The following is a 72,089-nucleotide window of genomic DNA, read 5'->3' as shown; positions in this document are numbered from 1 at the left end:
CTGGGGATAATTGATTCTTGTCTGATGGTAGAAATATTCGACAGAGCCTGGCTGGGGATGGAAGAGATGACCAGTCTGTCTAGTGATACCAATTTCTTCTGGGGAATAACTGGTTTTGTTGAGGAATAGAATTAGCACCCGGATTCATTGGAACGCATGGTTAGACCTTCTCCTCGATCCTGAAGTCTCGTAGTAATCGTTATTTCCATTTTATGCGCATATTTTTGGTAAACATTGATCATATTCAAATGCACATATTAATTCGAATTAAATCAATGGACGTTTATGCAAACAAAACAGAAAAAAGTAAAACAAAAGCATCTTTTGAAATAACATTGTATGGATTTTGAAAGAGGGCCTATAAACAGGCAATTTGTGTACAAGGAGACAGAAATCCTAGTAAGAGGAAATCGTCAAGAAAACAAAGGAAAGCTATGAAGAAAAAGTCCTATTGATTTTAATTCTGCCACTGTCACTATGTCTTCAAGTATCTCATCTCCTACTGTCGGATAGAAGTGATTGGCTTGTTCAGTCCCTTGAACTTGGATGAAGCTGTCTGAGAACGGGACATAGTCGCACGCTTTAATCCCTAATTTTTGCCTGGACCGCCTTTTCAGGTTTTCAGTCCACCAGGATACCCTTTTTTGCCCAAGCCGCCTTTTCAGGTTTTCGACTTGCCGGGTGTACATTTTTCTATGTTTATCCCTAATTTTTTCCCGAACCCTTTTGGTTCGTCGGGATGCCCTTACTTTTGCCTAGGTACGTCGACCTAGCGGGTCTCTTTTATGCGTAGTATTTTTTGACTATGTCTGCGTTCACGGGATGCGGGAAGTCTTCGCCATCCATTGTACTAAGCATCATGGCTCCACCAGAGAATGCCTTCTTAACTACAAATGGCCCTTCGTATGTGGGGGTCCATTTGCCCCTGGGATCACCTTGTGGTAGAATGATACGCTTGATCACCAAGTCGCCAATTTGATACACCTGTCTCTTGACCTTTTTGTTAAATGCCTGGGTCATGCGCTTCTGATATATCTGCCCATGACAAACAGCCGCAAGTCTCTTCTCATCAATCAAATTGATCTGGTCGAGTCGAGTCTGAATCCATTCATCTTCATCTAAGCCGACATCTTTCATAATTCTTAAAGAGGGAATCTGAACTTCCACTGGTAAAACGGCTTCCATTCCGTAGACTAAAGAGAAAGGAGTTGCCCCTGTCGAAGTTCGTACTGAAGTGCGATAACCATGAAGAGCAAGTGGTAACATCTCATGCCAGTCTTTGTATGTTACTGTCATCTTTTGTATAATCTTCTTAATATTCTTATTAGCAGCCTCCACGGCGCCATTCATCTTTGGCCGGTACGGAGAAGAGTTATGGTGTTTTATTTTGAACTGCGTGCAGAGTTCAGCAATCATCTTGTTGTTCAAATTAGTGCCATTATCAGTGATAACTCTTTCAGGGATGCCGTATCGACAGATGAGATTATTCTTGATGAATCGTGCCACCATATTCCTGGTAACAGAAGCGAATGAGGCTGCCTCTACCCACTTTGTAAAGTAATCAATAGCAACAAGGATGAAACGGTGTCCGTTAGAAGCGGTAGGTTTAATCTCTCCAATCATATCAATGCCCCACATTGCAAAGGGCCAAGGGGTTGTCAACACGTTTAATGGAGCAGGAGGCACATGTATTTTATCCGCATAGATCTGGCACTTGTGACAAGTTCTGGCATGATGATGGCAATCAGCTTCCATGGTAGACCAATAATACCCTGATCTCAGAATCTTCTTGGCCATCGTATGTCCGCTAGAATGAGTCCCAAAAATACCGTCATGTATGTCTTCCATAATCTTTTCTGCTTCCTTTTTGTCCACACAGCGAAGCAAAGTTGAATCATGATTACGTTTGTATAATATTCCATTACTCAAAAAGAATTTAGCGGAGAACTTCCTCAGGAATTTTCTGTCATTGATGGACGCCCCTTCAGGGTATTCCCGAGCTTCTAAATATCTTTTTACTTCGTGGAACCAAGGTTTCTCTTCTACTTCATCAGCGTTAAGTTCATAACAATATGCTGGTTCATCTAGTCGTTCAATGGTGATCCTGGGAGCTTCATTGTCCCATCTGACTCTGAACATAGATGACATGGTGGCCAAGGCGTCTGCCAACTGATTCTCCTCTCGTGGAATATGTTCGAATATAATCTCTTCAAAGTATGGGATTAATGTCAACACCCGCTCTCGATAAGGGATGAGATTCGGATGTTTAGTGTCCCATTCTCCTTTGATCTGACTGATTACTAATGCTGAGTCTCCGTACACACTCAAAAACTTGATTCTCAGGTCTATAGCAGCTCTGAGTCCCAAAATACATGCTTCATACTCTGCCATATTGTTGGTACAATCGAAACATAGTCTAGCAGTGAAAGGCGTATGGCAACCCTTGGGAGAAATAATTACAACACCAACACCATTACCCAACGCATTAGAAGATCCATCAAAAACCATAGTCCATCGGGATCCCGGTTCGGGTCCTTCATCCGGTCCAGGTTCTTCGTAATCCGTAACAAGCATGACATCCTCATCTGGGAACTCAAAATTCATAGATTGGTAATCATCAACTGCTTGATGAGCCAAATGATCGGCTAACACGCTTCCTTTGATTGCTTTCTGAGTTGTGTATTGGATATCATACTCTGTTAAAATCATCTGCCACCTCGCTATTTTTTCCGGAGAGGGCAGGCTTCTCAAATATGTATTTGATGGGATCCATCTTAGAAATCAACAAAGTGGTATGATTCAACATATACTGTCTTAGTCGGCGAGCAGCCCAGGCCAAAGCACAGCAAGTTCTCTCGAGCAGTGAGTATCTTGTTTCACAGTCGGTAAACTTTTTGCTAAGGTAGTATATGGCATGCTCTTTTCGACCAGACTCGTCATGTTGCCCCAACACACACCCCATTGAATTTTCTAACACGGTCAAATACATGATTAGAGGTCTTCCTTCAACTGGTGGCATCAGGATCGGAGGTTCCTGGAGATACTTCTTGATTTTGTCAAAAGCTTCTTGACATTCATCATTCCATATCATCTCTTGATTCTTCCTCAGTAGTTTGAAGATGGGTTTGCAGGTAGCAGTTAAATGGGAGATAAACCGGGCGATGTAATTCAAACGTCCCAAGAAACCTCTGACTTCCTTATCTGAACGGGGCACTGGCATTTCTTGGATAGCTCTCACCTTATCCGGGTCAACCTCAATTCCTTTACCACTGACAATAAATCCCAAGAGTTTGCCGGATCTTACTCCAAAGGTGCATTTGTTCGGGTTCAATCTCAGCTTGTATTTCTTCAACCTCTCAAACAATTTGTACAAATGATCGAGATGTTCTTCTTCAGTATGAGATCTGGCTATCATGTCATCCACATATACTTCTATTTCATGATGAATCATATCATGGAACAAAACCACCATAGCACGTTGGTACGTTGCCCCGGCGTTCTTTAAACCGAATGGCATTACTTTGTAACAGAAAGTGCCCCATTGCGTCACAAATGTAGTTTTCTCCATGTCTTCAGGTGCCATCTTAATCTGGTTATAACCCGAGAATCCATCCATGAAGGAGAATACTTTGTGTTGAGCGGTATTGTCTACCAGAACATCAATGTGCGGGAGTGGAAAGTCATCTTTGGGACTCGCTTTATTCAGATCTCTGTAATCGACGCACATTCGCACCTTACCATCCTTCTTCGGTACCGGTACCACGTTAGCAACCCATTGAGGATAAGAAGTAACGGCCAGAAAACCTGCATCAAATTGTTTCATAACCTCGGCTTTGATTTTCTCAGACATTTCAGGACGCATGCGGCGAACCTTTTGCTTAACAGGACGACAATCTTCCTTCGTTGGCAAACGATGCACTACTATATCAGTATCCAATCCTGGCATGTCTTCATAAGACCAAGCAAAAATCTCTACATAGTCATGTAACATCTGAATCAATCTTTTTTTAATACTGTTTTCCAAGCCTGCTCCTATTTTGACTTCTTTCTTGTCCACTTCAGTACCCAGGTTTACTATTTCGATTGACTCTTCATGCGGCTGTATAGTCTTCTCTTCTTGCAGTACCAGTCTGGCAAGTTCTCCAGGTACTTCACAATCTTCCTCACTTCCATCCTCGGCTTGGTAGATCGGATTTTCAAAGTCATAATGAACAGTAGTAGAACTATTATCAACAGGATCCAGAGTGGGTATGGATCTGCAATTCGTTACGTGAGTGTGTGTAAGAAAACATAGCTTTTTCGGAAGATGACAGGAAAGATAAAGAGCGCAATATTTGAATGCAAAAAGTCCATTGATTTATTGAATGTGAATATGCTTATGAAAATGACAAAACCCTTAACAAATTAGCTATTGTGCCCCGGGCATAGACACAATGCTTTAAGAAGTTCAATTGTAAAAATTAAAAAAATGCAACACTAAAACAGACAATAACAATTACTCCTGACTAAAGGAAATCGGGATAGTGTCTTCAGCCTTCCAATTATTGAGTCCGTCACCAATTGTTGGGAAAATCCAGCTATCCAGATTGCAATCGCTATCAGCATCTTCTACAACATTAATTTGATCTTTGACCATCTTTTCAGAGTTAAATCCCAGACCAGACTTGTCGGACTTGTATGGTACGTTGATCAGTTGACCTCAGCCAGTACGACTACCATCTTCAACCACGGCTTAAGCGTCCTTCAGAGAAATCATAGCAGGAGGAGCACGAATAACCTTGGGCACACAGGAAGTTGGCTTAAGGACAGGACTAGTCGGAGGAACTACTTCAAATGATTGAGAAGGAGTCTCAAAGAATTCGCCATGCATCTCGACGTATCTGAAGGCATGCACACTACTGACAACGTATTCTTCTTCTCCACACACAGTGACAACCTTACCCTCTATTGGATACCTCAGCTTTTGATGGAGAGATGAAGCTACATCACTTGCCCCATGAATCCAAGGGCGTCCCAGCAAGCAGGAATAGGCAGGACGAATGTTCATTACGTGAAAGGTAGTGTTAAAGACCTGAGGTTCTATTTTGATAGGGAGCACTACTTCGCCATAAACAACACTCTTTGCACCATCGTAAGCACGCACCACAATGTCACTAGGCTTCAGTTCAATGCTTTTACAGTCAAGTTTATCGAGCACGGCTTTCGGTAGTACATTCAAAGAAGAGCCATTATCGATCAACACATGAGACAAAGTGATCCCTTTACACTCAATGGAGATATGCAGAGCTTTATTGTGATTCTTTCCTGCTGGTGTCAGGTCAGCATCAGAAAAGCCTAGGCCATTGTCAACGGTCAGGTTAGCAACATAGTTTTCGAACTGATCGACGGAGGTCTCCTGAGGTACATGAGCAGTCTTCAAGAATTTTATCAACGCTTTGGCATGAGATTCAGAAGATAATAACAAGGATAACATCGAGATTTTAGACGGAGTATGCCCCAGCTGTTCTACCACATCAAAATCACTCTTGCGGATGATTTTCAGCATTTCTTCCATTTCTTGTTTGGCAACATCTTCGGTAGCAACTTCGACGGGTGTCTCTGACTGAGAAGGGTTGACTGGTTCTTTTCCTCGAGTTTCAAGGACGGGAGGTGAGATTTCTGGAGAGAAGATCCTTCCACTTCGAGTAATTTTACTAGTCCCAACAATGCCACTAGGATTAGCAGCATTATCCACTTGCTTCACGCCATGGACGTAAACATCACCTCCATAATTCCACGGAATGGCTTTGTTTGAGGAATACGGTACTGGGCCAGGCGCAGTAATGATTAGGGGAGCTACCTTGGGCTCAGCAGTAATCTTCACAGGTGCTCTAGTAACGGTAATCTTCACTGGAACTTTGGACCTAGCAATCACAGATACTTCTTCAATAGGGTTCTCCGCCTTGGGAATCTTTTCGAAGAGAATTGTACGATCATCCATCAGCCGTTGAATACCCTTCCTCAACTTCAAGCACTCATTGGGTCGGAGTATGCAGAGATCGCAATTTTCAGCACAGCCTGGAAATAAACCAGCTTGTACTAAATTCTTCTTGATGATCAGGAGAGGAGATGCTAAGTCAGCTACATTAGAAATGTGAGAATAGTCATCCACAGCATTAACAGTTTTGTCATGATTAGGCATAGGTGCAGTGATGACGTTAGGAGTCTCCGGAGGCTCAAATTCAATTTCTCCAGCTTCGATCATATCCTGAACCTTATTCTTCAATAACCAGCAATCGTTTGTATCATGCCCGGGGCTATCGGAGTGATATGCACACCTGGCATTGGGGTTATAACGAGAAGAAGTAGTGTTGGGTTTCGTAGGAGGATCTCTAAGGGTGATCAGATTTGCCTTTAGCATTCCCTGCAGTGCCTGTGCCAAGGTCATATTGATCCTGGTAAACTGCCTTCTTGGCTTGTCTTGTTTGGGCTGGAAGTTTTGAGATGGCGGTGCTGCAATCGTAACCGCTCCAATGGTATGGTCACAATTTTTCTTGTTACGACCCTTTTGACCATACACAGCATTTGATTCATTCCTCCCCTGATAGGACCTTTTGGTGCTTGCAGAGGTAGCCGCCTGTATCTTTCCAATTCGGATGCCGCTTTCAACACGCTCACCTGTCAATATAAGTTCAGTGAAACCTGATGAAGAACTTCCCAGTAGATGGCTGTAGAATGGGCCAGTCAGTGTGCCCATGAACATGTCCACTAATTCTCGGTCAGTCATAGGGGGTTTGACTCTGCCAGCCAAATCTCTCCATTTCTGAGCATATTCCTTGAAGCTTTCTTTGGATCCCATAGTCATATTCTGCAACTGTAGCCGAGTAGGCGCTAGTTCAGAGTTATACTGGTACTGTTTATAGAAAGTTGTTGCTAAATCAGTCCAGGTGCGGATGTCAGAGCTCTCGAGCTGATAATACCATTCCAACTGTGTGCCAGACAGACTCTCTTGGAAGAAATGGATCCATAGCTTCCTATCAGTGGTATGCGGTTGAATCTTTCTCACATAAGCTCTCAGATGCATCTGAGGACAAGACGCACCATCGTACTTAGTGAAAGTGGGGACCTTGAATTTGCGAGGAATGGTCACATCGGATACCAGACCCAAACTTTCGAAATCCAGACCGGGCGCCTTCTGACCCTCCATGGCTAGCATACGTTCTTCCAGCAACTTGTACTTATCATCTCTTGGAGAGTATTGTTCACTTTCATAATCTTCATCGTCATCCTCAGGGTTGGAGAAATCAACATTCTCCTCCTCTGAATCATTCTCCGTCTCCTCTTCTGGACCATTCGGAATTCCAAACTTGACTCCCGCGGCCTGTCTTTTAAGCCTTCTTCCCGTGTTAATGTAACTCACAGCTTTCTTGTCTTTCTTCTTTTCGAGCAAAAGAGCCTTCAGTTCCTCCTGCCCTTTGGATAAGCTCAAGATCAACTCCTGGAATTGAGCATTCTGAGTCTGGAGATCTTTGACAGTTTGTTCGAGGTCCATTTTTCTGTTTGCAATGAAGACCGTGAGAATATTGATTTTTTTAGAATACCTGTTATGCGATGTTATGTTACGCTATGCAATGTATGAAATGTTTTCAAGGACTTTTGGAATTTAACTTTGCGTACACCCTCGAGAAAGGAACTTTTATTAATAATTTCTTTAATTAATGTTTATTAAAAGAAAATAAAATAAAATACAATGAAAGCTCAAGTCTCCCAGGGACGGCTTCTTTTTGGGTGAAGATATGCGTTGAGTCTTCGTTCCTCATTAAGCTGGCTGGTAAGTTCTAACACCTTCTTTTTTTTCAGCACGGAACTGGGTTTCAAAAGTATCCCTTTCAACTCTCAACTGGATCCAGGATCTCTTCAATTCTTCAACATCGGTAGGCATATCTGGATAAGGGATGATCTGAGGAGTACCCCCTTCAACTCCTGGTTCAACAATCAATGGTCTGACTGCAAGATACGGCATGACAAGTTCACGAGCTCTTGCGCGTACCCATCTGAGATAAGGTTCCATAGGAATAGAGTTTTTCTGTCCTAAAGTGCCTCTTTTCACCATACCCCAAGCTCGTACAAATCTTTGACGAAGGCCTTGGGAATCGCTGTCATAGTCAAACACAATACCTTGGATGATTATTTCATGTGGACCATCTCTTCGAGCATAACCAAACTGACGTAGGGCTAAGGCCGGGTTACAAGTGATACCTCCTCTTATTCCTAGGAGTGGCACATTGGGGAACTCGCCACAACGGTCAATGATGGTAACATTTTCCTTGAACTGAGGACACCAACAGATGTCTGAATGGGAGAGCGACATTATCCTTTGAGACCATTTCAAATTCTGCTCGTTCTTCAAGACTGATTGAGGAAAGTGCGAAATAAACCACCTAGACAACAACGGTATGCAGCACATGAGAGTCCCTTTCCTTTTCATAGTACGAGTGTGGAGGGAATGCAAAATGTCTCCAAGCACGGTAGGCACAGGGTTATGAGTGAGAAATATCTTAATAGCATTCATGTCTATGAATTGGTCTGGATTAGGAAATAACACCAAACCATAGATAAGCAATGCTAGGACATCTTCGAAAGCATGGACATCCATAACGTTTAAGAATTCCCGGGCCTTATTTATCAGAAACTTGGCAAGCAAACCCTTAACTCCACTCCTTGTTACCCAATTAGCTTCAATGTCGGACCTCGTCATGTGCAAAGCTGCGGCAACTTCTTCGGGCTTCGGAATCTTTTCTAAACCACTGAAAGGTATTTGATCAAGGATAGGTATCCCCAGCAGTCTAGAGAATTCTTCCAATGTGGGTACCAACTGATAATCTGGGAATGTGAAGCAATGATGTTTAAGGTCGAAGAACTGGAATAGAACTCTCATCATATCTTCTTTGAAACCAGTGGTAACCAAATTGAGAAGAGAACCATGTTTCTGGATGAACTGAGCATGATCGGGAAGTTCTGACACTAAATTCTTGAGTTAAGGAGAGATTGCTACAAGATTAATCCGGATAGTCTTCCTGGGAGCCATAGCCTTACAAAACAGAGCAAAGTTAAATCCCTAAGTCCTTGAAATGGTTAGTACAATGCCATATGTTATGATGTTATGATGTTATGATGTTAAGTAAATAACAAGCACAAGCAAGTCACACAACAATCATTCCTAAGTTTTGAGGCTTGCATGAGTTCCATAGGTAAGTACCCTCCCCACTGAAGTTTGGTTGGTTCAACCTGTCCTAGAATAGTAACCGGGTTCTAGAAGGATCTCAAGTCATCGACCTTCCTTTAAGTCCACTTCAGTGCAACACCAAGTGGTTGACCAAAGCTTCCCTAAAGTCCAATCTCAAAGAGTGTAGTATCGAGTATCAACCAACCCCAGTCGGAACCGAAGTCAGTTATCTCACTACTTTCTAATGGCTAGGATGAGTCAATTAGGGTTCTAAAGGTCTGGTTAATGCTTTGATGACACCACGCAGAAGCCAAATTTTTCCTCAAGTAAACATGAGGAACATCAGGACATCCAAAGTGTCACATTAACCGTAGCCATCATTTTGACCATTCCGGTATACGCCGGATAGTCGCGATGATCTTTTGCTACTTACCTAAGGTACACTAGATTCGGGTGTAGGATCTTTCACTCAAGCATAAAATACCCAAGCAATCCCTTAAAAGTAAATCAGACAATTTGAATAAGTGATCTTGTTTTTAAGGTAACCTCTCTTTAATCATCCCCAGCAGAGTCGCCAGTTCTGTCATACGGTGAACTAACTTTTTGTGTTTTGCTTTGGAAAGCAAATGTCGCGGTTAGCAAGAGTCGCCACCGACTTTTCTTTTATCCGATAAGGAAAGGTGGAAAAGAACAGGAAAGACCTTAATTAGATTTTGGGTTCGGGAGGTACATTATACAAAGGGAAGGTGTTAGCACCCTTTGTATCCATGGTTATCCATGGGCTCTTAATTGCTTGATCACTTATGTTTGAAAAAAGTGTTTGTGAATTGCCTAAAAATGTTTTGAAAAGAGAGTTTAACTTTGTAATGATTCTCGTGCGAATGTATACAAAGTATTCATCTCGTTTAATTTTGAAAGCGGTTTAGAAAAATATAACTTGGCAATGATTCTAGTATGAATGTATACCAAGTGGTGGTTTTCTAGAAGATGTTTTGCAAAATGTGAGATATGAAAAATGTTTTAGGTTGTGAGCCAGCAATTAAGAGTTATACCGACCCAAGATCTTTATGGGTATTTCCTATCCTTAGGAGGGTAAAACTGTCCTTGCTATTGAGAAGTAAGTAGTTTTATCCTTTGGATGTAAAAGGGTCATCGTAGGGTCATCGATTGGTCATTGAAGGCAACATTTGTAAGGATACCTTAACATTCGGAGGGACGATCATCATTTAACCGTAAGCTACACCGAAGGGTCATTGGGGGACAAAATCATATATTCGAAGGCAACATCCGAGGGACTATGATTTATTTTTATAGGGACATGATGATTTAATCGAAGGGTCTTTGCTAAGTGTATCCCCACATTTGCGGGACATGACCGTAATACCGTAAAGCAACAAAGAGAGGTCCAAGATCACATATTCAAAGGTCGTATTTTACAATCAATTAGGTAATTAGGAGGAATCCCCACATTAAAATTAATACATTAAGATCAATTAAGCAATTTAGGGTGGATCTTCGCCATAAGATTAATACATTAAAATCAATTGAGTAATTCAGGGTGAACCTCCACAAGGGTATCCCACAAATAAAGTGGAATACCTAACAAGCAATCTTTTCCTGGGATATGTGAACCTTTACAAAACTCAACAAAACATGTCAGAACACCAAATAGGGTGCAATCGAGGATTACACCAAAAAAAGATCACAACAGTAAATAGGGTCGGGTAAATGATGCATGGCTATGATAAAACATGAGTGAAAAATCAGAACAGAGAAGTCAGCTACTGTCACGTTCGCTCCTGCCTCGCCTAGCGAAGGCTTAGCGAATACTCGCTGCATGCTCGCTTAGCGATGTGCTAGCGAGCGGCTGCGGATTCTGGTTTTGATATCAGTACAATTTCAACCAATTTTATGCCTTATGGCTTTCATTACAGCAATTATATGGTTAATCATTTAAGGTATTCAGGTACATACTAAAATTCACATGCCAAACTTAAGATATTTTCATAAATTTAATCATAATGCCATATGCAAATTAAGAACATAAGGCAGTAATAGCAATGTAAACCTGTCTGCAATTGAATTGCGACTTTGAATCGGAAAATCGGATTGAATTGGGCAGAGGTAAACCTTGATGCCGCCGAGTTCCTTCAGGGTTTGCCTCCCGTGAGTGTTAGGGTTTGCTTGCTAGGGTTCTCCTTTCTCCGTTTTCGTTCTCCCCCTTTTCTGACTGAAGTTGGGGTATTTATAATACTCTTTTTGTGACCTAATGGGCTCAGAATGAAGCCCAGAATTTTCTGTTATTCGCAGGTTTCGCTAGGCGAGCTGTATAGCGAAGGGTTCGCTAGGCGAAGGAATTGCTCGCCTAGCGAGCATGCCAGTTTGGGCCATTTTCTGGATTTGGCCATCTGTGAGCTGGCCTTTGTTCTTTTGGGATCAATGCCTTGAAAAATAAGTTGGAGTGCCTAAGAAATGCCTTGTAATATTAATGGGCAAATTTTGGGGTATGACAGCTGCCCCTGTTCAAGATTCTTGAACCGAGAGAGTTAGAATGGTAAGTGCGTCATTCGTGGTCTGGAGGTGGAAGATTATTGAACATTAGAATGCCCAAAATTTTGCACCTGTTAATGGAGATGGGCTTAAAGATGCCATCCAGGTAGTTTGATGATGAGAGCTTCAGAGTGCGTCGTACATTAGACGATATCTGAAGACATGGGTGTCATATCGGGTCGTACGCTAGACCGTATGGCGAGTCATCCATTCGGCTGTCGACTTTGCTGTGGAGTCAGAATGTGTCATACATTGTTGGGGATAAGGGATCAGAATGGATCATACACTAGATCGTATCTGAATAGCAGAGTGAACCGTCCCTTAGGCTGCATCTGGAGAGGTAAAGGTCAGAATGGATCGTACGCTAGATCGTGTCTGAGTAGCAGAATGAGTTGTCCATCAGGCCGGTGACTCCGCTGGGGATGAAATACCAGACTGGATCGTTCGCTAGACTGTATCCGAGTTGCAGAATGGGTCGTCCATTAGGCAGTATCTGAGAGGGGTAGTCGTATGCTAGGCTACACGTCAGAATGTACTGTACGCTAGGTAGTCTCTGAGAAATGAAAGGTCCAACTGGGTCGTAAATTAGACCGTATTGGAGTAGTTGAAGGTCAGAATGGATCGTCCGTAGATCGTATCTGAGTGGAAGGAGTCATATGTTGAGCTGAATCAGAATGAACCGTACGTTAGACTGTATCTGATCGTATTTGTAGATGCTGTATTTGCAATAAATGGCCGGGATGGGCTTAAATATACCATCCTTAGGAGGATAATTAACCTGAAAAATAAAGTTAGCTTCATGCCATGTCATGATGCATGAGATGTTTTATGGTTTCGACAATAAATGCGAATAATGTATGCATGCGTATGCTGTGAAATGATGTAATGAATGAATTATGCATCTGAAAAGTTCTTCCCGAGGACTCTACTGGGGAAATAAATATCAGTCTTCTGGTTGGAGATACTGGTATCGGTGATCCTTTCTTAGCTGGGGATACTTGATTCTTGTCTGATGGTAGAAATATTCGACAGAGCCTGGCTGGGGATGGAAGAGATGACCAGTCTGTCTAGTGATACCAATTTCTTCTAGGGAATAACTGGTTTTGTTGAGGAATAGAATTAGCACCCGGATTCATTGGAACGCATGGTTAGACCTTCTCCTCGATCCTGAAGTCTCGTAGTAATCGTTATTTCCATTTTATGCGCATATTTTTGGTAAACATTGATCATATTCAAATGCACATATTAATTCGAATTAAATCAATGGACGTTTATGCAAACAAAACAGAAAAAAGTAAAACAAAAGCATCTTTTGAAATAACATTGTATGGATTTTGAAAGAGGGCCTATAAACAGGCAATTTGTGTACAAGGAGACAGAAATCCTAGTAAGAGGAAATCATCAAGAAAACAAAGGAAAGCTATGAAGAAAAAGTCCTATTGATTTTAATTCTGCCACTGTCACTATGTCTTCAAGTATCTCATCTCCTACTGTCGGATAGAAGTGATTGGCTTGTTCAGTCCCTTGAACTTGGATGAAGCTGTCTGAGAACGGGACATAGTCGCACGCTTTAATCCCTAATTTTTGCCTGGACCGCCTTTTCAGGTTTTCAGTCCACCAGGATACCCTTTTTTGCCCAAGCCGCCTTTTCAGGTTTTCGACTTGCCGGGTGTACATTTTTCTATGTTTATCCCTAATTTTTTCCCGAACCCTTTTGGTTCGTCGGGATGCCCTTACTTTTGCCTAGGTACGTCGACCTAGCGGGTCTCTTTTATGCGTAGTATTTTTTGACTATGTCTGCGTTCACGGGATGCGGGAAGTCTTCGCCATCCATTGTACTAAGCATCATGGCTCCACCAGAGAATGCCTTCTTAACTACAAATGGCCCTTCGTATGTGGGGGTCCATTTGCCCCTGGGATCACCTTGTGGTAGAATGATACGCTTGATCACCAAGTCGCCAATTTGATACACCTGTCTCTTGACCTTTTTGTTAAATGCCTGGGTCATGCGCTTCTGATATATCTGCCCATGACAAACAGCCGCAAGTCTCTTCTCATCAATCAAATTGATCTGGTCGAGTCGAGTCTGAATCCATTCATCTTCATCTAAGCCGACATCTTTCATAATTCTTAAAGAGGGAATCTGAACTTCCACTGGTAAAACGGCTTCCATTCCGTAGACTAAAGAGAAAGGAGTTGCCCCTGTCGAAGTTCGTACTGAAGTGCGATAACCATGAAGAGCAAGTGGTAACATCTCATGCCAGTCTTTGTATGTTACTGTCATCTTTTGTATAATCTTCTTAATATTCTTATTAGCAGCCTCCACGGCGCCATTCATCTTTGGCCGGTACGGAGAAGAGTTATGGTGTTTTATTTTGAACTGCGTGCAGAGTTCAGCAATCATCTTGTTGTTCAAATTAGTGCCATTATCAGTGATAACTCTTTCAGGGATGCCGTATCGACAGATGAGATTATTCTTGATGAATCGTGCCACCACATTCCTGGTAACAGAAGCGAATGAGGCTGCCTCTACCCACTTTGTAAAGTAATCAATAGCAACAAGGATGAAACGGTGTCCGTTAGAAGCGGTTGGTTTAATCTCTCCAATCATATCAATGCCCCACATTGCAAAGGGCCAAGGGGTTGTCAACACGTTTAATGGAGCAGGAGGCACATGTATTTTATCCGCATAGATCTGGCACTTGTGACAAGTTCTGGCATGATGATGGCAATCAGCTTCCATGGTAGACCAATAATACCCTGATCTCAGAATCTTCTTGGCCATCGTATGTCCGCTAGAATGAGTCCCAAAAATACCGTCATGTATGTCTTCCATAATCTTTTCTACTTCCTTTTTGTCCACACAGCGAAGCAAAGTTGAATCATGATTACGTTTGTATAATATTCCATTACTCAAAAAGAATTTAGCGGAGAACTTCCTCAGGAATTTTCTGTCATTGATGGACGCCCCTTCAGGGTATTCCCGAGCTTCTAAATATCTTTTTACTTCGTGGAACCAAGGTTTCTCTTCTACTTCATCAGCGTTAAGTTCATAACAATATGCTGGTTCATCTAGTCGTTCAATGGTGATCCTGGGAGCTTCATTGTCCCATCTGACTCTGAACATAGATGACATGGTGGCCAAGGCGTCTGCCAACTGATTCTCCTCTCGTGGAATATGTTCGAATATAATCTCTTCAAAGTATGGGATTAATGTCAACACCCGCTCTCGATAAGGGATGAGATTCGGATGTTTAGTGTCCCATTCTCCTTTGATCTGACTGATTACTAATGCTGAGTCTCCGTACACACTCAAAAACTTGATTCTCAGGTCTATAGCAGCTCTGAGTCCCAAAATACATGCTTCATACTCTGCCATATTGTTGGTACAATCGAAACATAGTCTAGCAGTGAAAGGCGTATGGCAACCCTTGGGAGAAATAATTACAACACCAACACCATTACCCAACGCATTAGAAGATCCATCAAAAACCATAGTCCATCGGGATCCCGGTTCGGGTCCTTCATCCGGTCCAGGTTCTTCGTAATCCGTAACAAGCATGACATCCTCATCTGGGAACTCAAAATTCATAGATTGGTAATCATCAACTGCTTGATGAGCCAAATGATCGGCTAACACGCTTCCTTTGATTGCTTTCTGAGTTGTGTATTGGATATCATACTCTGTTAAAATCATCTGCCACCTCGCTATTTTTTCCGGAGAGGGCAGGCTTCTCAAATATGTATTTGATGGGATCCATCTTAGAAATCAACAAAGTGGTATGATTCAACATATACTGTCTTAGTCGGCGAGCAGCCCAGGCCAAAGCACAGCAAGTTCTCTCGAGCAGTGAGTATCTTGTTTCACAGTCGGTAAACTTTTTGCTAAGGTAGTATATGGCATGCTCTTTTCGACCAGACTCGTCATGTTGCCCCAACACACACCCCATTGAATTTTCTAACACGGTCAAATACATGATTAGAGGTCTTCCTTCAACTGGTGGCATCAGGATCGGAGGTTCCTGGAGATACTTCTTGATTTTGTCAAAAGCTTCTTGACATTCATCATTCCATATCATCTCTTGATTCTTCCTCAGTAGTTTGAAGATGGGTTTGCAGGTAGCAGTTAAATGGGAGATAAACCGGGCGATGTAATTCAAACGTCCCAAGAAACCTCTGACTTCCTTATCTGAACGGGGCACTGGCATTTCTTGGATAGCTCTCACCTTATCCAGGTCAACCTCAATTCCTTTACCACTGACAATAAATCCCAAGAGTTTGCCGGATCTTACTCCAAAGGTGCATTTGTTCGGGTTCAATCTCAGCTTGTATTTCTTCAACCTCTCAAACAATTTGTACAAATGATCGAGATGTTCTTCTTCAGTATGAGATCTGGCTATCATGTCATCCACATATACTTCTATTTCATGATGAATCATATCATGGAACAAAACCACCATAGCACGTTGGTACGTTGCCCCGGCGTTCTTTAAACCGAATGGCATTACTTTGTAACAGAAAGTGCCCCATTGCGTCACAAATGTAGTTTTCTCCATGTCTTCAGGTGCCATCTTAATCTGGTTATAACCCGAGAATCCATCCATGAAGGAGAATACTTTGTGTTGAGCGGTATTGTCTACCAGAACATCAATGTGCGGGAGTGGAAAGTCATCTTTGGGACTCGCTTTATTCAGATCTCTGTAATCGACGCACATTCGCACCTTACCATCCTTCTTCGGTACCGGTACCACGTTAGCAACCCATTGAGGATAAGAAGTAACGGCCAGAAAACCTGCATCAAATTGTTTCATAACCTCGGCTTTGATTTTCTCAGACATTTCAGGACGCATGCGGCGAACCTTTTGCTTAACAGGACGACAATCTTCCTTCGTTGGCAAACGATGCACTACTATATCAGTATCCAATCCTGGCATGTCTTCATAAGACCAAGCAAAAATCTCTACATAGTCATGTAACATCTGAATCAATCTTTTTTTAATACTGTTTTCCAAGCCTGCTCCTATTTTGACTTCTTTCTTGTCCACTTCAGTACCCAGGTTTACTATTTCGATTGACTCTTCATGCGGCTGTATAGTCTTCTCTTCTTGCAGTACCAGTCTGGCAAGTTCTCCAGGTACTTCACAATCTTCCTCACTTCCATCCTCGGCTTGGTAGATCGGATTTTCAAAGTCATAATGAACAGTAGTAGAACTATTATCAACAGGATCCAGAGTGGGTATGGATCTGCAATTCGTTACGTGAGTGTGTGTAAGAAAACATAGCTTTTTCGGAAGATGACAGGAAAGATAAAGAGCGCAATATTTGAATGAAAAAAGTCCATTGATTTATTGAATGTGAATATGCTTATGAAAATGACAAAACCCTTAACAAATTAGCTATTGTGCCCCGGGCATAGACACAATGCTTTAAGAAGTTCAATTGTAAAAATTAAAAAAATGCAACACTAAAACAGACAATAACAATTACTCCTGACTAAAGGAAATCGGGATAGTGTCTTCAGCCTTCCAATTATTGAGTCTGTCACCAATTGTTGGGAAAATCCAGCTATCCAGATCGCAATCGCTATCAGCATCTTCTACAACATTAATTTGATCTTTGACCATCTTTTCAGAGTTAAATCCCAGACCAGACTTGTCGGACTTGTATGGTACGTTGATCAGTTGACCCCAGCCAGTACGACTACCATCTTCAACCACGGCTTGAGCGTCCTTCAGAGAAATCATAGCAGGAGGAGCACGAATAACCTTGGGCACACAGGAAGTTGGCTTAAGGACAGGACTAGTCGGAGGAACTACTTCAAATGATTGAGAAGGAGTCTCAAAGAATTCGCCATCCATCTCGACGTATCTGAAGGCATGCACACTACTGACAATGTATTCTTCTTCTCCACACACAGTGACAACCTTACCCTCTATTGGATACCTCAGCTTTTGATGGAGAGATGAAGCTACATCACTTGCCCCATGAATCCAAGGGCGTCCCAGCAAGCAGGAATAGGCAGAACGAATGTTCATTACATGAAAGGTAGTGTTAAATACCTGAGGTCCTATTTTGATAGGGAGCACTACTTCGCCATAAACAACACTCTTTGCACCATCGTAAGCACGCACCACAATGTCACTAGGCTTCAGTTCAATGCTTTTACAGTCAAGTTTATCGAGCACGGCTTTCGGTAGTACATTCAAAGAAGAGCCATTATCGATCAACACATGAGACAAAGTGATCCCTTTACACTCAATGGAGATATGCAGAGCTTTATTGTGATTCTTTCCTGCTGGTGTCAGGTCAGCATCAGAAAAGCCTAGGCCATTGTCAACGGTTAGGTTAGCAACATAGTTTTCGAACTGATCGACGGAGGTCTCCTGAGGTACATGAGCAGTCTTCAAGAATTTTATCAATGCTTTGGCATGAGATTCAGAAGATAATAACAAGGATAACATCGAGATTTTAGACGGAGTATGCCCCAGCTGTTCTACCACATCAAAATCACTCTTGCGGATGATTTTCAACATTTCTTCCATTTCTTGTTTGGCAACATCTTCGGTAGCAACTTCGACGGGTGTCTCTGACTGAGAAGGGTTGACTGGTTCTTTTCCTCGAGTTTCAAGGACGGGAGGTGAGATTTCTGGAGAGAAGATCCTTCCACTTCGAGTAATTTTACTAGTCCCAACAATGCCACTAGGATTAGCAGCATTATCCACTTGCTTCACGCCATGGATGTAAACATCACCTCCATAATTCCACGGAATGGCTTTGTTTGAGGAATACGATACTGGTCCAGGCGCAGTAATGATTAGGGGAGCTACCTTGGGCTTAGCAGTAATCTTCACAGGTGCTCTAGTAACGGTAATCTTCACTGGAACTTTGGACCTAGCAATCACAGATACTTCTTCAATAGGGTTCTCCGCCTTGGGAATCTTTTCGAAGAGAATTGTACGATCATCCATCAGCCGTTGAATACCCTTCCTCAACTTCAAGCACTCATTGGGTCGGAGTATGCAGAGATCGCAATTTTCAGCACAGCCTGGAAATAAACCAGCTTGTACTAAATTCTTCTTGATGATCAGGAGAGGAGATGCTAAGTCAGCTACATTAGAAATGTGAGAATAGTCATCCACAGCATTAACAGTTTTGTCATGATTAGGCATAGGTGCAGTGATGACGTTAGGAGTCTCCGGAGGCTCAAATTCAATTTCTCCAGCTTCGATCATATCCTGAACCTTATTCTTCAATGACCAGCAATCGTTTGTATCATGCCCGGGGCTATCGGAGTGATATGCACACCTGGCATTGGGGTTATAACGAGAAGAAGTAGTGTTGGGTTTCGTAGGAGGATCTCTGAGGGTGATCAGATTTGCCTTTAGCATTCCCTGCAGTGTCTGTGCCAAGGTCATAGTGATCCTGGTAAACTGCCTTCTTGGCTTGTCTTGTTTGGGCTGGAAGTTTTGAGATGGCGGTGCTGCAATCGTAACCGCTCCAATGGTATGGTCATGATTTTTCTTGTTACGACCCTTTTGACCGTACACAGCATTTGATTCATTCCTCCCCTGATAGGACCTTTTGGTGCTTGCAGAGGTAGCCGCCTGTATCTTTCCACTTCGGATGCCGCTTTTAACACGCTCACTTGTCAATATAAGTTCAGTGAAACCTGATGAAGAACTTCCCAGTAGATGGCTGTAGAATGGGCCAGTCAGTGTGCCCATGAACATGTCCACTAATTCTCGGTCAGTCATAGGGGGTTTGACTCTGCCAGCCAAATCTCTCCATTTCTGAGCATATTCCTTGAAGCTTTCTTTGGATCCCATAGTCATATTCTGCAACTGTAGCCGAGTAGGCGCTAGTTCAGAGTTATACTGGTACTGTTTATAGAAAGCTGTTGCTAAATCAGTCCAGGTGCGGATGTCAGAGCTCTCGAGCTGATAATACCATTCCAACTGTGTGCCAGACAGACTCTCTTGGAAGAAATGGATCCATAGCTTCCTATCAGTGGTATGCGGATGAATCTTTCTCACATAAGCTCTCAGATGCATCTGAGGACAAGACGCACCATCGTACTTAGTGAAAGTGGGGATCTTGAATTTGCGAGGAATGGTCACATCGGATACCAGACCCAAACTTTCGAAATCCAGACCGGGCGCCTTCTGACCCTCCATGGCTAGCATACGTTCTTCCAGCAACTTGTACTTATCATCTCTTGGAGAGTATTGTTCACTTTCATAATCTTCATCGTCATCCTCAGGGTTGGAGAAATCAACATTCTCCTCCTCTGAATCATTCTCCGTCTCCTCTTCTGGACCATTCGGAATTCCAAACTTGACTCCCGCGGCCTGTCTTTTAAGCCTTCTTCCCGTGTTAATGTAACTCACAGCTTTCTTGTCTTTCTTCTTTTCGAGCAAAAGAGCCTTCAGTTCCTCCTGCCCTTTGGATAAGCTCAAGATCAACTCCTGGAATTGAGCATTCTGAGTCTGGAGATCTTTGACAGTTTGTTCGAGGTCCATTTTTCTGTTTGCAATGAAGACCGTGAGAACATTGATTTTTTTAGAATACCTGTTATGCGATGTTATGTTACGCTATGCAATGTATGAAATGTTTTCAAGGACTTTTGGAATAATAGGAAAAGAGGATTACAAAACCCTACAGGAATAATAGGAAAGAAACGTAGTGAGAGAATGATTTCATATACTCTGAACCAAAAAAAAAAAACCTTTGTTCCAATTTCATACCCTACCTAAACCAAAGTTCTGTTACAACCCAAAAGACCTCAAAAAGTGTGTGTGATTGTACATGTTGATAGGATGAGAGAATTTATTCAAACTTCTGATTTGATATTGCATATTGTGATTTGAGAGTGATAACATTTTAACCCAGAGAGACTTGGTGAGAGTGTGATATAAGCTGACAGGTAAAGTCATATCTCTGAGGGAAAGAGTTTCTAGCTCGTTGGCTATGTGGAAAAATCAGAAAACCTGAAAAAACATCAAGAGGTCCAGTGCGAAAGATTTCAGCAGTATTGTGGCAAGAACTGTTTTATAGTAAGTTTGGGGTGACATGATCTTATGGTAATAAAATGTTACTTGAGGACAAGCAACAAGCTAAGTTTGGGGTTGTGATCAGTCACCATTTATGCTAGGTATTTCACTATTTAACCGTAAATAAGTCAGGTAAACTACGTAAACTGAAGCATTTTTAGTTAGATATAAGCTCAATTCTATAATATGAAGTGTGTTGTTACTTATGAATTTCTTGAGGATATTTTACACTTTTGGGTATGTTAGCAGGTCAAAAACTAGCCTGGAAGCTCAGGGAATCAAACGTCAGATGCGAAATTAAGCCCGAGCAAGAAAACGGAAGAAAAAACCAAATTCTTGGAGAACCTGCTGTCCATACGCGTATGGCCTTACATGATACGCGTATGGACCTTCCCAGTACGTGTAGCATACGTATATGACCAGAGGGATGGAAAATCTAGCAAAAAGACAAGCTTCTGGTGATACGCGTACCAGACTGGGCAATACGCGTACCAGACTAGGCAATACGCGTACCAGACTGGGCAATACGCGTACCAGAGGCTGTCTTACGTGCAGTACGCGTTTGAGACTGGGCAATACGCGTATGAGACTGGGCAATACGCGTATGGAGCCCAAATTCAGGAAAAGCCCAACTGCATAGATATTTAGAGGGGAGAACACGATTTTCCAGGGGTTGGACAATTTTTAGAGAAAAAGAGACGCGTTTGAGACCTGGAGACTCTACGATTATCAGAGGATTCATATGTTCAAGAGTTTTCCGACGATTGAAGATTGATTCCTCACGAAATTCTGTAATGACAACAATGTTAATCTTTGTTTTTATTTCGATTATGAGTAGCTAAACCCCCCATTGCTAGGGGGGTGACCCTGATTCTGAATGTGACAGATTTTATATTTATGAGTGCATTGACTATTTCTTCTTTTCCATTGATTTGTTCTTATTACCGTTCTTTATGTCTTATTCGTCGGACCAACGAATGATGATTACTATGAATAGTTTAAGCTGGACAGCAATTATTCATTGATATGTATAAGAATTTTGGATAGTAAAAATAACCTAGGACTAGGGATTTTCTATCTGACCGGTAATTCTTGATAATCGAATGCTTGAGTATGAACTTAATTATTTATGGACATAGTAATTAGGTTACATAATCAAAGGTCTTTTCACTAAGGAATTAGGAATAGATACCCTTGAGGACCGGAATTAATTGGACAGAATTATTGTCTAAGCCTTCATAAATTATATCTGTTACAAGAAGTTTCATTCACCGAACCCTAGCAATCTTCTCTCATTTGTCTCTCGTTCAACCTTTTTACTTATTTTATTGATTTGCAATTGGTAATATAATTACTCACAACACAAAAAACCAAAGGCTTTTGTCTAATTCAAACAATCTATAAACTCTGTATCGTCAAGCAATCCTTGAGATCGACAAACGGGGAATTTCCCTTTTATTACTACAGTGAGAAAAATAGTACACTTGCTATTTTCCCATCAAGTTTTTGGCGCCGTTGTCGGGGACTGCCAAAGATAATAGAGTTTATGAATTTATTTTCAATTAGAATTTTGTTGCTCTGCATCCAAAATTTTATTTACTGTTAATTTTATTTTTTTATTTTTTATTGTTATTATAACTAATTTCTGTCTAATCTGTGTATGCGAGGTAAGGCCTCAGCTGATTTTCATTTTGACGCAGAACCAGAGAGAACATTGCGCGCAAAGCTCAGAGAAGCTAGAAGAAAGAAACTGGCAAACTCTGACACCGAAGAACCGGCCACACCTAGCACACCAACCTCTGTTCACTCCGAAAAATCTGAGTCAGACACAGATTCACATCCAGACACTGTTAACATGGCTGCAGACCCACCTCTAGCGGAAAGACTTTTAGGTGACTATGGCAGACAGAATAACCTAGCAGTGCGGTTGACCATTGTTAACCAACCTGATAATGTTGCTCACTTCCAGTTACACCCCTCAATTATCCGTCAGTTAGAAAGCAAACCTTTTGCAGGAAAGATCAATGAGGATGCAAACAAGCATCTGCAGAGGTTTCTGACTATGACTACATCATTGAAAATTGATGGGCATTCTGAAGAGGCAAAGAGATTGGTCATGTTCCCATTCACGTTATCTGAGGACGCTGAGGAATGGTTCTACTCCCTACCCGCAGGAAGCATTACTACATGGCAACAAATGGAAACAGCATTCTTGAACGAGTATTTTCCTGCTTCTGTGTATATCCGTAAGAGGTATGACATTGTGAATTTTAAACAGAAAGACGGAGAGACACTTGGAGATGCATACAAAAGATTCAAGAGATGTTTAGTTGCATGTCCTACACATAATCTGGATGAAACTGAACAAATGCAGAATTTTGTAAACGGGCTGAAGATGAGAACTAAGCAACTCATTGATACAGTTGCTGGTGGCTCGTCTAATTTTTCAACAGCAACCGGTATCAAAAAAATCATCGAAGCTATTGCAGCGAATGAGCATTTGGAATTATATGACCGTACTGTAAATCAGCCGGAGGGAAAAATTGACTTGAAATTAGCAAATCAGGTAGTGAAAATGGAAGACCAGATTGCAGCTGAGGTTGAAAGAAGATTGAAAGCTATGAATTTAGGTACCCAGACTGTTGCTCAAGTTCAACCGGTTCCGACCATGATTTGTGAGATTTGTAGTGGACCACACTTTGCCAGGCATTGTGTTGCAACCGCAGAACAAGTGCAAGCTATAAATTACCTGAGGCAGAATAATCCCTACTCAAATACATATAATCCGGGGTGGAAAAATCATCCTAATTTCTCTTGGAAAGATCAGCAAGGTAATGTTCAGAAGCAAGGACCTCCACAACAACAACCACCTTACCAACCACAATATCAGCCGCAACAACAACATTATCAGCAACAAGTACCAAAGAAAGCGGATTGGGAGATTGCTATAGAGAAGATGGCAACTCAGAGTATGCAATTTCAGGAAGAAACCAGGAATAATCAGAAGAGCACAAATGCATCCATTAAAAATCTGGAGATTCAATTGGGTCAGATAGCACAACAGATAACAAATTCCCAAACACCAGGCGCATTACCTAGTGCAACAGTGACAAATCCGAGGGAGCACAATAATGTGAGTGCGGTAACAACAAGAAGCGGAAAATCGGTTGAAGATCTTAAGAAGAAGGATGAAGAAGAAGATCAATTGCTTGAAGTGGACCTGGAAATCTTAGAAAATAAGACACCACCTGAGGAAGAAATTGTAATACCGCCGGTGGTACGAGAAAAGCTCCCTGAACCAAAACCCATCATTAAGCTTCCATTCCCACAAAGAAACAAAAAGAAGAAGCAAGATGAGAAAAATTTTCAGAAATTCATGGAGTTGTTCAAGAAATTAGAAATCAATATTCCATTCTCTGAGGCACTCGAGCAGATGCCTATCTATGCGAAATTCATGAAAGACATCATCTCCAAGAAGCGCACCACTGACACTGATCCAGTTATACTAACTGAAACTTGTAGTGCTATTTTGCAGGGTATGAAGATTCCAGTGAAGAAGCCAGATAGAGGTTCTGTGACCATCTCGTGTACCATTGGAGATAGGTCATTCAAAAGGGTGCTGATTGATTTGGGGGCTAGTGTTAGCCTTATGCCTTTGTCTATTTACAGGAAGCTAGGAATTGGAAATGTTCAAGATACCAGAATGACACTTCAATTTGCTGACCACTCAGTGAAGAGACCTTTTGGGGTAGTTGAGGATGTTCTGGTCAAAGTTGATAAATTTGTTTTTCCTGTTGATTTTGTAATTTTGGAAATGCCAGAAGATGAAGAGATACCTCTGATTCTGGGCAGACCTTTCTTAGAAACAGGTAGATGCATGATAGACATTGAGGGAGGTACCTTGACCCTAAAGGTATATGATGAAGATCTCAGAATTGATGTCCGAGATACTATGAAACATAAAGAGGATATGTGTACAAACCACTATGTGGAAGTAATTGATCAAATGGTAACTAGCACAATGCAAAGAAAGTTTCCTGAATTACCATTGGAAAGAGTTCTTAGTCTGTCGGTCAGAGAAGATGAAGAGAATGATGATAAAAAAGAAAAAGAAGTGCTTGCCATGCTGGATACACAACCCCCTCAGCCTCCTCCGATTGATGAGAACTCTCGGGAGTACCGGATGCAGATGTCGCAGTTTTGTGTGATGCAGGACTTCTGTTTTCAGTATGGACTGTCAGGGAGAGTTCTTACTCATCAGACAGATCTTTGGGAAGAGGCACAACGCTTTAGAGATAGATTCTCCGGACCGCCTCCAGCACCTCACTACGGACAGTTCACCTTTCCTTGGTGGAACCAGCCCGTTCAGATAGGGGGAGAGATTCCGCAGCAGCCACCGCACCAGACACCACCTCAGCGGCAGCATACTCCTTCGGGCCACACAGAGACGTTGACGCCTATCTCTGCCTTCGCACGGGGGCACACTCTGTTGGATCCAACAGATGAGATTGATTTTGACACTCATATGCAGGACGGTGGACTGGGTGATTGATTATGTTTTTTGTACTTTTGGTTTTCTCTGTGTATTTTTTTTTTGTTTTTTTTAGGTTTATTCAGTTTTTATTTTCTTTTGCTTTGATGTAATCACCTATTATGGGTTGTCTTAATCTAATGAATTTGATTTTGTTTACCTCCAGTTTCCTGTTTATTTCGTTAGATATGTGACTATGTCTGGCTATTGGTTTTCTTGATCACTTACACCAAATACTTGGGCGTCCTCTCTTTCAGTCCCCTGACTGTAGATACTGTTGTTTATGATTGGACACACTGGTTAAGATTAACATCAGAACCACGAGCATGAGCTTTAAACTCAGAGGTATGATAGAACAAGTCAGCTTAACCCGTCCTGGTGAGATCCGAAAAAGCCAAACACTTATCATCATATGAGAGATATCAGGTATGTCTTTATCAATCTTGGTTTGCGTATGTTCTTTTGTTATTATTAGCTGTACGACTACACACACTGAGGCATGTTTTTGTTTATCGCCTAGAGCCTTTCTAGCCATCCCATTATTATTATTATCCATTGTTTCACCCTGTTGAGCCTGTTAATCATTTATTTCTGATATACCCGTTTTTTTTCTCAACCCATGACCTTGTCACTATCCTACCCTGTTCAGAGTATGTGAGGATTGATTTCATCTCTACGTTTCTATCTAAGTTTGGGGTTGCTGTTGGAATAGCAACCTTTAAGTTTGGGGTAGCTTTGCAGTAAGTGAATAGCAAGTGAATGTAGTATATAAAAAAACAAAAAAAAAACAAAAAAAAAAAGAGAAAAACAACAACAACATGAAAAGAAAGAAAGAGAAAAGCGAAAAACAATAAAAGAACATCTTTTGAAAAATGCTACATTCACTATAGAAAAAAGGAAAAGAGGATTACAAAACCCTACAGGAATAATAGGAAAGAAACGTAGTGAGAGAATGATTTCATATACTCTGAACCAAAAAAAAAAACCTTTGTTCCAATTTCATACCCTACCTAAACCAAAGTCCCGATACAACCCAAAAGACCTCAAAAAGTGTGTGTGATTGTACATGTTGATAGGATGAGTGAATTTATTCAAACTTCTGATTTGATATTGCATATTGTGATTTGAGAGTGATAACATTTTAACCCAGAGAGACTTGGTGAGAGTGTGATATAAGCTGACAGGTAAAGTCATATCTCTGAGGGAAAGAGTTTCTAGCTCGTTGGCTATGTGGAAAAATCAGAAAACCTGAAAAAACATCAAGAGGTCCAGTGCGAAAGATTTCAGCAGTATTGTGGCAAGAACTGTTTTATAGTAAGTTTGGGGTGACATGATCTTATGGTAATAAAATGTTACTTGAGGACAAGCAACAAGCTAAGTTTGGGGTTGTGATCAGTCACCATTTATGCTAGGTATTTCACTATTTAACCGTAAATAAGTCAGGTAAACTACGTAAACTGAAGCATTTTTAGTTAGATATAAGCTCAATTCTATAATATGAAGTGTGTTGTTACTTATGAATTTCTTGAGGATATTTTACACTTTTGGGTATGTTAGCAGGTCAAAAACTAGCCTGGAAGCTCAGGGAATCAAACGTCAGATGCGAAATTAAGTTCGAGCAAGAATACGAAAGAAAAAACCAAATTCTTGGAGAACCTGTTGTCCATACGCGTATGGCCTTACATGATACGCGTATGGACCTTCCCAGTACGCGTAGCATACGTATATGACCAGAGGGATGGAAAATCTAGCAAAAAGACAAGCTTCTGGTGATACGCGTACCAGACTGGGCAATACGCGTACCAGACTGGGCAATACGCGTATCAGAGGCTGTCTTACGTGCAGTACGCGTTTGAGACTGGGCAATACGCGTATGAGACTGGGCAATACGCATATGGAGCCCAAATTCAGGAAAAGCCCAACTGCATAGATATTTAGAGGGGAGAACACGATTTTCCAGGGGTTGGACAATTTTTAGAGAAAAAGAGACGCGTTTGAGACCTGAAGACTCTACGATTATCAGAGGATTCATATGTTCAAGAGTTTTCCGACGATTGAAGATTGATTCCTCACGAAATTTTGCAATGACAACAATGTTAATCTTTGTTTTTATTTCGATTATGAGTAGCTAAACCCCCCATTTCTAGGGGGTGACCCTGATTCTGAATGTGACAGATTTTATATTTATGAGTGCATTGACTATTTCTTCTTTTCCATTGATTTGTTCTTATTACCATTCTTTATGCCTTATTCATCGGACCAACGAATGATGATTACTATGAATAGTTTAAGCTGGACAGCAATTATTCATTGATATGTATAAGAATTTTGGATAGTAAAAATAACCTAGGACTAGGGATTTTCTATCTGACCGGTAATTCTTGATAATCGAATGCTTGAGTATGAACTTAATTATTTATGGACATAGTAATTAGGTTACATAATCAAAGGTCTTTTCACTAAGGAATTAGGAATAGATACCCTTGAGGACCGGAATTAATTGGACATAATTATTGTCTAAGCCTTCATAAATTATATCTGTTACAGGAAGTTTCAGGGTCACCCCCCTAGCAATGGGGGGTTTAGGTACTCATAATCGAAATAAAAACAAAGATTAACATTGTTGTCATTACAGAATTTCGTGAGGAATCAATCTTCAATCGTCGGAAAACTCTTGAACATATGAATCCTCTGATAATCGTAGAGTCTTCAGGTCTCAAACGCGTCTCTTTTTCTCTAAAAATTGTCCAACCCCTGGAAAATCGTGTTCTCCCCTCTAAATATCTATGCAGTTGGGCTTTTCCTGAATTTGGGCTCCATACGCGTATTGCCCAGTCTCATACGCGTATTGCCCAGTCTCAAACGCGTATTGCACGTAAGACAGCCTCTAATACGCGTATTGCCCAGTCTGGTACGCGTATTGCCCAGTCTGGTACGCGTATCACCAGAAGCTTGTCTTTTTGCTAGATTTTCCATCCCTCTGGTCATATACGTATGCTACGCGTACTGGGAAGGTCCATACGCGTATCATGTAAGGCCATATGCGTATGGACAGCAGGTTCTCCAAGAATTTGGTTTTTTCTTCCGTTTTCTTGCTCGGGCTTAATTTCGCATCTGACGTTTGATTCCCTGAGCTTCCAGGCTAGTTTTTGACCTGCTAACATACCCAAAAGTGTAAAATATCCTCAAGAAATTCATAAGTAACAACACACTTCATATTATAGAATTGAGCTTATATCTAACTAAAAATGCTTCAGTTTACGCAGTTTACCTGACTTATTTACGGTTAAATAGTGAAATACCTAGCATAAATGGTGACTGATCATTCATCTTCAGATATCAAAGATCTCTCATTCTCGGCAGTATTTGGTCTTGAATAGTGTTTGATTTGGTCCCTTGCGAGGTTGTCTCCTATTTGATATGGTGCTGACCTAAAATTCCCCACTGAGTTGACAGTTTGTATCCTCAGCAGATCTTTTCTCTCTCTCTCTCCCTAGCCAAGGTTGAGTTATGCAGAGCCAGATGATTTATGTTCATCCTCAGGATTTTTTCTCCAGTTGGTGTTTCCATCTCGTTGAGATTAGCCGAGTGTTGCAGCGATAACTCAAATATGTGATATTTGTATCCTTTGTGATTGTTTTATCAGCATAATTATAATCATATTCATGCATAAAACACAGCATCAGATATTTCATTATGCATTTTTTATTGCATTTGATTCCTTATCTTTGATTCCCTGTTACGGTGATATTATTTCCCCATACAGGTTTGGTGTGTTTGTCCTCCTTCAATAGTAGAGTGTCAGCCCCCTTTAGGCAGAAAGAGTTTAACCTTTCTCATTCCCCACTGAGTTATTTCCTCGTGGATGATTACTATTTCAGTTTCCTCCCAAGTTAATTATCTGGACGGAACCACTCCCCTTGAGTTATATCCTCACTAAGTTAAGTCTTTGTTTAACCGTTTATTTCTAGTTACTACCTAGATGGATATTTTCTGGTCCCTCGAGAGTCTACTGCCCAGTAACTGGTAACATTCTTCTCAATTTTTTAGTACATTACTTTTGCCCAATATCCGGTAAAATGTAATCTACTTCCTTTGTTTTCCCCACATGATTCATTTTCACGTTTCCCTAGGCAGTCTATCCTTGATATGTTCATCCTAACTGGTGATGGATATTCTTCCTTTGTTGGTTGTCTACCCAGTAAAAAGGTAGTTGTAATCCCTACTTTTATTCCCCAGAGAGTTAATCCTTAATATGTTCATCTTAACCGATGACGGGTTTTCTCCTCTTTGCGGTCTTCTGCCCAGTAACGGGTAATTGTAAATTCCGCTTTATCCTTCTGAGTCTATCCTTGATATGTTCATACTAACCGATGACGGATATTCTCTTTGGTATTCTATCCAATAACTGATAGATATAATTCCTATTTTTCTCCACGGCAGTATATCCTTGATATGTTCATCCTAGCCGATGACGGATATTCTTCCTTTGAGTCTATCCTTGATGTGTTCATTTTAACCAGTAACAGATATTCTCTCTTTGGTCTTCTGCTCAGTAACAGGTAGTTGTAAATCATATTTAATCTTTTCCCCAGCAGGCTATTCTTACCTAGTAACCGGTAACGAATACATCTCTTTCTCCGCAGCGAGTCATCCTTGATATGTTTACCCTAACCGGTAACGGATGTCCCTCTGTCAGAATGTATTATCTCCCTACCCATTAACCGGTAATAGATAATATATTTTTGGTACTCCTGTGTTGAAGATCATTCTTCCCCAGTCGAGTTTGATTCAAGTATTTCAGCTTTGTTCGGATCTACCTATTTCCCCTGCAGATTTTTCCCTTATCCCCAACCGAGTCCTTCCATTGATTTATTTCATGGAAATTTCCCTCGCGTATCCAACAATTTTCAAGTCGTAGCCTGGCCTACGCATAGCTTTTATCCCCCAGAGTCTCTGTCTCCCCAGTTAGTTTTCCTTATGGAATGCATTATACTCTTGTGGATCTTCGGTCTCTCCGGATTCTTTTCCTTTGTGGCAATATTTTCCCCACGAAGATTATTTTAAAATTTCATATCATATGCATCATGAGGTCTCCTAAGGACCAAAATTTGTTTATATATGTTGTTATTTAAGTCCGTTCTACTGAGTTGATACGAAGATTTTAACCTTCACATCCTCAGTTAGAATGTCCTTAAATAGGGGCAGTTGTAAGACCCCAATTTTGACCCTAAGATCCCTCATGCTATCTGTCGCACCTCGAAAAAATGGGGATACGACTACAAAGCGAAGCGCGATCGCACGCTCGCAATGATGGACCGAACAGAGTCGCCACCGAATTTTATTTATTCCTAAAAAGGAAAGGGGAAATATCGATAAAACCCAAGACAAAATGCCAATGATTATTGGTCGTCGCAACCAAATCAGGGTTCGGGAGTCGATTACGCAAGGGGAAGGTATTAGCACCCCTCACGTCCGTTGTACTCAACGGGAACCATTAGGTTAGTTGTGTGCGTGAGTGTTAGTTGAAATATTAGGCTTTTCGAATTATTAGGTGGGAAAGAAAGAAAAGATGAGAAGATAATGTTTTTGGATTTTTGACGAAGGACTAAACCTAAATTTTTTATTAGTGGGCCTGACAAGATTTACGAATCCTGCTCCTACATATCTCAAAAGAGAAATCAAGGCTTACGTAGTTCTGGGTAAAAAAATGTTTGTTTGTTGGTCGATTTTAGCGAAAGCTATATTGTATTAATCGACGAAAATATTGTTTTACCCAAAACAGATGAGGAGTGGACGCACACCACACATCGAACGGATTTATAAATCTACATTCGGAAAAGCGTCACTTATCTCGACTCAATAATCGTGGCCGAAACATTGTTTTGTATCACTTAAGACAAGATACCTTTCGTTTATGAAAAAAGGTTTTTGATTAATCGCACGGCGGCGAGAAAAGAGTTTGATCGGTCGGATGTATTTTGAGTGATGGCGAGAACTTGGATGAGCGAGATATACATCTCGAATTCTAGTCTCAGGAGTGCGTGGTATACACCACGTTCCATTTCCATCTTATTTGTAAAAAATGTTTAATAAGAATTAAGTGTTTTGAATTTGATTGAGAAAGGGTTTGAAGAAACCGCATTGACAATTTTAGACAATGGCGAGAGCCAAGATAGGCGAGGCATACGTCTCGAATCTTAATCTCAGGAGTGCACGGTATACACCATGTTCCATTTCCACCTTTATTGAAAAAGTGTTAAATAAGAATTAGGTATTTTGAGTTTTGTTGTGAAAATGACTTGACACTAGATCAAGTATTGATGAACGTTCAAGAGAAATTTGAATGAGTGTTTGAGAGAAAACAAAATGGATAAATTTGGATGATGGAGAGAGCTAGGATTGGCGAGATATACATCTCGAATCCTAGTCTCAGGAGTGCGCGGTATACACCACGTTCCACTTCCATCTTATTGAAAAGGTCTTAACTATAAATTAATATTTTTTGAGTTTTTATTAGAAAAAAATGGCTTGACGTTGAATAAAGCGTTTGATGAAAGTTTGAAAGAAATGGAATAGAATAGGAGGGAGAAATGAATTGATTTGTTTATTGAGAAAATACTCGACGTTGGATCGAGTCATTATTTTTGTATTTTTTTGGAAATGGTTGATTTTATTCTTGTGTTAGTATCTAACTAATCAGTCAAACAAATAAAGAAATAAAACAGTACAAAATTATTACACATCGGGGGAGTGGGGTACATTTTGTCAAATGGGGATTCAAAATCATGAAATAATTAAATCGGGCCCAAACAACAAATAATGCAAAGTATGAGTGTAAGTGCAAGAGAACTGGCTCATTGTAAGAAAGCCCAAGAGTAAGCTATGTGAGGTTGATGGCGATGCTTAAAAAGCAATCGACTTACAAGGGTATGGAAATGGGGATTAATAACCTAAAATCAAAATAAATAGCAAGGTACTACATAGAAAAAGAAATTAAATAAAATAATAAACATAACAAATATAAACACAAAAATATGCTATCCCCGAGTATCGAACCCGCTCCACTCAAGACCATGAAACTACCCTCTCTCCACTAAACCATTTATGATTAGTTATTATTTACAATAACAACTTGGATATATAAACCAGCACAGATTAAAATTAAAATTAAAAAAATAAAATAAAAACTAAAACAAAATAGTTTGTTGGACTACCAAATGGGAGAAACCAAGAAAAGATACCCTAGCCGCCTGGCTGTTGGGTTTCCAAAAAGATTGTGGATTGGGAACACTAAACAGCATTAACAAACACTAATATACACTATATAAAAAAAACAGGGGAATACTAAACATATTAATTAATTTTTATGGTTTTTTAATAGCTTAAATGTTTGTTTTTACTTAAAATAAATAAAAGAAAAACAAAAAAAAGGAGCAACAATAACAGACATCGTCATTCCCTCTCACAACATCTTCTGTTTCTCTCAAACGCTCTCTCAATCTTGCTCTCAACGAATCTCTCTCTCGCTCTCAACCTCACGTTTCTCTCACCCTCAATCATTCATCCTCAACCTTCGCTCACTCAATCGCGTCCTCAACCTCAACCCTCTCTCTCACCCTCAATCATTCATCACCTCTCAAGTTCTCTCTCACAATCGCTCATCCTCTTTCCAAGAAATGCACAAATTTATGGTTTTCAAAGAGACTCAAGTAAAAGCTCACCTTCGGCGACGACGACGGCTCAGGTAATGATTGAATCTTCTCCCTTCGCCTCTTCAAATACCGGTTTCTTTTTGATTTGGGGATTAGGGTTCTTGGTGGAGTTTTTGTCCGCCTCCAATTTTTCGTCCTTAGGGTTTCGTTTTGAAGTTTTTCCTCTCTCCTTTTTATCTCCACAGCTTTAGGGTTTCGGATTGGTATCTAGAGATTCAAAAAAGAAACTTCCTGGAAGTGCTTTTAGGTGCTCAGAATCGGATTGCCTTCTTTGATGCTTGGACTTGGAAAAGGTAATCTGAACCTATGTTTTCTCTTTGAATTTTGTCTTCATTCCATTTTGGGATTTTTGTTAAAAAAATTCACTGCCTTGCTGATTGCTTTGTGTTACTGCAGTGAAATTTGGTGAAAACGTGAGGAGCTTTGGTTTTCACATGGCTTTGGTTGAATTGGTATTTCCTAGCCTATTGGTTTGGCTGCAACATGTGATGGTGAGCTCTTGATTATTGCTGCAAGTTCACATGGTTCTATAGGCAATGCCTCAGACCGTGATTAATTGGCACAACTCTGATCATGGTATGTGAATGTGCTTTGCTTCCAACTGCTCAATTGGATTTTGCTGCCTTAATTGGTTTGTGTTATGTTGAACTAGTGCAGGATATGGGTTAGCTCGATTGCATGGACCTGCTGCTCGAAGCTCATGTTGGTTTGATGGTTTAGGTGATGGTTTTCCTAATTACTCGTAGCAGGTTGTTATTGGACATGGTTGCTGGTGATGCTGCAGAAGGTCTAGCCTTGGTTCGTGCTGCATCAAGATGGTTTTGTTGTATCAATTTGTATTGTGCACAACCAGTTTGATTCTTCTCATGTGATGCAGGTAAGGCCAAGTCCATGTTGCTGTTTGCATGGTTTCAACTGGAATTGATTTAGCAGGTGGTCATGTAGACTCCATTCTGTATCCAATTAGAAAAGATTCTAAATTCCCTAAATTAGCTGATTTGTGATTTATTTCTTCTGTCTTAGAGAGAAGATATCCGTGAGTCTCTAAGATAGAGGTTATTTCAGGAAGACGTCCGAGAAACATATTCATCTTTTGCCTTTCTTTTGGAGTCAATTGATCCTGATTGATAGAAGAAGAGACTACCCTGGCAGTTTCTTTAGCTTGAGATGATATATCAGCAACCTTCTGAAGAGGATTTAAAGGAGGCCGAGAAGTTCCGGCTTTCATTCCACCTAGTAACAATTTCTTCTTTTCTCTGAGTTCTTCTTCTGGATCCATTTCTTCTGTACCACTACCTTCTTGGACATCAGGTGCTTGAGCTGCCTGAGCTATTCCAGATGATGTGAATATGTCCATAGCATTTTGTATAATTGGCTGGACTGTTTCTGGTTCAAGTGCGGAGTTGCTCTCATCCTCGGATTCTGCACTACCTTCTAGTTCAGGTATATGTAACTCTTCATCTGAAGCCTCTATTTGAATTTCTTTTGAAGATTCATCAGAACTTACTGAGACATTGTTCTGGCAGGATATCGCTCTCACCTGGTTTCTTCTCTTTGCTGCTACGTCTCTCCCTTTGGTGTCGTGATTAGGATTAATATAGTCAAGAAGATCCGACACACTTAGATGGCATTTGCTAGCTATTGATGCATCAGGTTTTCTTGTACCATTTCGAGCAGCTTCTTGTTGTTCAACAGCCTTGGATTCAAAATACTCAAGCCAAGCTGCAGCGTCCTGTATTCGCAAGTCATCAGGGCCAAGCTTTGCCTGCAAAATTTGCAAAGTTGTCTGCTCATGCTGCTGCAGATCTCATGTTGGTTAGCATTGACATGATTGGGCCTTGCTTAGTGTTTGTCGGTCGCGTTTTATGCTGCAGATTTTGTGACCACGGCATGTTCTTGTGGCAAAATTGTTGTAGCTTTAAGATGCACGGCACGTTGTGATGCAGGTTCTGGTTTTTGATTTTATGCAGAATTCACTTGTGTTTGGGAAGCATTTGAGTAGCATTTTTACTGTTCGTTTTGTTGCAGTTATTCATTTGTCGTCGGCTTGCGCCGCTTTGTATGTGGCTTGTGGCTTATGGCAGCTGGCGCTTTGGAAGTCGTTGCTTTGCTTAGCAGCTGTGTGAAGTTGTTTTTATTTTCCAATTCTACAACTGTTCCCATTGGCTTGGATGTAGCTCATGTTTGTCATGGATAATGGTGTGTGTTTGTAAAATGTGATAAGAATGGTGAGACCTTGGTTTATGAAATTGGGTGTTTGGTTATAAAATGGATATGGATGTGATGCATTGTTATGCTTGAATGTTAAATGAAAATGTATGTATGAAAATGAGTTTGGAAATGTTTGAAAGTTAAATATTATTGAATGTTATGAAATGAGTGTATGTACTATTTTGATTTGAAATGAACTATGGATGGAAAATGGATCATGTTTGGTTATAAAATGGATATGGATTTTTAGGAATAATCCAAAACTAATCTAAATGTCAATTAAGAATCAAAAAAACCAATAAAAACCAATTAAAATCAAATTAATCTATAATTTGTTAAAACTACTTTGATGTCAAATTCTAACATTTTATTTGGAAATTAAAAATCAATTAGAGTTTGAATCATTAGTGAAAACACAATTAAGATTAAATTGAAATTTGGAATTAGACTTAATTTGAAATTAAAATCAAATTGAAAATTAAAAAGTCAAATAGTTAGAATCCATTTTATAATCAAAAAACACCATGATCAAAAAAACTAGATAATGACCAATATTTATCAAAAAAAATAAAAAATATGGATTTGGGAATGGATGGTTTCCTTTGGTCATGAATGTATGCAAATGAACTTTAGGCCAAGTGCCAAATAAAAATGAAAAAATGAAAAAAATTCAGGACCAAAATCGGGGTATGACACTATCTCATCATATGCATTAGTTGTGGGATCACACCTTGGCATCCTCCTTACCCCTCATTCATTGGGTTTGCATTGGGAGAGGTCATCAAGCACATTTGATTGTATCATACTTTTTTTTTCATTATTTACTAACCAAAATATCAAAAATATGTCAATGTATAGTTTGTTGCTTTTTTAGGTAGTGTATATGTTCATCAATGCCTCATCAAGCTCACATATAGGGTTTAAGACCCTCAATGCAAGGAGACTAATCAAGAGATGGTTCAAAATGATTCTAGACATCATATATGGGCCCCCATGATCTTCACATATCATTTTTATCAAGAATTCATCGAGTTTGAAGCTTGTTTATCTTAAAAGCCCTAATTCATCTGGCTATCTTGTGTGACTTCCTCAGCAAATTTCTTCACCATTTGATCAAATATTTCAAGGTATACTTCATATTACATCATCTTACACATATATGATCCTCCATGAGTCCCAAATATCAAGAGAATGTTAAGTTTGCAAGATGGTTCATGGTGGTAGACCAGAGAAAGTCAACTGGTCAAAACTGGGGTTCCCTAGACCCTGTCTCCTACAATTTTTGTCTTATGAAAATGATTCCAAGAGAAACGTTACTTCTTGTGTCATTCCAAACAACTTTAATGTTTAAGTCAAGAGCTATTTTTGCTTGGAAAGTCAAGTTTTATGGTGAATGATTATAGGTCATTTTGTCTGAACCCTAGTTAGGATGTAAACTTCCAAAGCCCATAACTTGATCAATTTTTATGATATGAAATCTATTAAGGTTCCATGATCAAACTCACGATTTACTATACAACTTTGATGTTTGGAAGAAGTTTAAATTCAACTTGCAAATGCATGTGCCAAGAGGAAACATTGTAGGTCATTTTGGGTCATTACCATTGAACAAGTGATTTTCCTCAACTTCTAAAATGCATAACTCCTTCATGCCAAATCCAAATGGGGTCAATTTTGTGACTAAATTGAATAGGATTGAAAGATATATAAACTTTATGAAGGAACTTTTTCCATTTGAAGCCCGTAGCAAAAGTTATTTAAGGTGGAAGAAGTAAACATTTGATTTGGTACTTAGAAATTTTTTAAATTAGTTTGATTTTCCAAACTTCCACCTCAAAATTCATCATGATCCAAGCTTCAAATGGAAAAGTGTTCAACATTAAAGTTGTTTCCCTTGATCTCATCTTTCCAAAATATCCAAGATCATCTCATTTGGCTAAGAAATGAAAGACTTACGCATGGGTTCTTTTCAAAGGTTCATTTGGATGGATTTCTCATTCAATTTTCAATCTCCATTGCATGACCACATGACATGATTTCAGCACCGCACATTGGTTATTTTGGACCTAAATACATCACTTGATGGGCATATCACACGCCCATGCAAGCAAATTTCTAAATTTGGCAAATTTTGGAAGTGTGTGGAAATGAATCACAGTGCCTATAAATACAACCTTATTGGCTCAGAATTGAGAACCTCATGCCCAAGCTTTTAACCTGTAATCCAAACCCTCACCGTTAAAGGATAATCTTGAAGGTTTTCATTTGAAAATCAAGCTTCAAATCTCATTTTGTTTTGAGATTGAAACTCCAAGAGTCCAAGCTTTTCTTTGATCCAATCCACCTCCTACAAGCTTCTGAAGCCAAGCTAAGGACAATTGGAAGCAAGATCAAGCAAGGTTGAAGCTCATTCGAAGGTGATTTTCCAGAATTTTTATCTCTTCGATTCTCTCTCAATTATTCACTATTCTTTGTGATTTTTGGTTGGCTGAAGCCCTACCAATGTAGGCAACAAGATTGAGTTGCTTTGAGGTCAAATCGAAGTAACTCGGTTCATGATCCTCAAAATTCAAATCCCTGTATATTTTTATATATTTGGAATTGGAGAAAATTGAGGTCAAATTCGTGATCCTGAGCATTTTCTCTTTGAAATAGTGTCCTTGTTTTCCATTTTTCTTTGAAATGAAGTTGGACCAGTCCGGTGGAGGTCACCGGAGAAGAAGACCGGAGCCCTAGCTCTAGTGATGTGCCGGCGTGCATCCTGGCCATCCGATCTATTTGAAATGTTTTAATCTTAGTCTTTGGTTTTGATTACCACGCGTGTGATGCATTGACTAAGATTCACCAAGGAACGTGCGCGCTTAGCCATCAGATCTGCCACCTCAATTAATGAGGGAGATCTGATGACCCTTGTTTTTTTGTATTTTCTGAATTTCCATTTAATCCACTTATTTTATTTAATTCATAGAAATTTCATTTATAATCCAAAAAATATGGGACTTTCACCAAAAATCTTTAAATATTTTCCTCTTTCATATTCTGAAGTAAAATTATTTTTTGGATTGATTTTGATATTTTTCATGAATTAAATGTTTTTGTGCATATTTTTAATTCTTAAAAAATACTTATGACTTTTCAAATATCATGAAATTTTTTGTCTAAGGTCCTTTGACCTTGTTTGACCTAGGATAAATCTCTTGGCCATTTATTTGGTGTTTTGAAGAGATTTTAGGTTTTGACCAAATTAAATTCTATTTTAATGCATTTTTAATTTGATTTTTAATTGATTAATTGTGTAAAAAAATTATTTTGAGTCATTTTTATGGTCTTATGATGTTTGACTATTTGTTTGGGCCTTGGTCAAGATTGATTTGACTTTTGTTGGATTAAAATCATTGGATTTAGGGGATTGATGAAATGTACATTTCATCTCCCAAAATGAATGAATGATTTTAATTGGATAAAATTTCTCCCATGACCAATTTGTGTTTCTCTCCTTCCCGTCCCTCTTCATCTCCATCCCTATTCTTTCCCATTTATTCATTTGACTAATGAAATCTCTAATGTCTTAAGGCTAATTGGTTCATCAATGACATTGTGTCAGATGAACCAATACAAGTATGACTGAGATAGGTTCATCCCTCTTGATCTTTTCTTTTAGTGTGTGGTATGTTTTAGGAGTTCGGTTCATTATACCAAATCTCTAACATGCATTAACACCTAAATTTTTATTGTCTGGCCTCAGATAGTTGTGACTTCTACATAAGTCCAATTATGATTGCTTAACATAGAGCTAAATTTGACCCTAAAGGCATAGCATTCTAGTAAATGAGACTGTAAGTCTCCCATCCTTCATGGTATTGTGTGGAAACTTGACCTTTTTTCCTTCTTATGGAAAATGTCTTGGTTTAAGGATCCATGCTTGGGAATGGATGGTTGAGTGTTCTCCAAAGAATGACTTAATCAATTAAAAAACATCACTAACACTTGACTAACCTTTGACTAACATTTGACTAACACTTATTAATTTTTCTTTACTTGCAAGTCATTTACTTTATGCAATTTAAATTTCAGTCATTTACCATTCATTGTCATTTATATTTCATTTAACTTGTTTATGTTTATGCCATTTTTACTTTGCTCATTTGAGTCATATCTTGTGATTGTATATATTGTTTGTGCATTTTGGTTTTGTTTGTGGTCTTAGGACCTTAAGACACTTAATAAACAACAAAAAACCTAAAACAATATTTGGTGGACTGTTGATCTTGATCTGAACTTTTGGACTTAGGATTAGGCAACATTCCCTGTGCAAAAAGGACTTGGCCAATGCCAACTTTTTGAGACCAAGTTATTGTGAACTGAGTCTTCATCTGATGCAAGTCGTGAACTCTGTTTTCATTTGTTACTTTGTCTTGGTGTTAATTGTTATTTTGATCTTGTGTCTAATGCTTTGTTCTGAGTTAATCAAGGAATATTTCATCTGATACATGAGAAGACAAAGAAGGCTACTAGTTATGGAGTTTGCTTGCTTGGATGTGGCTATCTTTATTTGATGCCTTGATCTTCATGATGTTTGGATATTGCTAATTGCTTGTTGATTACTGCTTTATTCAAATTCCAAAGGTAATGTGGGTTTTCTATATGACATTCTTGTATGCTGGATTGCATCCCATTGGTCAGATCTTTTCAACTCTTAACTTTTAATTTTATGTTGATGGTAGCCTCTTCATCTTCTCCCACTTCTTAAATTTCAAATCTCTCCCTCTTTTCAAAAACTTTCTTTGCTTGTGATTTTAAACTTAGACCTTATTTTGAATAGAAATTTTGGCCTTATGCCAATGAATTTTCAAACTCCTTTTCTTAAATTAAATTTGTAAATAAACTTAATCATATTGACTTAAAATTTCAAAAGACAAAAAGAACTAACAACTTCATTCAAATTTTTGGCCCTTTCTGCTCATTTTCATTTAAACTTTTGATTAAAAGCAATTCATCAACTTTGAAATTGTTACCACGAACTACGAGATTTTGATCCCTCATTTTTATGTTGGTACGTAGGCACAAGTCTGGAGGTCTTGTCAAACACAAAAATATAATCAATAAATTCTTTTCTCATCCCCACACTCTATTTTTATCAAATATCTTTTATACCAAAAATACATACACACATAAAAAGGGCTCCCTAGGAGTACCTAGGACACTTTGGGTGCTAACACCTTCCATCTGTGTAACCAACCCCATTACCTATAATCTCTTCCATTTTATTAGTTTTGATTTGAAAACTTCTTATCTTTGGGTTTTGTTCGTACTTTTCCCTTTTCCTTTGGAAACAATAAAAGCGTGGTGGCGACTCTGGTTTTATTGACGTTAAGCTTATCAATAGCTTAATGGTCATGAATTTACCGCTATAGTAGGCATGAGGGCCCCAATTCTCATGACTATTCGAGCGAGAACAATCAAAATGATTCCTATGGAGTACCATGGATGTTAGAGGTGTTAATACCTTCCCCTTGCATAACCGACTTCCTTACCCAGCATATCCCTTTCCTTCGGGAATAAATAAAGGTCGATGGCAACTCTGTTGTATGTTCGAGCGTGCGATACGTTCGGGTATATTTCCGCTAGCTTCATAGGGGACCGTCGACCATAATTTCAGTCGCATCTAGCTGCCTCAATACTCATAACCAATGAAGTGTCTGCTATTTTTGTGTCCACCCAATCATATTGTGTTGTATTTGGCTAGTATCGAAGATCCAAATAGGGAAGTGTCCATAGGCTCATAGTTATCGGTCTTCAGGCGACGCTGAATATAATCCTTGGTGCATTCTCTCCTTAGTCGGTTGGCTTGTATCTCCTCCTCTGTTAATATGGGAGGGGCATATGGACCTCATTGTGATTAACCTTCCCGTCAATCTTTGATAAAAAGTTTTTCTAATAAACCAGATGAAGAAGTTCATTCCTCCAAGGAATTCCCATATACCATTTCTGAGTCATAATCGTTAGATAAAGGTATGACTTCCGATTCCATGTGATTATGATAAAGATGTGGGAGATGAGAATCATGGGATTTCCTCATTATAGAGGCATATGAAGTTTCGACTTCAGAATCGCTCACTAGGTAAACAATATTGCCACTCATCCTGACTAGAAAATAGGAAATGCTGAAGATAAGAGGTTGAGTTTAGGATGGTACCTGATTATGTGAGATTGGTGAAGCGGGAGAAGAGGAAGAAAGACAAAGGCTTTGAAAAAAACAATGAAGATTGTTTCTAATAATATTCTCAAGGAAGAGGAAACAAAGATGTTATTTGATGAAGTAATTGTAAGTTTGAATGCCAAGGGTTGCAAAAAATTCCAAACACTCAATTGATTCTATTTATAAGTAGTGGCAGCTGAATGATTCAGATCAACTAGAGAAATGATTCACAATATCAACAATAGATTTTTGCTCGTCACTGCACGTGTCAGAATAAGGCTATGAGACGCTTCAATTATGGGATTGCATTTAATTTGTTTGTTCCCCACTACTTTTTCAACTGATTCTGAGTGTTTCAGTTTCATTTCACATTAGACAATGTTTTAGAGGCCCATCAACATCACTTGAGGCTTTCCCCTCCTCCTTTTGTGTCCGACAAAGTCTTGGGGGCAACTGTTCTGGGTCGGCCAAAGATCCAAATAATTAAGGCTTAATTCATCTTAAATACACTCCACTTGATCAATGGTATAAAATCAGTTCACACAAAAAGAGTAAGGTATATTCTCTTATCTCTACTTTTTACTACACTCATCTTGAATCTTGAACTGACTTGAACGTTAGAGTGTTAATCATGTAGGTCTATCCCGTTCCGTTGTGAAGGATATCAACACCACCATTTAAGATCATCAATTATCCAATTACATTCATTTCTGGTTCCCGAACGGACAATATATTTTTTATTTATTGATGGACAAGAGTTCGACCTAGAGTACATAGAAACTTAGTTGTGTCAATGTATTTATTCGGACGAATGTACATCCTACTTCATAGTAATATAGAAACCTCCTAGATCTTCCACTACAAAATAATGTGGTGCTTGATAACATGTTATTTCTTTCCTGGTCGTATAATGCAAATTTTGCAAGGATTGGTAGCTTCCTAAGCCAATTCTACACCATCTCGGGTACGTGCAAGATATTCCAAGACATCAATTTGCGTTTGTTCCACCTAATATTAGTTCATCCCATATGAATATGAGGTCTGCTTAATATTTGGGCTATATTTTGTTCTTAGTTAATAATTTGGCTATATTTTGTTCATGGAGGGTTGATGCGTTTAAATCATCCATTGTTGAGATACTATGCATGGATACATGAGGTTATATTGTAAAATATTGCATGGATACTTGATTCTTATACTAATAGGCCAACCACCTTTACCAATTGAAGAGGAAACCCTCGTAGAGAAGGCAAAGGAGTGTCAATGCGAGTAGTGTAGTCTCTGCGTGCAAGCACATCTAAGACATAGTCATCGGGTTACTCTCTTATGGGACTATACATGAGGGCTCAAAATGTCAATACAATTTTCCAAGAAATTTAGAAGTCAATAGTGTCTTAAGGAGGAAGATGATGAAGATGAGGGTCACAAGTTCTCATGTGACCTAGTAGGAAATATGAATGTATGGATTTTTTTTATGAATGTGTTCACTTGGCAATGATTAAATAACCGAATCATTGTTTAAGAATCAAGTGAACATTACCACCTCTTAAGGTGTCTTAATAAAGACCAGTTGTTTTTGCCACTCAACAAGGAATCGAGGGATCAATAACAGTTCAATTTATTTACAGATTCAAGAGTAAAATGTCTAATGTTCTGTATTCACCATTTAAAAACATATTAAGTACTCCATTTGTTTAAACTTGAAGCTATCATACTTGAAAAACAAACATATCAATTACAGAACAGCAGATAAACCAATAACAGAGTATCATTAAAAAAAAAAACAGGAATAAGTATCATTAATGAAGTTATCATATCATATGTACAGAGATCCCATGGCAAGCATCTAGCCACCAAAAACGTTTTGCCTAATGCTATTTAGGTTGATTACCAACACCACTTATGTCCCCTAAAGATATGAAACTATCACCCCTTATGTGTATAATTCCCCTCATTCTAGCCCAACTCAAAAAGTATTCTTGTCTGCAATGAACTACATTCACCAATATCATTCTTCTTCAAAATATTGTTTTGGCACCTCAGGTGGTGAAGGCAAGTTTGCAACATATTTGAACTGTTACAGACAAAGATTCCAAGTCACTCAATAGGCCACAATAAGCATAAGAAAAACAACAAGAAAAGGTTTTCAAGTCACTTAATAGGCCACAATAAAAGTAACTAAAACAATAAGGTTAAACAATTACCCTGTGTTGCTTGTATTTCTCCCTAACAGCTTTCAATGACCCCGCCTTTCTTGACAAATATAAATCATGTAAAATGAGTACACATTCTTCCAACTCAGCGGATTTATAACCCAAGCTTTCACTAAGTGATGAAGTCTGCAATAGATTCTCAGCATTAATTGCATTGAAACACATTTATTGCCTAACTCATTCACAGAAACAAATAGATTAAAGTAAATAATGATGAATATTTACCCAAGGATGAACACCAGGTCGAATAATAAATCTGGCAAGAAATATAACAGATGCAGCAACAGTAGACGGCAAGAATCGTATACACTCATAGTCCAACAAGCTTAGCTCAGCAAGGTAATTGCATAGAAACTCCATTTGCAATTTTGAAGTCTGAATTTGAAAATACAAACCACAAATCAATAAACATAACAAAGGTTTCTAAAATGATCAATAAACAATTCATGAACATTTTCACTTACCTTTTGATTCTCAGTTGCAAACCCAATAAACTCACTGAAACACAGAAATTGAACAATAAAACAATTAGTCCAATTACTTCAATTTCAACAAGGTTTTAGATATCCAAACATACATTAAAAAAATGAACTTACTTTAGAAATGTGTTAACATGAGGATTGCCCATTTCAAAGTTTAGTGACTTAAGTATTTCAGCTTCCATTTTTATAACCTACATTAACAGTAATTTACATTATAAACAAAGACATGTAATAAAAATGAAATTATCTAACACGAAGTATATGAATAGGGTATTTACCTCTTTCAACTCATAGGTGTTATCAGTAATGTGACAGAAATCAACCGCCTTTGGTGGAGTAATTTCTTCATATTTCCTACATATCCAAAACGAAATTGAATGCGTAAGCTAATTAACATCACAACATAAATAAACAAAAACTTTAAAATAATTAAAATTGAACGGATCTTACGAGGCAACAAGCATGCAAGAAACTCCAAGCAACTGAAGTTTGGATCTGTTGACAACATGGATAGACAGGAACCTATCAATGTAAGAAACAGCAAGATGAAGGGTTTGAGGGAGAAGCTTGTACTCTTCCGCAACTTCAACTAACCAATCCACCAATATTCCCCTCATGTTTGTAGTAATGAATCTCTGAACATTCTCAATGTATCCAACCATAGGTCTTCTCTTTTTCTGCATCTGAGAAACAAAAAAAAACAGAAATTTAATAACCTAGAAATTGTAAACAATAAATAAAAAACAAATAGAATCCACAAAAAAAAATTACCTCCATGTCACGAAGATAGTTGGATATATCAGATGCATAAGGCTCAATAATCTGTTGAATTTCATGTTTGGCGTTGTTCTTTCTCTGAACCGGTTTATCCAAACTGAAATTATCAAACAAATAAACATCTGCTGCTGCAGATTTCTTGACCTTGGAATTCTTCCGAGTTTGGAGTTTTCCATTGGATTGATTTTCAGAAACACTGGCATTCTGTAAATTGGGAAGATCCCCCAAAACAACCCTCTGCTTTTTAGGGTTAAGAACAATTGGTTCAGCGTTTGCCCTCTTTCTTGAACCGCGAGTCTGCATCTTCGATTGAAATGGAATATTGAAAATTGAAATGAAGATGAAGAAAGAGGAGCAAGATTAGGGTTTGTGAAATGTGAATGAAGAAATGAGAAATGGGACATTGTATGTATATAGGAATGGGAAAGAGAAGTTTCGAAAATGTTTTCGCCAAAATGAAAACCCATGGCGCTATTTGGTGTTTCTCAAAAAAAATTGAGTATTTGGGTGTTTAATTTTGGTTTGAAATTCAGAAGTTTTTTTCAATGAAAGTTCATTTTTCATGTTGCCGCCATTTTTTTCCGCTCTGCTCTCAATTTAACAACACCGAATCCAATTTCAAAAACCTACATTTTTATTTTGTTTTCAATATTACTAGTTTTACTAATAGAATAGTAAATAAAATAAAAAATAAAAAATCATTAATAAAAATAAAATGATTCATCTCAATCGGTTCACAATATAACCTTCTTTTTTATGAATATATCAAATTAAAATATATGAAAATGTTGTTTTAAAGGATATGAATAGGTTGAATTGAGGAAAGTTTTTTAATATCTAACATCCAAAATAAAATTGAAAATCTAGAGTCGATTTATAATATTTTTTTTAGATTTGAATTTAATTTTTTAAAGATTGGTACAATTTGTTAGTCTAATTAAAAGATGTAAATAAGTAATCTAATTTTATTTTTTAATGGACTAATTTGAGACTATATTTTGTTTGAACATTTATCATATTCCTTTCGTTCTATAATGAATGTTTTATTTAAAATAAAAAGGTGTCCCAAAACGAATAAATTATTTTAATTTTTAATATATATTTTTCAATTTTACCTTCTAATTAATATTATTTTCATTGTTCTCAATACATGATAATGGTACGTAATTTACTCATTCTCTTTTTTGTATATTTTTTTCTTAATCTATGTGAAATGGTCAATTAGATGTTCATTATAGGACGGAGGGAGTAATATTTAAGATAAATTAACTTCATGTATTTTGAGGGAAAATCCCATTTGCTAAAAAAAATAATCACGACTAATATGATTAAATAATTAAAAAGTTAATATGTAATTCTATTTTTTTTAATTAAATAAAGTTTAGGCGAATTGAATCATGTAACTCATCTAACTCCAAGTTTCAATGTTTAAACAGTGGTTATAAAAATATGTATAGATTAGGTTAATGTAATTCTTTGTGTTGAAGTTGAAAGTGTGTGTTTGTATTCGACGAGTGTCAAAATTAGGTTGTATCGAACAGAGTATATTTGCTATATTTGACTTTCAGTCAAATATAGTATGTCAAAGCATGCAGTTGTCAAGGGAGTCGATAGAGTCAAAATAGTTAACTTAGCTTAGTTTTAGTTGAGTTAGTTATTTTGTGATTACTTGAAGTGCAAGTAATCTCGTCTATAAATAGATATGAGCTCTATTTCATTTGTAACTAACTAAGTGTAAGCAATTATTGTGTAGATTCTGAAATCACAGTTGTGATTAACACACATTATATCAAACACTTAGAGTGCAGTTTGCACAACATATATTCGTTGTCTTCTTCCTCCTAATTTTTTTATCTCACTTTCAATTTGCATTGTTTTCTTCTTTAATTCTTTGTGTAATGTATAATCCTTGCATCCAAGAAGTGATTGTTTCACCTAAGTGAAGGGTGAAGAATAAGAGGTGTATCCAATCAGAAATATTGAATCTTGTTCATCAAGATTTATTCGATTAACTTCAAGATTGTAATTTTTTCAACATATGATATCTAGAGCACTGGTTGTGTGATCCTTGTGACACATTGAATCACGGTGAATCATTTAAACGAGCATTTTCCGACGAATCTTCCCATCTTGAATGGTAAAAACTATAAAAATTGGTGCAAGCAGATGAAGATTGTTTTCTGTAATCAAGATCTATGGGATCTTATGAAAAATTGAGTAACACAAATTTGAGAGAATGTTATGGGTGAGCAAAATGATGCATACAAAGATTTGAATAAGAAATATTATTCTCTTTGCAGTCCATCAATGTGTTGATCCATATAACTTTGAGAAATTTTGTGATGTAGATTCAGTGAAGGAAGCATGGGACATCCTGGAAAAATCATTTGAAGGCGCTGAGAAAGTGAAAGAGGTGAGGTTACAACCTTACAAAAGAATGTATGAATTGCTTCAAATGGAGGATAATGAAAACGTGACTAATTTCTTCATCGGAGTAACAAAACTGATGAATCAAAATATGTAGGGTTAAAGATTTTAAGGTCGTTCCATTCAAAGTTTGATCATGTGGTAGTAGCCATAAAAGAATCGAAGTATTTGTCAAGTATGACAAAAGAAGGACTTAAAGAGACTCTTGAATCCCACGAACAAATAATGGTTGAAAGAAATGCAAGCAAGTCGAAGACTGGTGTGACTTTGCAAGCTCAGATGACTAAGACAAAGGAAAATGGAATGGAAACTGAAGGTGAAAAGAAACACAAGAAAATGGGGGTTTGAATTGGGTTTCTCAAAACAAAAGCTTTTTTAAAACCAACTTAATCAAGCAAAACTAATGACAAGAAAAATAACAGAGTTATTTTTATATTGGTTTGTTGTTAACGAAGCTACCTCCAGTCCACCATACTAATGTGATTTCCCCTTCTCAAGAAGGATTTAATCCACTATAACCAAAGCCTGATTACAGACACCACAAAGACAAATCGTCCTTATCTTATTGAGTTTATCCGACTAAAACCTGGTCACTCAAGGAAAACGCTCAAACAGATTTGAGATTTACAAGTTGTGTTTACAAAGAATGTTTATAAGAAAGCAGATTAACACATGTTAATACAATGAATATTGCTAACACAGTAACGAGCAAAAACTCTTATGTGTTTACAAAATCATACACATAAATAATATGATTTCAGCAAGAACGTGTGTAATAGCGTAATTGTGAGCACAGTGAATTAGCAGCAATTCCAACCTTCAAGTATCCTTTATATAGACATATAAAAGTGTGAGTGAAACTTTCCGTTTAGATATGTTTTGAATGATGTCAAAACTAGGAGAAACTTTAGCATTTTTATGCATTGGATGGTATCAACCGATTCTAGGTGTGCATTATGCATTTTAGCATATGAAGCATGTTAACATGATTGGAAATGATTTAGAAACGATTCATGCATCAAGAAAATATTTTTATGCATCAAAAATTAAGTTTTTGTGTGAAAAATACTATATAGGTCGACACATACGACTTTAGGTCTACCTATAGAAAATTTCTTTCAGCATGGGTCGATACATAGAGTGTACATGTCGACACGCATACTACATTATTAAAGCATGTAGGCTTTATTCCATGCATAACCTTGTCAGGTCGACCTATATGGAGCATGTGACCTTTACAGGTCAACCTACACTTCAAACAGATTGACATTTGACTTGTATAGGTCAACACATGGCTCGTGTAGGTCGGCCTATAGACCCTAAATCTTGAATTTTTTGCATTTTTTCAATCTCATTTGCTTTCCTTTTTGTCTTAAATCACTCATGCATATAAATACTTTATACATGCATCATTCTCTAGTAAGGTTTCTATAGTGAGTAAAACCTACATGAATACAGGACTTTTAAAGCATTCTCATCATCTTCAACTCCTTTTATGCATACACACAGTCAAACTACACATAATCTTTTTTTGATTGGGTGTCATCTAGATTAGGATTGATAACGTCCAATTAAGTTTGTTGTACCGAGAATATTGGGTTAAGAACTTTGAGGGATTCAAATTAGAAAACTGAGTTGGGGTTTTCCTTTGAGATCTTTTAGGCTTGAGGGTTTTAGACAAGGTTGTTCAATTTGGTTCCTATAGAGTGAAAGCCTTGGTACAAGAGGTGCCTTGCAAGGGAGTAGCGTGAGACAATGGATCGTGTTGGTAAATCTTGGGTTTCAACAAGTGTGCACTTAGGATTAATTTAACCAGGTGAAAGCCTTGTGACAAGGAGTGCCTTGCAAGAAAGTAGAAAGAATAGGTGAATTGAAGCGACATTTTTTGTTACTTTATCAATCTTTGATCAAGGGTTTTTAAGGTGGTAGAGTTAACATCAAACTTAGGATTTGTAGAATTCGATTTCTTCATCTCTTGTATACACATATTTCGCAAAGTAAGATATATAATATTTTAATTCGAATTCGAATTGAGTTCAGACGTACCCATAGCAATGTCGATTGGGGAACTACCTAAACAAATCCTTGTGTTCTCTCTCTCTCCCTCTCTCTCTCTCCCTCTCTCTCTCTGTATATATATATATATATATATATATATATATATATATATATATATATATATATATATATATATATATATATATCTTTTATTTTGTGGTTTGCAAGTTATCGATTACTGTAATACCCCGTATTTCCTTAAATACCCAAATTCCTATTAATTGAGATCAATTGAGTTTCTATGTGCTCTAAAGGTTATCGATTGGGATAAATAGAATAAATAGCGAGTTCAGGTTGATTTAATTAATATTAATTGGGATTGACCTTTTATTAATTGAGACATTTTGGTAACACTAATAATGGGTCAATTGCTCTGATAAAACAAATATTATTGTTAGTACCACTTAAGAGATTTGTTTCTACCACTACTATCCACTTTCTAACCACACATTTCTCATGGCCACTTGCAATTAGCCCTTGGTTCACTCGCCACCACATGTTATAACACCACTTGCCTTGTGAATATCTATCAGTGGAGCTATCAGAAGAAAATGGAAAGATAGAAGAAAAGGAAGCAAGCTAGTGAAGAAGAAGAAGGAAGCTTGGAGAAATCAAGAGTTTGGAATCATCACCATCATCTTCATATCATCATCTCATCCTCAACAACTTCTCCTTTTCCATTTCTTGAGGTGGGTTCTAGTTATAAACCCTAAGAATTCTAGAGATTAGAGTTTTAGAATTATAGATGAATGTTTTCATGTGATTTGTTGATTTCCATGAACATGAGCTTTGATATGTTCTTCATGATTGTTGTGACTACATGATTTGTTGTGGTTGTGGTTATGAACTTGAAACCCTTTATATATGTGTGTATATGAGCATGTGGTATGATGGGTTGTTGGAAGAAGAAGTGGGTGATTTGTTAGAAATGGAGTAACTGAGAAAATGGAGTTCTGTGAAGTGAAAAGTGGAAATGTGTGAGGACCAATCGATTGGTCCCTGTCTCCAATCGATTGCACAACCCTTTTGTTTTGCAGAAAATGAAATTTTAGCAGGACCAATCGATTGACAGGGGACTTCAATTGATTGCATAAACTTTCTGTTTTGGAAAAACTGGAAAATTTTCGTGAGCCAATCGATTGACACTGAGGATCAATCGATTGATCATTTGCAAACTTTGAAAAACAAAAAGTGAGAGGAACCAATCGATTGGACTTCCCCAACCAATCGATTGACTTATGCCAAACACTTCAAAAACCTATTTCTTTGATGTTCTAAATGCTTTTTATCGACCATTAATCAATTATGATGCTATGCTTGTATTGAATCCATGTTAATTATGAAAATTACATAATGAAACTAGTGAGTTAACCTAGGATTGGTATTAGGCCATAAGTTAGGTTTATAACTTAGATAACAATAGAAGGAGACATTCATTCGTACAACGCTTATGTGGAGGTCATGGACGAATGGTTGTCATAATTGAGAATGAGACGCTTTATATGGAACGTGACATGTTATTGTCTGTGTATTATGGTGAATGAAGTCACCTGTGATTGATGGATCTTGTTGTGATTTGTGGAACAGATCATGTATTCAGAATGTGTTTTTCTTGGTGGTGCATATCTCTATTTGGTACGCTTAGATGAGTAAGCAATGGGATGTGAGACCGATAATTCGTGCCTCAATTGGGTTTGATCCTCAACCACGGCGAACGTGGGGGAAAGGTGGACACCTAAGTGGGTTAGATGCCCATACGGTGAAAGATACCCTAAGTGGGTTAGAGGCCCATACGGGTGACAGTCACTTGAACTGAGGATTAAGCCTTATAGAGGACCCGATACCCACCGTGAAAGTTGAATCATACGAGCATGCATGAACTAGGCTTGCCCTAGATGTAGGTCCGCCGGGGGATTGATGTTTCGTGAATCTGAATAATGATCTTGTTGAGTTGTGAGAACTCAGGTGCATGTTTTGCGATACATTGCGAGTTAGTTTCCCATCACTTAAGTATTCTTTCCCTTGTTGACTTAGGTTGGATATTGATTATAAAACCATGTGGAGTCGAGTGGACCCATAAGATAGGGAACCCACTGATATTATTATCTCACCCCATGTTGTTGATTATTTTTCAGGTGGTTATGAGTGTAGTGGGGTTTTCGTTACTTTTAGGTTTATTGACTAAACCAAAAGTCAACATACAATTCGAGTCGCCACCGCACTTTTATTTGTCCAAAGGAAAGGCTAAAAAGCGAACAAAAGCCAAGGTAAGAAGTTTTATCAAATCAAAAACTAATAAAAATGCCAGAGATCTAGGTAAGGGGGTTGGTTATGAGATGGGAAGGTTTTACGCACCCAAAACATCCTTAGTACTCTAAGGGAACCTCTTTTTGCTAATATGTGTTGTAGGTTGGTATTTGTGAAAAGATTTGTGCAAAAGATTGAGGGGGTGAGAAAAAAATAGATTATATTTACAAATTTTTGTTTGAATGGATGAACCCATTGCCTACGTACCATCACAAAGGAGGATCAAAACCTCGTAGTTCGGAGTAAAAATCTTAAAGATTGGTGAATTGATTTGATCAAAAGCCTTAAGGTCTTTTGTTATCAAAGGAAGAAAACTCAACCTAAACCAACAACCCACCATGTGAGGAAGGCTTCAACATACTAGTGAGGGGTTAACCCTATAATAAGTATGGAAGACTTATAATCCAATCACTAAGGATGAGGTGAGATTTACATCAACCACTATGATAACTCAAACCTATGGCTAATGTTTATGAAAATGTTTTAACAAAGGTGGTCATTGGAACCACAAAACAACTTGAAATGAGTTATATTTACAAGTTAGATGTATTTACAAAATAAAGTCAAAGTTGGATTAAGATTTATTCTCAATGAGTATTTATGAAAAGATTTTGAAAAGTCAAAGGCATGAGGCCTAGGTTTCTAGTTTGAAACAAAGTCAAAGTTTACAAGAAAAGATTTTGGCTTGGTTAGAGTGGGGAGAAGAAGAGAAAGACTAGTCCTAAAGCATACGAAGATAAGAGGAAAAAAGATAAACCCTTGGAGTTCCTTTTCTTGAAATCATAGAGATGATTCAAGATGCTCCTTTCCTTTGGACTTAGCACACAGTCAAGCAATCAAACAATTTTTGGATTCAAGCTCCTAGGATCTCCATTTGGCTTGTCTCTCTTAACTTGGCTACTCATGACAATGGTCCTCTTTTTACTATCTCAAGATGGAATCCCTATCACACAAGATCAAACATCAAAAAGTTCATAATACAATAAGAGGAATGGACAAATAATAGGTTTAGATGAGAAGTCCTTTAAAGTCAGCTTTGAAGTTTAGCATTCTAAAGGCATGAGGCCTAGTTGCTCTTCAACAAATTTAGAATTCTAAAGGCATAAGGCTAGTTTCTCTTGAACTCCTTTAAGCACAGGTATGTCTTAATTCTAAGTCTTTTCTCCTTTTTTGCATTAGGTTCACACAAAACAAAGACAAAGCAAATCACAAGACAACAATATATTTATATACAATAATGAGCTCAAATGAGCAAAAGAAAAATGACATAAACATAAAATATGTGCTCAAGTGAGCAAAGTGAAAATCAATATGAATAATGAGCAAGAAATAAATGACATTAAAGTAAATTGCAAGAAATTAAATGCTCAAATTAAAGTTAGTAATTAGTATGGTTATGTTAGTTTGTCATAAGACAATGTAGCGCTATGTTAAGCAATCGTAAGTGGACTAATGTAGTAGTCACACCTATTTGAGGCCGGCCAATAAAACTATAGGCAAATAAATACAAGTTAGAGATCATGACTAGTAAGCCAGGCTCCACAAACTTGCCATGCCAAAACAAAAGGGGAAGGACCTTGTATGGACTTTAGGTTATTTGCTTGACCAAGAAGCAACCTATCTTGGACACAAAACAACTCACTTGATCTTGGATCAAGTTGAGTTTGGTTTGGATCAAAGAAGGTTAAACCTCTCATTTGTCAAGACCAACCATAAGACATTAACTCATTGGCCAAATGATGAAAAGAATGGGATGAAGATGAAAGGGAAGGAAAGAGAATTCAAGTATCAAATTCAATTGATCAAATGTGAACCAAGTCATCATCAATCAATTCCAAACAGAAAAGAAATGAAGATTACAAGTCAATAAGTCAACCATATTTTTTTGGTATTTTTTGAATTAAAATAAAATGTAAAATAAAATAATCAAAACATGGTCAAATCTCAAATTTAATTCAAATTAACTTCAACAAGTCCAATTAAATTCTCATAGGTTTAACATGGTCAAATAAACTTTGACAAATTTTCTCAACAATTTTGGAAATCAGAAAGTATTTAAAAAACAATTAAAAATAATAAAAAATAACACAATATGAATTAAAATCTCAAATAAATCTCAAATCGAATAAGAAATTGATGAGACTATTTTTCATTGACTTGTCATGATCCATAGGTGTTAGGAAAATATTTTTGGATTTTTCAAATATCATAAAGTATTTTAAAATGAATTAAAACTATTAAAAACCAAATAATTCACAAAAAATATTAAATGAAGTCACAAAAATAATTAAAAATCATAATATGAAACTAGATATTTCAAGAAAAAATTTGGAATTGGTCTCGTATTTTTGTGACTTCAAATAATTTTTTTATGAATTTTTGAAAATAAAAGGAATTAACTGAAATTAAAAGAAAATAAAAATAATAGAAAAAAGTGAAGGCACTAGATCAAACTCATTAATTGACGTGGCAAGGAGAAACGACTCAGATGTGAGGGCGCATGGTGGACATAGGTCAAGCGCGCGACATAATGCATTAAATCAAGTAAGCATAATGAACGCATGAGATTATAACGTGGCCAAGCAATCCAACGATCAGGAAAGTGCACACACGGTGATGGTGGTGGAAACCACCATCTTCTCTGGTGGGATACCAGATTCCGGCCACCACTTGCAGAAAAAAAATTGTAATGAAAATGAAAAACAAGGACATCAAAATGAAGCTCAGGTGATGTACATCACCACTGTGCCCATGAATCTTCCTCACTCTTCCTATTTTGAGAGAAATGTGAGATAGAAGATCATGGTGTGTCAACTGCAAATGCACAAAATGAAGAATTGAGACCACCACTGGCCTGCCTCAAGTGTGAGGACTTTAGAAAACCACACAAACCAAAGAAAACTACATTGAATTGCAATATCTAGATCCAAAAAGTTTGAAGTTCTACCTCTGAAATGGAGCTCCTAGGGTCACGAATTCTTTAAGATCTTGATCCCTTTTTGCTCTGGAGATGTAATGGAGATGATAGGCTAAGGAATTGAGCTTTGAAAATCAACTAATGATGTTGAATTTCAAGCTTGAAAAAGAAAGAAAAATCTGAAAATTCCTTTGGTAATGGTTGGGATTTCAGTGCTGCAGCATTTCAGGTCTCCACAAGGTTGCTAAATGAATGAGATTGAGTGCTTATTTATAGCTGGAGAGGGCTGAGTTCATGATTCCCTCGTGTGCATGGCAAATTTGAACTTTGGTGCATGGGCCTGTACAGGCGCATGTGAGGCCCAATGATGGGTGATAATCCATGCTGAGATCAATTGAAATGGAATTGGACGTGTAATTTGGAAGGAAAAGGCTTGCACATTAAGTTTCACCATGAAATGCAAAAATGAACATAAAGAAATAGCTCTTCGAAACTCACACATGGAAAGTCCAAAAGAGTAATGTGAGTAATGGTTGGAAAGCCCTTGAAATAAGGAACAAAAGTCATGTTGGGAAAAAATTTATTTGGCATTTGGAAATTAATGAAAAATGGCTGTGAAAGTTTGGGCACAAAACATGTCTAGGCCACCCTTTGAAAATTTTCACCAAAAGTAAGCCTATTCAAACCCCTCTGTTTGCATGATGCAAGCTTCAAATGGAAAAACATCCAACATAAAAGTTGTATATCTTTTCAATATGATCAGTTTAGACTCAAATTTTGCATAATTTGGATTTTCCATGAAAACGTTATGGGCATTTTAAGTTAGGCACTTTTTCAAATTCAATGACTTAGGTCCAATGTGACCTATAATATTTTGTATTATCACATGTATTTCTTTTAGGATTATGAATTTTTGTCCAACATAAAATTTGAATTAGGCATCTTAATATTTCCAATTAATTTTGTCTCACCTTAAAATCATAAAAAATAAAGAAGTTAGATCCTTAGGAAGTTGACCCAAAATCAGGGTTTCAGTCAAAATGACCTATAATGTCTTGAAATGAATGATGAACTTACAAGTTTCAAATGGATTTTGTATGAACATGAAAGTTGTTCATATGGTTCTTAATAACATTTTTGATCTTGGGATCATATTCATTTGACAAACACATCAAAAGTTGTATCTCAGTGGACCTTAGTTTAGTCAAATGACTTGACTGGTCAACTTTTCAAGGCCAAACTTCCAATCTTGATGAATAAATGATTGAGGATCCTCAAATAAGCTCACATATTCATAAAATGATGAATTAAAGAACTTACCTTGATTAAATTTGATCATAGGTTGAGGTTGCTTCATGAGCAAGGCATAGTCAAGGCATAGTTGAATTAGGGTTTTCTTGGGAAACAATCCTCAAGCCCTTTGGGTTATCTTGATCGAATTGGCAAATTGAGATACTTGGGAGACATATATGATGATTAAGAACTTTGTGGACCATTTTCATGCTTTTTCTCATCTTTATTTGGCCATTTTATTGGGCTTAGGAGCCTCCTATGAGCATGGGAGCACATGGTCACTTAAGCTTCAAAACAAAAAGAGTTAGTGACATATCTTTGTGCTTTTGTTTAGTAATCAAAATAAGAAAAGCAATAATATATAATACAAGCAAGCTTGGTGGTCTCAAACCACTCACACAAGTCCCAACCCTAGGGTTAAGGAGCCAAACATGCTATGATCCTTGAGGCAATGCACTGAGCAATGATATGATGCCATGAGGGATCTTAGGGTCAAAATTAGGGTCTTACAATAAGCAGGCGAAGGGTAAGGACAAGATAGAGTGATGTTTTGTTTACCTGATACTTGGATGGCTACTCCGCTGTGTATATATTTTTGAGATCATTGTTTGATGATCTAGCTCTTAGTTTTTATTTTGGGCACTTTTGTGTATGTTTTGTGCCATGTTATGTCTCTTTTGGGCATGCAAATATGTACATTGTTGCCGCTAGGCGCTTATGTATTTCAGTACCAGTATTACACTATGTATAATATGTATTCTATACATATATTATATGTGGGTGTTACAATTACATTGATCATTTGATCATTATTGTTTGGATCATAATTTTGAATGCGTTTTGAAATTTTTGTTTTTGTGTATATCACTACCCATCTGATTGTGATCGGAGTTCTAAGAACAACAAACAATATATAAAGCTCCAAACATAGTTGATCACACACTAAGTGTTCAACAAATTGCTTTACTTAATTATTTGTGTGTTTTGTTAATTGGAGATAGACTTTTTCTATTGTATTGTATTCAACTATACGTGACTAGTTGTTGTTTATTGACTTGTGAATTATTATCATTGCATTGACACTTACACTCATATCTAAGCTTTTTGATAGTAGGTTCGGTTAGACGATTTTTTATCATAGATTTTTTTTAAACTTGCTTTCACGCTATAAACTTTTTCAAAACCAATTTTGGTTCAAGTCTAAAACTTGTGATCTATTCACCCCCCTTTAGATCTAGTCTTATTGTCTAACAAGTGGTATCAAGAGCTTCAACTTATTATGTGCTTAAGATTTTCTTATTAGATAATGGCTACCAAACATAAATGGTCGTATAATAGAGCATTTACTTTTACCCGTGAGAATTATGGTTATTGGAAAACTTGTATGTGTATCCATATTAACTCCGTTGATAAGGGTGTATGGGACAACATCATCAATGGTCCTAATGAAAGTATAAAGACCAGTGGTGAAGGTGTCATTGTACCAAAATCGGAAGGTCAATGGAATGATAATGATAAAAAGTTGTAGTCACGTGATTGGAAGGCACAAAATATTCTCATATCCGATTTAGGTGTTGATGAGTATTATCGTGTTTCCTATTGTGAAATTGCCAAAGCTATATGGGACGCATTAGAAATTGCCCATGAGGGAACTAATAAGGTCAAACAAGCTGGAGTCAACACATTAAATCAAGAGATTGAACTCTTTCGTATTAAGCATGGTGACACCATTACCGACATGCAAAAGAGATTCACATATCTTATTAACTGGTTGAATGCTCTAGGTAAGCCTATTTCCAATGGCATTTATAATTATAAGGTTTTGAGATGTCTTAACAGGGAATGATGACCCAAGATTACCGCTATTAAAGAGGCGAATGATCTTAAAGTACTTGATCTCACTACTTTATTTGGCAAACGGGAAGAACATGAACAAAAATTCACTTGCTTGGAAAAACATGAAAAAGAGTATGAAAATAAGATAAAGAAAGATAAAGGTAAAGACAAGGTGGAAGAGAAGAAGTCTATTGCTCTAAGGACTTTAAGATCAAAGTCCTCGAATAATGAGCATAGTGATTGTGAAACTAAAGATGACAAGGACTCTTGTTAAAAAGATATGGGGTTATTCATCAAGACGTACAATGGATATATGTGGGGGCAAGGAAATGAGTACTCTGAAAAGAACCATAGCAAATCTAGAAAGGTTGTCAAACTCCTCAAAAGAATATGAGAATAAGAAAGGCATGATTAGAAGTTCATGCTACAATTATGGGCAAACGGGTCATTATAGGCCGGAGTTTCTTAATATTAAGAAAGAAAAGGAGAAAGGTGATTGTAAAACCCCAATTTTGACCCTAACATCCCTCATGTCATCTCATCATTTGCATTGACTTTTGGATCACACCTTGGCATATTCCTCACCCCTCATTCATTGGGTTTGTATTGGGATAGATCACCAAGAATTTTTGATTGTATCATAATTTGTTTTCATTTGTTTACTAACTAAAATGTTAAAAATATGTCTAGTGTAGCTTTGTTTCCTTTGTAGGTAGTGTGTGTGTGTCCACTTGTGCCTCATCAAGTTCATATATGGGGTTTGAGATCCTCAATGCAAGATATCAATCAATAAAAGGTTCAAAATAGTTCTAATTATAATATATTGATCCTTATGTTCTTTATTTTCCATTTTGATCAATATTTCATCAAGAGTTTGAAGCCTGTTTGCCTTGGAAGCCATAATTCATATGGGTATCTTGTGTGACTTTCTCGAAAAGTTTCTTCAACAATTGGTCAAATATATCAATGTAAACTTATTAATACATCATATAAAGCATATATGATCCTCCATGAGCCTCAAAGAGCAAAATAACTTCAAGCTTGCAAGTTGGTTCAAAGAGGTTGACCAGAAAATTCAACTGGTCAAATATAGAGTTCCCTAGACCCTATCTCCTATACCTTTTGTCATATGAAAATGATTTCATATAAAATTTACTATTTATGACATTCCAAACAAATTTCATGTTGTCATCAAGAGCTACTTTTGCTTGGAAAGTCATTTTTTATGGTGAAATATTATAGGTCATTTTATCTGTGCCCTAAATAGAATGTCAACTTCCAAGAATCATAACTTGCTCATTTTTTATCATATGGATTCCATCAAAATTTTATGATTAATTTAAAGATGTATTCTCAAACTTTTATTCTTTGATAAATGTCAAATTCTACTTGCAAGGCCGTGTACCAAGAGGAAACAATATAGGTCATTTTGGGTCATCATCATTGAACAAGCAATTTTCCTCAACTTCTAAAATCCATAAATACCTCATTAAAGATTAAAATGGTGTCAAATTTGTAACCAAATTGAATAGGAATTAAATATCTACAATTTTGAAGAAGGAACCATTTTCATTTAAAGCACGTAGCAAAAGTTATTCAAGGTGGAAAAAATGATCATTTGACTTTTAACTTAGAAAATTTTCAACTATGTTTGATTTCTCCAACTTCCACCTTAAAATTCATCATGATCCAAGCTCCAAATCGAAAAAAATTCAACAGAAAAGTTTCTCCCCTTCATGTTACCTTTCCAAAGAGTCCAAGGTCGTGGAATTTGGAGCTTTTTCGAGTGACTTGCGCATGGGGGTAATGCATGGCCCCATTTGGAAGATTTTATGACCAATTTTCATTTCACCATTACATGGTTCCACGTTATTGTTTCAGCATCATTTGGATTTGAATTTGTACCTATTTGCATCATTTCATAGGCCTTGTGCACGCCCATGCAAGCATACACCATGGCATTTCTATTTTTGGCAGAATTTGGAATGTGTGTGGAAAGCAGGTGAATTGGCTATAAATACAGTCCCCTTGAGCTTAGAAAGAGGATCCCTTTGTCCACGCTTTGACATGCATCTTCCCTAACCTCCATCGAAAGGATAAACTTGAAGATTTATCTTAAAACCGAGTTCAATTCCACTTCTGTTTTGGGATTGAAACTCAAAGAATCCAAGCCCTTTGATCATTCATTTCACTTCCTGCAAGTTGTTAGAAGCAAGCCAAGCCAAATTGGAAGAGAGATCAAGCTCAATTGAAGCAAATCGAAGGTGGACTTTCTGGATTTTCTCTTTTTCGATTCTCTCTTAATTCTCCACCATTTTGCTTGATCTTTGGTTGTCTGAAGACCTACCAATGTAGGCAACAAGATTGAGTTGCTTTGAGGTTAAATCGAAGCAACTCAGTTCATACTCCTCAATTTTGAATTCTACGTACCTTTCAATATAATGAGAATTGGAAATTCTAAGGGCAGATTCGAACTACTGGCTTTTTTCTATTCAAATTAGTGTATGCATCTTCATTTTTCATGAACTTTGGTGGTGGACCAGTCTGGTGAGGTCCACCGAAGAAGATGACCGGAGCCCTAGATTTGGTGGTGTGTTAGCACCCTCCCATCCATGTGATCATGATTCCATGTTTTAATCAGGACCTTTGGTTTATTTGGCTCACTTTGCCACGTAGTTGACTCAAGTGTTAGGTGCACCTTAGCGCGTAGGTGCCACGTAGTTGACTCACTTTGCCACAATGTTTATTGTTATTATTGTTGTATGAAGGGTCATACTATTGCAAAATGCAACTTTAGGAGACTCTTTGTCCCTAAATGCACTTATCAATGGTTGCCTAAGTGCAACCAAGTTTTCACTAATCATCAAGGACCCAATGAAGATTGGGTACCTAACACTATTTGTTGATCTTGCAGGATAAACGTCTTTACTCTATGAAGAGAGTATGGGATCTTTATTGTGGAAGATCAAGGCATAACATGGGTGACATCTCTTTATTCCTTGACTTTGTGACAAGGAATATGAAGTGTGTTACTAAGTAGGTTAACTTTTATTGTTCTTTTAAGTGGTAAAAGTGTGTTTATTATTACTAATGTTTTCTATCTGAGAAGTGTCAGAAAAGGTATTGTTCTCAATGATGTAGGTTACCTTTGACAAGACATACTCAAGTTCATCAAATTGGGGATTGATCAACCCAAGATGAGAAAACATGAGGAGGAGCAAGATGATTGTCATCATTGAACAAGAACGAAAGTCTAATTGTTAGGATGATAATCAAGTCAATAAGACTTTTAGGTATACTATTAATCGCATTTCAAGTACTTGTACAAAGAGAAAAATAGAAAGTGTGTTTTTGTTTCGATTGTTTTTATGGCACGTTTTACATTCATTCAAACTTTCATTCGAGAGTTTTGTTTTGTTAGTAAGTATTTCATTTACCTGTTTATTTCTTAAAGGTAATTGATATGTTATGTGTATGATATATGTGATATGTGTTCACTTCCAAAAATTTCATGTGTAACCATTGTATGTTTTCACTTTACATGTTTATAGTGATCTTATTTTATCGTATTCACATTTGATCTATATCATTTACCATTTCATGCCTACATTTGCATGTTTGCATGATTTTAGCTATCAACCAGTGAAAAATCATCATATGCATGTATCTCTTATTCAATAATTGATGTATGAGTCAGATTGAGTCATCTAAAAGGCCATCAAAAGTTTGCAAGTGTCAATTTTCCATTTTTTGTATATCATGTGTCGACACGAAACTCATATAGGTTGACACATAATATTAAGTTTTGAATTTGTCAAAATTCATTCAGTATGTGGCGACACATTCAATGTATAGGTTGATACATAAAATAATATTTTGATTTCTTGGGTATTCGCTTTAGTATGTGTCGACATGTAGCCTTGATAGGTCGATGCATTCCTGCTGAGGTCGAGTCATAAATACAAATTGAGTCATTTTCCTTCATTTCCTTCACTCTCTTGCACGCACCAAAACTTTTGTCTTCCTAAATTTCCTTTTGCACCTTGAAAGTTTCTCAATTCACATTAAATGCTTCTTAATTTATCTATCCCACATCATTAACAGTTTCATTTCTATCAAATCATTCGTGTTTCTCATCTATTTCCTTCATTCCCTTTCAAAAAACCCATTACACCAAACCTTATAAAATATCATAATTCTTCACCTAATTATGGTTTATTTTCACTTGTTCGTGTGTTGTTGTGATTGTGTGTCTTGTTTGAGTGTGTGTGTATTCAAAAATATATCATACTCATTCGTTCTTCATTCAAACATTTGTCAAACACTTGGTGTGCGCACTTCATTTCAACATTTCATATGGCTTCAAAGCTCTTTATGTCCAAGAGTAATGCTAAGGGTAAAAACAAGGCTATTACCTTTACTATTGCTGCTGAAAAACTATTCACTTTGGTTTCCAAGAAGTATGCCAAGGATTTTGAGTTAAAGCATCAAACTTGTCACGTAGTGAAACAATTTATGTTGGTTGCTTGGATAATATTGATCCATTGGTGGATCCTTTAAATCTCCTGGATGTCGCACCTCAAAAAATGGGGATACGACTTTAAAGAGAAGCGCGATCGCACACTCGCAATGATGGACTGAACAGAGTCGCCACCGAACTTTATTTATTCCTAAAAAGGAAAGGGGAAATATCGATAAAACCCAAGAAAGAACGACAATGATATTGGTCGTCACGACCAGATCAGGGTTCGGGAGTCGATTACGCAAGGCGAAGGTATTAGCACCCCTCACGTCCGTTGTACTCAACGGGAACGATTAGGTAAGTTGTGTGCATTAATGTTAGTTTGAAATGTTAGGCTTTTCAAGTCATTAGGTGGGAAAGAAAGAAAGAATGAGAGGAGAAAAGAAATGTTCTTGGATTTTTAACGAAGGACTAAACCTAAGTTTTTTATTAGTGGGCCTGACAAGATTTACAAATCCCGCTCCTACGTATCTCAATAGAGAAATCAAGGCTTACGTAGTTTTGGGTAGAAAATTGTTTGTTTGTTGGTCGATTTTAGTGAAAAACTATACGATATTAATCGACGAAAACATTGTTTTACCCAAAATAGATGAGGAGTGGACGCATACCACACATCGAACGGATTTATAAATCTACATTCGGAAAAGCGTCACTTATCTCGACTCAACAATCATGGCCGAAACATTGTTTTATATCACTTAAGATAATATATCTTTCATTTATGAAAAAGGTTCTTTGATTAGTCGCACGGCGACGAAAAAGAGTTTGATTGGTTGGATGTATTTTGAGTGATGGCGAGAACTTGGATGAGCGAGATATACATCTCGAATCCTAGCCTCAGGAGTGCACGGTATACACCATGTTCCATTTCCATCTTCATTGGCCAAGGTGTTTAATAGAGATTAAGTATTCTTAGGTTTGATTGAGAAAGGGTTTGAAGAAACCGCATTGACAATTTTAGACGATGGCGAGAGTTAGGATTGGCGAGGCATCCGCCTCGAATCTTAATCTCAGGAGTGCACGGTATACACCATGTTCCATTTCCATATTTATTGAAAGAGGTTAAGATAGGAATTTTGGAGTTTGAAAGACGATTACTTATGACTTGCAAGCTCTTACAGCTTGGGTCTAGTACTCGGGACTACGTCTGGACATTCCACCCAGGCAGTCTGTTTCTTTCCAATATTGCTAAGAAAATGATTCGAATATTTACGAGTATTTTGGAGGGAAGACGAATATTTATGGCTTGCAAGCTCTTACACCTTGAGCCTAATATTCGAGATTACGAGTATTTTGGAGGGAAGACGAATATTTATGGCTTGCAAGCTCTTACAGCTTGAGCCTAATATTCGAGATTACGACTGGATCTTCCATCCAGGTAATCTTTTTCTTCTAACTTTATTAAGAAAAATGGTTTAGATATTCGTAAATATTTTGGAGAGAAGATGAATATTTATGGCTTACAAACTCTTACAGCTTGAGCCTAATATTCGGGATTATAACTGGATATTCCATCCAGGATAATCTTTTTCTTCACGTTTTATTTAGAAAACGATTTGAATATTAGAGTGTGGAAGGGAAGACGAATATTTATGGCTTGCAAGCTCTTACAGCTTGAGCCTAATATTCAGGATTATGACTGGATATTCCCTCCAGGATAATCTTTTTCTTCACGTTTTAGAAAAGAGATTTGAATATTGCACTTGGTTTAAGAGAGGTCAATTGGTACCTGATCAAGATTTAATTCAAATAAATTGAGACAAGATTTAAATTGAACTTGAAATGGTTTAAAATGAATTGAATTTTAAAATAAATTAAAATTGAAAAAAAATAATTTAATTTATGATAAGTGGTTTTAAAATAAATTGAATTTTAAAATAAATTAAAATTGAAAACTCAAGTTTTTCACCATTCATATCGATGTGCAAAGCAATAGAAAACTCAACTAGATAGAAACATGCTAAAACCCTTTCAACAACTTCATTCAGAGATTTCTCTTCATACTCATAACCCACAGCTTCAAAGCTAACATAACTGAATCCATCTTCACGTGTGACATAGATAGTTGATATTGCATTCCCTTCAATTCCATTCATCGAATACCCACATGGATCAAATTCAAAGTCACATATGTCAGATTTTGGAATGATCTTCCGAATTCCAGAATTCTTGGTCATCAAAGCTGCTGAAGATGTGCTTGTCTTAAAAACACAGATGCCTTTTTCTTATCTTACGATGCAAAAAAAAGCTCGAATCTCATTTCCTCTTCACTTTCTATTCACTTACCATGCTGAGCAGAATTTAAAACCTGTCTTATGAATGCTATCAAAAGAATTTTAGAAGTTTGTCACAATCAACAAAACATCAACATAATAACTCTATATTGACATTTAAACCAACAACCTAATACGACTTTTGCTTGATATGTGAACTCAAAAACGTAATATGATATGAACAGAATCATAACGGTGAGATAACAAAATCAAACATAACTCCTAAGTTCATGCAACTGCAAGCGAATATGCGGTCAAAAAAAAGTCTAACAACACACTACTTCCAAAATTTACACTACAACAGTATATCCAACTGAAACACAAACAAAACCGAAATACTACCGATTATTGTTTTATCGATGGTGCGGCTTGAGTTTGTTGTTTATTCTGCTTCATCTTTTTGAGCTCTGTTGATTTGGTGAGTGTGCATCATTCCGTTATGCTTCCAGTTTGATTCCACGCTTTCAGTTCAACCCAATTGAAGGTCGGTTTTGATTCCAAGTGTTCGTCGAATTCACCTCTCCACTCGCCGTGCTTGCCGCTTCCGTTGTCGTAAGTGTCATTCGAAGCCAGAAGCCGAGGTCTAAGCAGAAGAAATACTGACATCCTCCATCCCATAACAACAATGGCGAAACAAACATCATTCAACCACAACTCAAACCGAAGACGAACAACAACGTCGAATCGAGAAAGAAGATCAACCGGAGCCACCATGTCAGAATCATTCGGTAAATTTCTCCCTTAGTCTACCTTCGTAAACGCACGAGAAGGAGCCTCTATTGGTTTCGATTCCGGCAACAAATTCATGGCTTCGTTTTTGCTCTTGTGTTCGTATGAGAGTCAAAGACAAGGTACGATTACAGTGAGCCCCCGTTTTTGATGTGGGAACGATTTCGACGATGTTGTGGTGCGGGATCGCGTTCTGGCGAGGCACATCTTATTTCCTTTATGGAGTTTATTGGTAGTTTGGGGGTTTTGATGGTAGTGGAGATGAAAGATCGGAGTCGTGGTGGATTGTTGAGCTCGTTGTGAGGGAGAATCGTGACGGAGGGTGGTGGTGGAGGCGGATGAAGGTGAGTGGAAGCGAAGAAGGTTTGGATATGGTGGCGGAGGATTTAGGGTTTCGTGAGGGAGTGAGGGTTGGAGTGAGGAAGATGATGAAGTGAAGGTTTCGTGGAGTGAAGGAGGCGGATGGAGGAGGATTGGGGGTTTAGGGTTGAAGAAGCTGAGGAAGTGTTTTTGTGAGAGAGACGATAAAGTGAGGAAAATGAAGGTGGCGGCGGATTCGGGGTTTTGGGTTGAAGAAGCTGAGGAAGTGTTTTTGTGAGAGAGACGATGAAGTGAGGAAAATGAAGGTGGCGGCGGATTAGGGTTTTACCAGTGAAGAAGCCCAAAGGTCGTCCCTTTTTATTTTTTATATCATTTTCATTTTCAGAAAAAGATCTCTCTTAATGAGAGAGTCAAAAGAGACGTTGAGAGTGCCCCTTTTGTCTCCTAGGCATCTGTTGGGTTTTTTATCATGTGTGCTTCTTTAGCTTTTGTTTTTTTGGTGATGTGTCAAAGGCTCATTGGCTGAGAAGGATGATTGAGGATAGGGATCCATGTGTCTTCCAATTGGGACCACTGATTAATTTGAATTAAAGGCTACGATTGGACCAAAGAAACACAACATTGTTAACCAAATCAAAAATGCCTAGAATATCCCTTCTAGAAGCTTTAATCAATTTAAATCACTTAAATTAAACAAATTTCACATTTTTATATAAACATGATAAAATTAAAATGAGAGCATGATTATACCTATTTAATTTTTTTGATTTTTCTGACACAATAATGAAAATAAACGGATTTAACCTGAATAAAAATCAGGTGCGAAATCGCTCGAAAAATTAAATTGAATGCACCAAAATGATCAGTGTGAAATAAATTTATTGGAAAAATACAGCGTTTTTTTAATTTTTTAAATAAATTTTTTGACCGGTTAAACAGGCTTGTGCTGATCGGAAAGTGGCCGATAAAATAGCTGAAAAAATAAATCGAGCATACCAGATTAAACTACGCGGAACATAGATTAATAAAAATGGTATTTGCAAGCTTGATTTTAAAAATTTTCGTTCACTCGTTTGACGCACATCCATTGATTAATTCAACCGGTTTGTCTGTAATTCCATAAAATTATTTCGACTGATATTTTAGGCACTATGCGGTATGGAATGCATGGTATGCTATGTGGACATGCAATAGCTATGATGAATGTATTGAATTGGCGATTCAGGGTCAAAATCGGGGTATGACAGTTGCCCCTATTTAAATATCCTCCACCAGAGGAAAATGAAACAACATTTTTCATCGGATCGCAGTGGGGGATGGTTAAATACCATGGAGACCCAGATTTTGAACCTGAAAAAATGAAAATGCTATGATATGATATGCATGGATGCATGACTCTTTATTTTTTTGAATTTATCTGTTAGGGACACGGAGATGCTACTGGACAGACCAGTCTATGGGGAATGTTGATGGTCCACAGGGAGACATACAAATGGTAAAAACCAACTCGTTGGGGAAAACAATCTTGTTGGAGAATCAGACACTCACTAGAGAGTACTGAAAGTGAAGTTCGATGAACGACACTTAGAATACAAGAGATTTCGACAGTAAATTCACACATGACTTACTAAACCCGAATAAGAAAAATTTCTACAACAAGTTCATACATGACCTGATAACACTGAAACAATCATAGAGAAAGATTCTTCAAAACAGGTTCATATATGACCTGGTAATACTGGAATGAAAGCTCAACAATAGGTTCATACATGACCTAACAATGTTGGGGAATATCAAGAATTTCTGACAGTAGGTTCAGACATGACCTAACAAACTCAGAAAAATTCAAAAGAGTATATCAACAGGTTCATACATGACTTGATGACAAACTTGAATACTTTGAGAAAATTTCCACAACAAGTTCATACATGACTTGACAATATTGGAATAAAAAGTTCAGCAACAGGTTCATACATGACCTGGTAAAACTGGAATAAAGGCTCAACAGCAACGGGTTCATACATGACCTGACAATGCTAGAGAATATCAAGAAGTTCTGACAGCAGGTTCAGACATGACCTAACAAACTCAAAAAAATTCCAAAAGAGTATATCAACAGGTTCATACATGACCTGATAACAAACTTGAACATTTTGAGAAAATTTCCAGAACAAGTTCATACATGACTTGACAACATTGGAAAGATTCTTCCAAAACAGGTTCCGACATGACCTGGGAATATTGGAATAAAAGCTCAACAGCAACAGGTTCATACATGACCTAACAATGCTGGAACATCCAAAGAATTTTCCACAACAAGTTCATACATGACCTGATAAAACAAGAACATTCAAAGAATTTTCAATAACAGGTTCATACATGACCTGACAACACTTGACTATTCAAAGAATTTTCAACAGCAGGTTCATACATGACCTGACGAAACAGGAACATTCAAAGAATTTTCAATAACAGGTTCATACACGACCTTACAACACTTGACTATTCAAAGAATTTTCAACAGCAGGTTCATACATGACTTGACGAAACAGGAACATTCAAAGAATTTTCAATAACAGGTTCATACATGATCTAACAACACTTGACTATTCAAAGAATTTTCAACAACAGGTTCATACATGACCTGACGACACTTGGGAAAAATCAAAAGGAGTTTTATCAATAGGTTCATACATGACCTGAGAATATTGGAAAACATACAAAGGAACATCATTGGAGTTTTCTAACACGAAAAACCTCCAAGCTTCTGTAAATTCCTCAAGATGATAAGTCATACATGACTTTCACGGAACCATCAGGAAAGACAGGGTAATTAAACTCTCTGTACGTGCCAACAACAATTGGACTTTTAACCGTAAGTAATGGACTACAACCAACTTTTAACGGATTTTACCAACAACAATTGGACTTTTGACTGTAAGCAATGGATTACAACCAACTTTTTAACAGATTTGTGCCAACAACAATTGGACTTTGACCGAAAGCAATGGATTACAACCAGCTTGCAAACGATTTTGCCAACAACAATTGGACTTTAAATGATGTTGGCAACGGCCAAACTCCAGATACCAATCACGATTGTATTTACAAATGAAGTGACAGTGATGCCAACAAAAATTGGGTTTAAAATGAGTTCTAGTGACCACTGAGCCTGGAATAATGCCTAGTAACAACTGAATTTTAGGAGACACTAATGAGTCTTGAAATAATTCCAGGGAATGGCATAAGGGTTCTGGAAATGAGTCAGAACAAAAATGACATGTTCGGGAATTCATCGGAAAGAAACGAATTCTGGAAATGCATCAAAATTACAACTAATATTCTGGAGATACAGCAGAATACAGACACATCTGGTAATACATCAAAGAAATTATGGAAATACATCAGAATACAGACACATCAGAGAACACCTCAGATAGATGGGGAAACATATGGAAATACATCAGACAAGTTATGGAAATACATCAATAAACCAAGGAGTAATCCGAAAATTCATCGGATAATCCAAAAAGGAAATGAGCCTAAATGGAAAAATTTCTAATAGGTGCCAACTGGGTTGGACTTGAAAATGACTGCAAAAACCGGATGATGGTTTAAGGGCACCAAAGACAAACTGGAATTAGAGGTCAAAGGATATAGGATCAACAACAAGACCTGGGTCAATGCAAAATGAGCACGAAGTACATTTCGGCCATGCATGATTTGAATTCTTTTATGCATGATATATGAATGATCATTATTATGAGAATGTTGACACTTGAGTGGACTGGAAGTTGTAGACGCTTTTTATGGAGATCATGATTCCTCAAAACCGAGAACTCAACCAAATATTTTATGATAGATGTTATCAAAGGAGAATTCTATCAAGCTTGACACCACAACTTAACCAATGGGATCCTTTTTTGGAGGATTAACGAATCGTGCTAGCATAATTTCTGGGCACTCGTCTTAAGCTCAATAGTTGTTGACGTATGACATAATTTACTTGAGCAGTTTGAAAGTATGAAGGGGGTCTGCCCCTCTGTGGCTCATCTTGCCCCAGTTTGTTGGGTCTTTGAAAATGTTCACCTTGAAAGTGAGTTTGGGAACAACTTGCCATGAGACTACCTCGAGATGGCTTGCCCCAGGTGTTTGAAACTTGCAATGGTCTGAACTTGACTAACCAAATGTTGGAATGGTAGACTCTTGTTTGAATGTCCTTTGGATAGTTGGACTTATTGAGCTCTGAGGTGGCTTGCCCCTGTATGAGTCTTGAAGCAAATTACTCTTCGGCGAGATGACCCTTAGGGTGATTAGCTCAAATTAACTGATGCTGAAAGTGATTTCCCCTGTTTGGACTTCTTTCACTTTATCAATTTCCTCAACTGCATATTGTTGGAATCTCTTTGATGCTAAGTGTTGACTCGCAAATAAGATTGTGCATTCAAAAAAAATGGTAATTTTAATGCAATGTTTATGCAAAAATTTGAACTCAAAGTTTATTGATATGAATGGGTGAAACACAATGGTGATCAAGTCATTCACAGTATGCAAGTTGGTGCCATCAAATGATTAACAAAAATCGTTTGGAGTCAAGTTAGCACAACCTTGTTATAGTATGCTTCCAAAATAAACCTTGTCTCAATTAGGTCTTTTAAGGGTTGTAACGTGGTCTGGTTCACGGTTTTTGAAACAAAAGGATATAAGGCTCACAATTTATTTTTACCCACCCCTTCTTCTTGATGATCTCCAGTTCCTACGTTCAGTTAATTCGACACACGCATTCGACTTCAAAGGTGCGAGAGTGAAAATGAGGGTTCAAGGTGAGATTTTCTTGAAATGGCAGTCACCTTATTTTTCTTTGTTTTGTTGAGGATTTGAGGACCTCTTTTTTGATTTTCTTTATCCCTAATTTTGCCTGGACCGCTTCTTTGAAGCTTTCGGTCCATCGGGATGCCCTAACTTTTTCCTAAGTCGTTTTATGGTATTTGACTTAGCGGACTTTTTTCAGTGTTTTTTTAAAAGGTGTTGATTGCCATATTATTGGTGGATAAGGATCAACCAACACTAATTTTAGCTTTTCTCAACTTCTTCGACACTTCAACATGTGCGCGAAGGATAACGTGTGGTTGAACCTAATTGGAGGATGTACATATGGACGATTTTTTTGAAAGATCGAATGCATGATCAAACTATCTGAACACAACTACCCTGCCCCAGGTTAAGATTAAGGGTTTCAGATCCGAAATAAACACCGACTTCTAGGCTCAAAGTGGTTGACTAGGGATTAACTCCTTATCTCTTCAGTGTTTGGGGATTTGAAACAATGCCTTACATCATCGACAAGGTTTTACTCAAAAGCATACCACAACAATTTCAGGTGTTTTATTTTCATCATCCTCCTTCCAATCTTTTGTTAACACAACGGTTTGATAAACAAAAGTGAATGAGAGGAGTATTTTTGTTTTTAACATAAATGAAAAACGAGTGAATACGAATGGATTAATTCAAAAGATGCATAAACATTTCATTAATCTTACCAATTCAAATAAAATAGCGATGCTTAAAAGCAAATAACAATCAACATGCGAAGAAACTACAAAAGAAGTGTTGAAAAAACCAAATGATTGCCAGCTTTTAGGGAATAACTTCTTCAAACTTGATCCATTATCCTATGGGGACACCCCTTGAGACCTTCGCACTTATTCGGCCGATGGGTTAACGTTTACCACCAAGCTTCCTTCTTGAAAGACTATGTACCCGTTGTCAATCAACTGTTGTACTTTGGCTTTGAAAGCGTTGCAGTCTTCGGTTGAATGCCCTTCTGATCCAGCATGATATCCACATTGCACATTTGGGTCATACCCGGGTGGGTAAGGTTGTGGAACCGGCTTAAGAGACTTGGGAACCACCTATGAGTTCTGAATCAGAGGTTGTAGAAGTTGGTTATGTGTTGTGACATTGGAAATCGAAGGCGATATCTCAATGCTCTCACCAGGAAATGATGATATCTCATTAGCCACATCCTTGACCTCTCCCTTGTGGTACAAAACCTTGAGGGGTTTCAGGGGTCCTTCCCCTTTCACATCACTTGGCCCAGAAATTAAGATGCATGTACCTGAGCTTTCCTCCTTGAGTGTTGGTGACCTAATGTCAATCAATCTTTGCAACTTGAACTTAAAACTCTTGCATTCCTCGATGGAGTGCCCCATTGTTCCAGTATGGTATCCGCACTTGATCTTCGGGTGATCTTCTTCAAAGACTAAGCTCTTTTTGTTAACCAGTTCTCATACCAAGGCTTTTAGCTCTAAGCAAGAATCCAGGTCATGTCCCACTGCCCCTTTATGGAATTCACATGTTGCATTTGGATTGTACCACAGCAGGTATGGTGACACAGGTGCGAGAGCTCGAGGGGTCACCAAAGCATTCTGGATCAGCTGTGGGTAGAGCTTGCTATATGGCACCGGAGTTGG

At 37.9% G+C, this 72,089-nt stretch overlaps 1 protein-coding gene across 2 annotated transcripts; it reads right to left on the bottom strand.

Moving 5' to 3' along the window:
• Positions 1-43,235: 43,235 nt before the first annotated feature.
• Positions 43,236-45,408, bottom strand: LOC127088066 (putative cyclin-A3-1). 2 transcript variants are annotated; one of them, XM_051028977.1, is made up of 8 exons: positions 44,928-45,402; positions 44,607-44,839; positions 44,435-44,510; positions 44,271-44,347; positions 44,139-44,172; positions 43,900-44,049; positions 43,666-43,800; positions 43,236-43,535 (listed from the first exon to the last, which is right to left on the bottom strand). In XM_051028977.1, exons 1-8 carry the CDS (start codon positions 45,234-45,236, stop codon positions 43,470-43,472), a joined length of 1,080 nt encoding a protein of 359 aa, XP_050884934.1. In that variant the 5' UTR covers positions 45,237-45,402; the 3' UTR covers positions 43,236-43,469. The 2 variants fall into 2 exon arrangements, with proteins under 2 accessions (XP_050884934.1, XP_050884935.1); XM_051028978.1 differs by having other exon boundaries at positions 43,446-43,569; positions 43,624-43,800; positions 44,928-45,408.
• Positions 45,409-72,089: the final 26,681 nt, after the last annotated feature.

Source organism: Lathyrus oleraceus, chromosome 5 (assembly GCF_024323335.1).
Source record: "Lathyrus oleraceus cultivar Zhongwan6 chromosome 5, CAAS_Psat_ZW6_1.0, whole genome shotgun sequence".
Lineage (NCBI taxonomy): Eukaryota > Viridiplantae > Streptophyta > Magnoliopsida > Fabales > Fabaceae > Lathyrus > Lathyrus oleraceus.
The sequence above is the reverse complement of the archived record's forward strand: the minus strand, read 5'-3'. Positions and strand labels throughout refer to the sequence as shown.

Excerpts from the sequence above, each read along its gene's own strand:
- LOC127088066 (XM_051028977.1), bottom strand. The coding sequence starts at position 45,236 with ATGCAGACTCGCGGTTCAAGAAAGAGGGCAAACGCTGAACCAATTGTT. Across the intron at positions 44,840-44,927 it reads ACTATCTTCGTGACATGGAG|ATGCAGAAAAAGAGAAGACC; the intron begins GTAATTTTTTTT and ends TTTGTTTCTCAG. Across the intron at positions 44,348-44,434 it reads ACACCTATGAGTTGAAAGAG|GTTATAAAAATGGAAGCTGA; the intron begins GTAAATACCCTA and ends CTGTTAATGTAG.